This window comes from Pseudorasbora parva, chromosome 7 (genome assembly GCF_024679245.1).
Source record: "Pseudorasbora parva isolate DD20220531a chromosome 7, ASM2467924v1, whole genome shotgun sequence".
Lineage (NCBI taxonomy): Eukaryota > Metazoa > Chordata > Actinopteri > Cypriniformes > Gobionidae > Pseudorasbora > Pseudorasbora parva.
In genome coordinates, this window is record NC_090178.1 from 49,520,520 (window position 1) to 49,592,608 (window position 72,089).

The 72,089-nt window shown below is 41.7% G+C and overlaps 2 protein-coding genes across 4 annotated transcripts in view; one reads left to right on the plus strand and one right to left on the minus strand.

Annotated features, from left to right (window-relative positions):
- The window catches only part of LOC137083904 (uncharacterized), a 20,506-nt gene extending 7,501 nt beyond the window's left edge, over positions 1 to 13,005 (plus strand). The window contains exons 5-11 of the mRNA XM_067449846.1: positions 2,884 to 3,123; positions 3,457 to 3,852; positions 3,975 to 4,069; positions 4,163 to 4,213; positions 10,029 to 10,392; positions 11,381 to 11,512; positions 12,161 to 13,005. Coding sequence (XP_067305947.1) covers positions 2,884 to 3,123; positions 3,457 to 3,852; positions 3,975 to 4,069; positions 4,163 to 4,213; positions 10,029 to 10,392; positions 11,381 to 11,512; positions 12,161 to 12,258 — 1,376 coding nt within the window. The 3' untranslated portion in view covers positions 12,259 to 13,005. The remainder of the gene's footprint in view (positions 1 to 2,883; positions 3,124 to 3,456; positions 3,853 to 3,974; positions 4,070 to 4,162; positions 4,214 to 10,028; positions 10,393 to 11,380; positions 11,513 to 12,160) is intronic.
- Positions 13,006 to 24,557: 11,552 nt separating this feature from the next.
- Positions 24,558 to 54,888, minus strand: LOC137083441 (blood vessel epicardial substance). Of its 3 annotated transcripts, XM_067449387.1 has the most exons (10): positions 54,292 to 54,888; positions 52,532 to 52,640; positions 51,108 to 51,295; positions 48,893 to 49,101; positions 43,516 to 43,640; positions 41,448 to 41,635; positions 40,853 to 40,961; positions 39,638 to 39,805; positions 36,130 to 36,271; positions 24,558 to 24,909 (listed from the first exon to the last, which is right to left on the minus strand). In XM_067449387.1, the coding sequence occupies exons 1-10, from the start codon at positions 54,789 to 54,791 to the stop codon at positions 24,779 to 24,781; spliced, it is 1,869 nt and encodes a 622-aa protein (XP_067305488.1). In that variant the 5' UTR covers positions 54,792 to 54,888; the 3' UTR covers positions 24,558 to 24,778. The 3 variants fall into 3 exon arrangements, with proteins under 3 accessions (XP_067305488.1, XP_067305487.1, XP_067305486.1); XM_067449385.1 differs by lacking the exons at positions 51,108 to 51,295; positions 52,532 to 52,640; positions 54,292 to 54,888 and adding exons at positions 30,681 to 30,709; positions 49,954 to 50,082 and having other exon boundaries at positions 24,770 to 24,909; positions 48,893 to 49,112; XM_067449386.1 differs by lacking the exons at positions 51,108 to 51,295; positions 52,532 to 52,640; positions 54,292 to 54,888 and adding an exon at positions 49,954 to 50,081 and having other exon boundaries at positions 48,893 to 49,112.
- Positions 54,889 to 72,089: the final 17,201 nt, after the last annotated feature.

Consider the following 72,089-nt stretch of genomic DNA (forward strand, 5'->3'; position numbering starts at 1 on the left):
GTATGAAAATGTAAAGTTAAAAAGACATACATAAGAATGCATGTGTTTTACAACACCCACGGGCAGAAATTAAGAAAAAAAGTGCCTGTTCTAAGCTACGCTCCAAAAACCCGCCTTTTCCCAGAGAACGCGTCATATGACACAACGACAGGCGAAACACAGGCGCTGCAGCCCTGGCTCTCAGTGTGGTTTACGGAGTCTGAGAGGTGGAAACAGAAAATAGAGATTGTCGTTATCGTAATTAGGGATGCACCGATACCATTTTTCCAGAACCGATCCGATCCGATATTAAAAATGTTGAATATCGGTCGATAACGATACTAAACCGATCCGATACCAATGCAGTTTTGTCTATGTAGAATTTCTAAGCCTTAGTGTGTAGAATTGAATAAATGAGATTAGTGAATAATACAGCAGCAAAAGTTATAAAATCACGAGTGCACAATAGTTGTATAAAATCTAAACATTTAGTTGGGAAAAAATAAAGGAAACCACAAAAGTGAATAACTGTAGCTGTAAATCTGGTAAAATATGTTACACAAAATATATTCATGAAAAACAAGTAAATATATTTATAGAAATAGGGCCTATATACTAAGAAATTGCATTTATTTTAAATGTATAATGCATTTTTTTAATGAGGCAGCAACATATAGATAGAGCAGAACAAGAAAGGCTATTAATAAGGCTTTCATAGCGCAACAGTAGCATAATACAGAGCGGCACAAAGCGCTTATGCGCATCCCGTGTGCAGGATGATGCGCTTGAAGCAACACGGAGCGCGCCGCGCTCCGTCCGCATCGAGAAGTTTAAAACAAGATATAGACGCGTAGTATATCTATGCAGTATTCTTATAAGCCGTTTATTTTAACAGTTTAGCATTTCAGTTACTGTGTGTGAAAAACAATATAATAACTAGTCCAGTGTTGTGATCTAACTGACACCCGGTAGAAAGTAACACGGTTTACAGCAATAAACGCCAGCAGATAGCCATTTTTTTGAGAAACCATAACGTTAGAGCGTTATCTACAGATCAAGCATAATAACAGAAACAATAAATAATCTTGGAAAGTTTCATCGTGTTGAGTGTCGTAACCGAACGCGACAGTTTAAAGCTGAATGGAGAGTGACTGACAGCCGCAGTGGAGGGAAGCATTGACCTGAACTAATCTGTACTCGCATTAAACGATGGAAAGGCTTCAGAACACTTATAATATAGTGCATGAATCGTTGATGCTTTATAAGGTTTTTGTGCCTTTTGTGGGGCGCTGGGGCTTAACAATAACACAGAATATTATGCGCACAGTATCGAATTTGGATCGGTCCTGTCTGTCCGATACCCGATCCGGCAAATAATGGCAGATCAGAGCCGATACCGATCCCGAGTATCGGATCGGTGCATCCCTAATCGTAATTATAGTTATAGTAGGTTTGAGTTGTCACAGTGGTGAATTCTCTAGTCACATTGGTGAATCAATAAAATATCCTTGTTACAATGACTGTATTTACATGAACAGCATATCCCCGTCCTAGCCGAAAGACTAACTGCTTTCACACACGTACTCCACAGTACATGTGAGCTCATTTACATTACGTCCGTCAGAAATACTAAGAGGTGAGTAGTATAACAGCCGACTAAGCTCGGCATTCCAGCTGTCCGGTTATGTCGTTCAGATATACGGCCCAAACGCTTGACATCTGCAGAAGCAGAACATGCAGACACCGAGGTCTAAAAGCAGTTACTGATTAAACATCAGCTAGCAATTTCTACAAAATTTCACGATAAACTATGTTGTGTAGAAATGCACAGAATGTCTCCCCCTATCTGTCCGTCACAGATGTAAGCTATAGCCTACAACCTACAACATTCATTTAAAATCTGGGATCTAAATTAATTATTTTAAGACACATATTGCTGGCATAGATGGTGACAATCTACATGGATAGTTGAAAAACAGCAAAGTCGACAACAATATTGCTAATTATGATTTATTAAAGATACTGCAATGTGATAAACATGGAGACAACTTTAGCCACAATTAGCTATACCCTGTGGTCACTCACCAAAGCCCCTTTCACGCTGCACGTCGGACCCGCAATATTCCCGGAGCATTGCCGGGTCGCCTTCTGTGTGAAAGCAACCACGTCCCGGGATTGATTACCGAATTCGACCCGGGTCGGGGACCTAGTAACATTGCGGGGTCCGACCCGGGACGAGCGCTGTGTGAACAAAAGCCGAAACTAATGCCTCAACGTGTACGTGTACCGTTACGGGTTGTGTGTGAAATTGCTGATTTACCAATTATTAATTTAAATCAAATGTGTGTGCAGTAATGCTTCTCCTTAACCAACCTTTGTGAATGTTGAGATGTATTTTACCGTGTCTGAGTGATAACTTATACCAGATTTCCTCCTGGTGTCGATTCTAAATCTATTATTTTTTGTATGTTATATATGTCAAAATCTGTGTAAATAATAGAAAGGTCGCTGATTAACACTTTCAATTCAGTGTCGTGATGGTTTTAAAAAATATTCTGAAGGTAGTAAAAAAGGGATTAAAAAGTAGTCAATTTAACTGAAGGATTGCTGTATATACCATCGTTATTATATGTAGGACAAACGCCACAGCGGCTAAACAAATCTCCATAATAGTTGTTATGGTGAGGAATTGCAGTTCAAATAGGATTTGATGGTGAGTTTCCATCATATTTAATGTGCAATCGAATCCAAGGCACCATCTACTATCACAGACTAAATTTGCATGTGACAATCGCTTGGTTATGAACATAAAAAAAGACATGCCGCGCCGGCGATAATCGTGCACGAGGCTTAATTGTCCCACTTTACCAGTTGTCTCACCTTACAATTGTGTTCTTCCCTCAGTATTTGACTTATGGTTTGGTGAAAACCAAACAAAAAGATGGAGGAAGAAAACCATCCGTGCGTTCCTCTGCAGAAGATGGAGGGCTGTGAAGCGCTCCGTCCGCCGCTTTCAAGTGGGCAACAAAATGGCCCCCGAATCGTTTCCCGATGAGCCGGTGGCTCGCCAGGATACGGCCGATCCAGACCCGTCACCTGTCCCAGGTCCATCCACACTCGATTCTGGGATAACGCCAGCTGTTGGTAAGTCATTATTTTTGCTATAGCGGTATTTTTGCCCTAGTCTGCTGTTTGACAGTTCCGTCTAGTTATTAAATTCAACATTTAGCATGTATTTTACTATTCTTATTTTAGTTTTAAGAGACTATTGAAAAGGTATTTGTTCGTGTGGGTAGTGATGTTTATAAAGGGAACAGTGGCAAACAGGGACATGGTTGCATCAAAAATAAAAAGAGAAACAACCATTAATATGAAAATGATTTTGGGATTCTCTACTGTCACAATCACAAGCTATTACAAGTCCATCACATTTTGCCGTTACATGATTGTAATAACTTTTCTATTTCCATTTCACAGCTCTAGATCAATGCAGCATTCACCCAAGGGTTAACCTCTCTTGGCTGTCAGCTTATCCAGTTCCATATTATCACAAGAGGACATCTGAATCTTATCCAGACGATCCGGAGCCGACACCAGTCCCAGGTCCATCCGATCTGGTGCCAGTGGCTGAGCCGAATCCAAATGATTCCCAGTCAGGTTCAGTCAGCCTCGATTCACAGTTAACGCTTGATTCAGGATCATCCGAATCAGCTGTCCTGGGATCATCCAGTTGCGAGGAAACGTATGTTTCCAGTTTATCCAGTCTTGAACTGACACCTGACATGGGTCTGGCCAATCCTGAGCCAAAACCCGTCCCAGGTGCCATTGATGAAGAGCCTGTCCCCGGTCCATCTGGCTTTTGGCCAGCTACAGGTGAGTCTGCGGTCATTAATTCACATGTGTGCCTAGTTAGGAAATGTTTATGCTACTGGCATTAGTATAATTCTAATCGGCCATGTTATGTAGGAATCATAAGCTAATGTTGTTTTTTTCAGGATCAATTTCTTCCTTTTATGAAGTTAAAAAAGAACTTGGAAGGGGAGGCTTTGGCATTGTGTATGAAGGGACGCGTAGATTTGATGGCCAGAAGGTAAGCTACTCTTGCTTTAACCACAAAATGTTTGGAAATGTAACTAAGATCATTGCAGATTTTGATCAAAACTGTTTTAAAACCGTCTTGCAGGTTGCTATCAAGTTTCTACCTAAGAGCTCCTGGGACAAGTTTATTGAATTGGTAAGTTGGCAAGACTTGCATGCATCAATATGCAATTTGTTTAACATGCATTTTGGGTCCAACAGTCTGTGACCACATTAGAAAATCTAGAAATAAACCAATTTTGAAAAATGGCCACGCTGATAAATGGGCTTGCAAAATTTCCAAATCCCTAGTAGCCCTTTGGGCAGGCACTCGAGAAGAATTTAACTAGCCAGAATTAAATAAATGACGTTTTTTTTCACGTAGAAAATTTGACAATTGGAGTCAAATTATCAATCAAAAATCACAGTAGCAGAGCTTCCTTGCAATGTTCAAGAATGTTCAAGAAGTACGAGACGCACAGATGGAAATGTTCTTTACAAATGTTGTTTACTGTAACGCGTCTATACACAGGTTTTGTTACCGCCGATGCTCACTGGAAGACTACATTAGCCAGTATTGCTTGAGATCTACAGCAGACTACGGCAACTCAAATAGCTCAAAATACACAGCACTTTCCCACCCCTTGTGGTGGTTCTAAATTGTATAATTTTGTACAAGTTTGAAAGTAATGGTTTAAGTAGTATTTTGTGTGGTTTATTCAGGGTCCCTGCGGAGTCTTAAAAAGTCTTAAATTTCAAAATCAAAATATAAGGCCTTTAAAAGTCTTAAATTCGCAGAACATTGCGTTCTCTGTCTTAAATAATGTTAAACAGGTCTTAATTTTTCTACATCCATGTAACGCTACCTCATTGAAATGCCCTCGCCTCCCGCAGCACACGCGCACGTGTGTGTGTGTGTGTTTGTTCAGTGGTGTTTGTAATTGTAGTTCTTTCTTTCGCTAGACCAACTATTGTTCGCTCTATTACAACTACAAATTAGACAAGCATGCCACTTATATTGCAGCCAATCAGCTTTCGTGTTATTGGCACGAGCCTCTTTCTGATCGTACCCATAGACCGTAAAAAAATATGGACGACTCGACATCATCCGTTTCCGCTTGGCAGATTTGAAGCTTTCAGGGGCCCTTACACGGCGCGGACATCTTGGGACCGAGTCTGCGCAGTAGCGATTTCGGGACCGGAGTTGCGCAGTAGAGCGCAGGAAGTAGAGCAGGAAGTACAGTCGCGATATCAAAAGCCCGCCCACACTCTCGCAGATGCAGAACAATTAATTATGTTGGTGTGAAATAAACAGTTATGGAAATGTAGAAATTAAAGCTAAAGCTCTAATCTGCTCCCAAAAATTTCGAAAAAAGTCCGTTAGTGCCTCAGTGACAACTTCACTCAGAGAAGCCGTCAGTCTCAGCTGTCAATCATGACGTCCCACCCCCTGTTTTTATAGCATCAAATAACTAACTCAAAGTAAACTTATTTTTAAAACGAACACCTGAAATGAAATCATCGTGATTATAACTGCCTTCAGTGACATAAACTAACGTTGGGGAAACATTTTTGAAGTGTAATTTTATTATTTAGTTTGCCTCGCGTCCATTAGAAAACACAGAGGGGCGGCTATACTGGGACCGGCCACCGGGGGGCGATCGAGGCGCGAAAGCTTCAGTAAATGAGAGGGAGACTGCAGGCTTGATCGTACCCCACAGACAGACGCATCAAACGGATTTTATTCTTCAGCTGAGTGAGTGACAGTTCTTGCAGCAATCGTGAATGCGAAGGCGAATCTTTCTCACCATCTTGCATAATGACCAAATAAAAGTATAATATACCCGATTGCACTAAAAAGAGTTAATAACAGTGATGTAAACTCTGAACTCCGATGTCAGGCTGCGTGTTTGCTTCCTGTCAGCGCTCGCGCGAGTGTATTGAATGTGTTATTTCTATGCTCAATTAATGAGAGATTTTATGCTCATCTATGCTCAGAGATCATTAGCCTAACGTTACTCTTGAACGATCAAAAATACAGATTATGCATATGACTATATCCTGATTTGAGTTAAAAAGTTTAAAAAGGGACGTGTCAGTAAGCACTGGATCTGCGCATTAGTAAGTTCTCAAATTGAAAGCAAACTAATATCTTAAGAACAGCACAAACGGGGAAAACAGCACTTACACTTAAAGGGATCCCCTGGTGTTGAGACTTGTATGGCTTAATATAACATAAATGATGTCTCTTACTGAATTATGTAGTAGAAAACCCATGAAAGATCTACGTTATTTTAAAAATCGATTTTATATTTGGACCATGGGCGGCGCCATTTTGTTTGCGTTCTAGGTTGATGACGTAGAGTGGTTGAACTCCTCAATCAGCTGGCATTACCCGTAGCTATTTTTACCACAACGCAACTCGAAAATTGTTTCAGAGTTAAACAAAACCAATGAATTCCTTTGTAATTATACTTAAAACACACTCAAACATACATGTGCACACAAACTCACCTACACAAGTCACAAACAGATCGGCGGGCGCGCACACGACAGGCTCTGTCTCAATCGAGATGTTGGGCTGCTCAGTCTCCACGACAGGGGCTGAATCTGAAATCGACCCTATACCCTTAAATAGGGCATTATTTGAAGGGACGGACATTTGTAGTGTTGTCTGACATCATAGTGGACATGTTCGAGTGCAGTCATTCAGTCTCACGTTCACCGCAATAACGAGTAAAGCCGATTTACAAACAGCTGTCCGACTTCACGCACTCAAACATACATGTGCACACAAACTCTCTCTCTCACACAGACTCTCACACACACCCCAACAGATCGGCGCGAACACACACACACACACACACACCCCCCCCAACAGATCGGCGCGAACACACACACACAACAGATCGGCGCGAACACACACACACACGCACGCACTGCGCGCGCATACATAACCCTCAATCTATTCCCTGTGTTGATATCCTGTTCAACACATCCTGTTCCCTAGATAGACTGTTGATAGTAGATTAACTATAATGCCTAATGTGACCAGCAGAGGGAAATATCTAGGTAGGACGATGGGATAAAGTAACGTGAGGAAGAGAGGCAGGATGTTTTGGTGATGATGCATGCGATTGAGACAGAGCAGTCAGGTGTGTGTGTGCGCGCCCGCCGATCTGTTTGTGACTTGTGTAGGTGAGTTTGTGTGCACATGTATGTTTGAGTGTGTTTTAAGTACAATTACAAAGCAATTCATTTGTTTTGTTTAACTCTGAAACAATTTTCGAGTTGCGTTGTGGTAAAAATAGCAACGGGTAACGCCAGCTGATTGAGGAGTTCAACCATTCTACGTCATCAACCTAGACCGCAAACAAAATGGCGCCGCCCATGGTCCAAATATAAAATCGATTTTTTAAATAACGTAGATCTTTCATGGGTTTTCTACCACATAATTCAGTAAGAGACATCATTTATGTTATATTAAGCCATACAAGTCTCAACACCATGGGATCCCTTTAAAGGAACACTCTTTAGAGTTTTTTTTAGAAATAGGGCTTATTCAACGTTGCTACTTTGCTACATTTAGATATGTGGGGAAATGCATTTTAAGCTAAGCTAGCGGCGACCCTGCCAAACTAAGACAATGCATGCACTGAGACAAATGCATTTGCCCACACATCTAAATGTCTAAAGAAGTTGAATAAGCCCTATTTCTAAAAATGGTGAAGTGTTCCTCTTTGTAGATATGCATCTTTGTTGTATTTATTTGTCCTATTGTCATTTGTTTATAAGTATATATTTTATTACTGACCAATTTCTTGATTAAGTAATTACTTGAAAACTTTTTACTTATATTAAGCAATTGCTTATTGTGGTTTACTTTTAAGATGTTGGTCATATTTCCCACCCCAATAGCACACCACTGGACCAGCCTTTTTTGTTTTTGTAATAGGCCTACCTAAGAAGAGTCATGCATTTTGTTAGTTTTGTTGCCATGTGTGACTATTGTGCATCTAACATAATAATATGGTTAATGTTGCATCCTAATTATGAAAAAAATAAAAATGTTTGCAAATTTATGGAAGTGACCACAACAAAAAATAATAGCTTTGGTCAAAAAAAATAAAAATAAAAAAATAAAAAAAAATATATATATATATATTATGCTAATCCTGGTGGGATTGAGCTATGAACAATAAGTTTACTAATGCTTTGTTAAATTTAAATAAATTAAATAATATAAGTTTAAGTAATTGAGTGATTCTGCATTTCCTATGCATGTTTCTTTTATTGCGCAAAATAGGTCTTACATTTTATTCATAATGGTCTTAAAAAGGTCTTAAAAAGTCTTAAATTTGACTTGGTGAAACCTGCAGATACCCTGTTATTATGCCTCAAAGACTTGAGACTTGACTTGAACCTCAGAGATTTGAGACTTGACTTGGACCTCAAAGACTTGAGACTTGACTTGTACCTCAAAGACTTGAGACTTGACTTGTACCTCAAAGACTTGAGACTTGACTTGGACCTCAAAGACTTGAGACTTGACTTGGAGCTCAAAGACTTGAGACTTGACTTGAACCTCAGAGATTTGAGACTTGACTTGTACCTCAAAGACTTGAGACTTGACTTGGACCTCAAAGACTTGAGACTTGACTTGAACCTCAGAGATTTGAGACTTGACTTGGACCTCAGCCTTGAGACTTGACTTGTACCTCAAAGACTTGAGACTTGACTTGAACCTCAGAGATTTGAGACTTGACTTGTACCTCAAAGACTTGAGACTTGACTTGTACCTCAAAGACTTGAGACTTGACTTGGACCTCAGAGATTTGACTTGAACCTCAGAGATTTGAGACTTGACTTGGACCTCAAAGACTTGAGACTTGACTTGTACCTCAAAGACTTGAGACTTGACTTGTACCTCAAAGACTTGAGACTTGACTTGGACCTCAAAGACTTGAGACTTGACTTGAACCTCAGAGATTTGAGACTTGACTTGTACCTCAAAGACTTGAGACTTGACTTGTACCTCAAAGACTTGAGACTTGACTTGAACCTCAGAGATTTGAGACTTGACTTGTACCTCAAAGACTTGAGACTTGACTTGTACCTCAAAGACTTGAGACTTGACTTGTACCTCAAAGACTTGAGACTTGACTTGGACCTCAAAGACTTGAGACTTGACTTGAACCTCAGAGATTTGAGACTTGACTTGTACCTCAAAGACTTGAGACTTGACTTGGACCTCAAAGACTTGAGACTTGACTTGAACCTCAGAGATTTGAGACTTGACTTGGACCTCAAAGACTTGAGACTTGACTTGGACCTAAAGACTTGAGACTTGACTTGGACCTCAAAGACTTGAGACTTGACTTGTACCTCAAAGACTTGAGACTTGACTTGGACCTCAGAGATTTGACTTGGATCTAAAGACTTGAGACTTGACTTGGACCTCAGTGACTTTAGACTTGACTTGGACCTCAAAGAGTTGAGCCTTGACTTGGACCTCATAGACTTTGAGACTTGAGACTTGACTTGAACCTCAGAGACTAGATACTTGACTTGGACTTTGACCCTAAAGAATTGAAACTTGACTTAAACTTAGACCCTAAAGACTTGAGCCTTGACTTGGACTGGGACCTCAGAGATTTGAGACTTGACTTAGACCCTAAAGACTTGAGACTTGACTTGGACTTTGACCCTAAAGACTTGAAACTGGACTTGGACTTGGACCTCAAAGACTTGAAAGGAATGTTATTTCACTATTTAAGATATCCCGTCGGGCCGGTACGTTTTGGTAGCCTGACTGGAAAACACATTTGCCCCGGGACGACGGGCTAGCAACTTTGCGAGCCATGTAATAAGTTAATTTACCAAATAGAAGTGGTTTCAGACTTGTAGACTCTGCTGTTTCAATATAAAAGTGAACAGTTACAGCTAATATTTTGTCAAACATGTTTCTTTAGCCAGGGTCTACCAAACCTCTGCTTGCCGAAGTGGCTGTGAATCTGCTGATGCGCAAACCTCCAAAAAGCCCCCATGTCGTACAAATGTTGGATTGGTTTGATGAGCCGAGACATTACGTCCTTATAATGGAGTATCCACATCCGTGCGAGACCTTGCTCAGATTCGCCGTGCGCAAAGGAGGTTTCCTGGATGAAACTGTGGCACGTGGATTAATGCGCCAAGCAGTGCTTGCAGCCAAATTCTGCATTGACCGGGGCGTCTACCACAAAGACATCAAGACGGACAACATCCTGGTCAACACTGAGACACTGCAGCTCAAATTCATTGACTTTGGCTGCAGTGAATTTTTTAAGACCAGTAAAGGTGAGTTGACTTAGCCATAATATGTCATGTGTTGGATTAGATGCCATTTTAGTTTTATAGACTCTTAAATGTAATCTAAGGGTGCGTTCACACTTGTAGTTCAGTTAATTTGGTTAGTTTGGTCCCGACCAAAAAACAAAAACAAAACATATAGTCCTGGTCCGCTTGGTGTTCACACTGGCATTTTTAGCAGCGAACCTAAAGTTACCGAACCAAAGGCATAGGGTGACTTTTACAACCTGATTGGTCGGCTTATATGACGTAGGAGCTCGCTTACCGAACATTCAAAACAACGCTGTGTGCCGGATTAAACGCCATCATTTTATGCGTGTACATATGGCATTATTTACCCGCTGAGAACTCATGAAGAGCTCATAAAATGTTCAAAACATTCAAAGCAGCTCCAGGATTTCCTCCGTTGTGCAGAAAATAGACGGCTGTTCTGTCGTCTGTACCGACAAATGGGCAACACGGGTCCTTTAATGAGAAGAACCAGGTTTGGTTTTTTGTGTTTTTTCTAACATTTTTGAAACATGCTCCTCGGACCAAATATTGATGAGGCTCTTATCTCCTTGTTGCTCCACGTTTGCCCTCTAATGTTAACGTTATACTCATTTTGGATACACCGATCTTTCCGCGTCGTCAAATCAGCCGACTATGCGACGCATCTTGTGACATCACGTCCTGTTTTTGGTTCGTTTACAAGTCTTTGGTCCATTTTGCGTTCATATATCAATCGAACCGCACCAGAGTTCGTTTAGAAGTGGATCGAGACCCATCTTTTTAGCGGCCTCGGTCCGCTTGTTTGGTGAGCACCAGGGTTCGGATGGCGACGTTCACATATGTTCAAATGAACCGCACTAACCGAGCAATCGCACCAGGGTTCGTTTTAATCGAACCAAACATGACAAGTGTGAACGCTTCCTAAAAGTAGAGTAATGGCTCAGATGGCTTTAGCAAATGAAATGATCTCTTGCTTTAAACTCAGGTCATGAATGGGTGGTCGAATCGACAGTCTGGTCTCTGGGTAGAGTGCTTTTAGAGATAGTGAGCGGAGACCAGTCTTTAAGTGTTCTGCAGTCTGGTAAACTTGATCCACTGCGTCCAAGTTTATCCAAAGGTGAGACCACAGCACACAGCGACAATAACACTGTTAAACACACATAAGCCATGGTACAATTCCTGAGGCCTGTTGCATGAAGCTAGCCGAACAAACTGAATTTCAGAGTAGGTTTAGAGTTGACAAACCAGATAAATCCAACCTGGTTTAGATCAATTCAACCCTTTCTCAAAACTCAGTAAAAACTTTTCAGTATAAATAAGGGGTGTGGCTTTTTTGCATCTTTACTTGCAGCTGATTGGTCCAGTTTGGGCTTGCGATCTCTAACCCAGAATAAAACCAGCTCAGGTTAGCCGTGTAGTGTAAGTTACCAACACTGATAAAAACCAGTCCACCTTCTTGAGCCCGAAAAACCAGAGTTTGCTCAAACTAATCTCGAACTTACCTGGGTAGCAACTGAAACCAGCTTTGTGCAACAGGCCACTGGGAGTCAACTAATCATAAAGTATTTGTATAGATGGAACACCTAAAATGATCAATGCATATCTACTGTATTGACAAATTGGGTACTTATGACGATAATACTATGAATACTATACAGTACTAAATACCATGCATTTTAGAAGCTATTTTCATACAGGACAACATTCATGTTCATAAAGGGCATACATGACTAACCAGCTCTTTCCTCTTTGAAAACTCGCACAGAATGCCAAGATCTGATAAAGACGAGTCTGGACAAATATCAATGCAAGAATCTATCGTTAGAGCAGATGTTAGACCATGCATGGTTTAAGCAGGACTGAAGGAAGAGACTCAGGAGTCAGGTAGTGTAGCAGTTTGAGGGACGGCAATTACCATGACCTACAGCAAGGCCGGGGAAGCAGGCGTCCTCTTGAACCTCCGCACTGCACGGTTTCACATTCAATGCTGTTTTTTACTGGCCGAGAATTGAATAATGTTTGGGCAAAATGCAGTGCTCATCACTGTCACTCTCAAGCGTCCAGTCGCAGTGGAGGAGAGGCGGGACTAATACCACACACCGACCAACCTCCACATCCTGGCAACAGATGACAACAAGCGCATCTCTTAATGCTGAAAGAGCCACAGCCACCAGAATACCATTTCCATGAAAGGGCGTACATGGTCCTCAGCAATGCTTAGGTAGGTGGAGCGTGTCAAAGTGACATCCGTATGGATGGAGGACCTAAGGTTTCTCAGCAGAACATTGCTTAAAGCATCACACTGCCTCCACCGGCTCGCCTTCTTCCCATAGTGCATCCTGGGGCCATGTGTTCCTCAGGTAAGCCACACACACACACCCCGGCCATCCACGTGATGTAGAAGAACACGTGATTCCTCAGACCAGGCCACCTTCTTCCATTGCTCCGGGGTCCAGTTCTGCATCAGAACTGGATTCAGAAATTACCTCCGAAAGCACCAACAGTGGCACGTGAGCATCAGAACTTCTGATGCTCACGTGCCACTGTTGGTGCTTTCGGCGGGGTCAGGGGTCAGCATGGTCACCCTGACTGGTCAGCGGCTATGCCGCCCCATACGCAACTGAGCTGCTCTGTGTATTCTGACAGCTTTCTATCAGAACCAGCATTAACTTCTGGAGCAGTTTGAGCTCCAGTAGCTCGTCTGTTTGATCGGACCCCACGGGCCAGCCTTCGCTCCCCACGTGCATCAATGAGCCTTGGCCGCCCATGACCCTGTGGCCGGTTCTCCACTGTTCCTTCCTTGGAGCACTTTTGATAGATACTGACCACTGCAGACCAGGAACAGCCCACAAGAGCTGCAGTATTGGAGATGCTCTGACCCGTCTAGTCGTCTAGCCGTCACAATTTGGCGCTTGTCAAACTCGCTCCTGCCTCTACCACATCAACATTGAGGACAAAATGTTCACTTGCTGCCTAATTTATGGTGCCGTGATGAAGACATAATCAGTGTTATTCTCTTCACCAATGCTATGATCGGGATATATACACTTATTGGCTTCATCGTCTCCTCTCCACTGATAAGCTGGTGTGTTTTGGGCGTTCTGGTGCAATATGTCTGCCATTGCATCATCCACATGGTCCTGCACATTGGTGGTGGTTGAAGAGATTCCCCGCTTTCATATTTAGAGCTTTGATTTATTTGTGAATAAATTGCGCGTAGTTGCACGCTTGAACATCAATCCAATCAACTGAACTGACCACAGGTGGACTCCAGTGAAGATGTAGAAACATCTCAAGGATGATCAGAGGAAACAGGAGCACCGGAGCTCAATGTTGAGTGTCATGGCAAAGGCTGCGAATACTCATGGACATGTGATATATTTTTTTTTTAATAAATTTGCAAAAAATTCAAACAAACTTCTTTCACGTTGTCATTGTGGAGCATTGTTTGTAGAATTTTAAGGAAAATGATGAAAGTAATCCCCTTTGGATAAGGCTGTAACATAGGTAAATGTGGAAAAAGTGAAGTGCTGTGAATACTCCGGATGTACATTCATTCCAATACTAAACACTAACAGATGCAATTAACTATCAACACAGTCTGAGACATACTAACTGGGCTGTGTCACATTGAGAAACGTGACTAGTGATAATACACATAACATTATACTGAATATAACAGCTTAAAAGATATAATCCACAATATAGATAAATAATATCTGCACTAGATAAATATTGTAAATATAGCTTCAAGCATCAATTGTGGGGCCAAGCGCAAAGAAGAAAATAAGAAATGCCAACATGGCTGAGGGAAACCTAGCTTAAATACCTATTAACATAAGCTTAGACAAAATAAATATAGAATTATACATAAAGTAAAACACACACACACACACACATATATATATATATATATATACAGTCCCTGACAAAAGTCTTGTCGCTTGTGTACAAATTGACCTAAAGTGCCGCTGAAATATATTTCTAATCAAGATTTTTTTACAAGAAATGGCTCATTTTAATCCCACCAGCTTTTGTGATAATGTTTCAGTGAAAAACTAAACTTTCTAAAAGTATTCTAATATTCACAGCTTGGTAAAGCCCATTGAGTCAATTTTTGCAAAGACATAAGTGTTGTCACCTTGTCATATGAGCTTCACCTGTGACTAATAATGGATCAATTAGGTCTCAAGTGTGTATAAAAAGAACCCCAGTACACTAGACCTTCACATCAACTGCAACTAGACCTCTGCAAACATGCCTAAGATTCACCCAGAGACTAAAGTTTTGATTATCAAGAGGCTGAAGACCAGATCCACTGCTGATGTGGCAGACACCTTCAATGTGTCTCAGCGTCAAGTATAGAGGATTAAAAAAAGATTTGAAGAGACTGGAGACGTTTTTGACAAGCCCAGGTCAGGCAGACCCGCAAGACAACTGCTCGAGAGGACGGTTTGTTGGCTCGAAAATCCAAGGCCAGCCCATTTTCCACTGCAGCAGAGCTCCACGAGACCTGGTCACCTGAAGTCCCTGTGTCAACCAGAACAGTTTGTCGGATTCGGTCTCGAAATGGCCTCCATGGTCGAATCAGTGCCCAGAAGCCAGCACTAAACAAAAGACAATTGAAAAACCGTGTGGCATTTGCCAAGGCCCACAGCCTGCTAAAAGGATGGACGCAGGAAAAGTGGCAGAAGGTGGATTTTTCAGATGAATCTTCTGTTGAATTACACCACAGTCGCCGCAAATATTGCAGGAGACCTACTGGAGCCAGAATGGATCCGAGATTCACCCAGAAAACAGTGAAGTTTGGTGGCGGAAAAATCATGGTCTGGGGTTACATCCAGTATGGGGGTGTGCGAGAGATCTGCAGGGTGGAAGGCAACATCAATAGTCTAAAATACCAAGAAATCTTAGCTACCTCTTATATTCCCAACCATAAAAGAGGCCAAATTCTTCAGCAGGACGGTGCTCCATCGCATACTTCCATCTCCACATCAAAGTTCCTCAAGGCGAAGAAGATCAAGATGCTCCAGGATTGGCCAGCCCAGTCACCAGACATGAACATCATTGAGCATATGTGGCGTAGGATGAAAGAGGACGCATGGAAGACGAAACCAAAGAATATTGGTGAACTCTGGGAGGCATGCAAGACTGCTTTCTTAGCTATTCCTGATGACTTCATCAATAAATTGTATGAATCCTTGCCAAACCGCATGGATGCAGTCCTTCAAGCTCATGGAAGTCATACAAGAAATTACATTTGGATCTCACAGCACCACAACTTAATTTGCTGACATATTTTTGTACTTGCTGTAAATTTGTTCAATTTCTGTATAGGCGACAAAATTTTTGTCTTGCCAAAATTTGACCTTTCTGTCTTGATTAAATGATAAATATTTTTTCTGTGAAAATTATTTATTTCAGTGCATTAAACATCATTTGGGAGGGTTTTAGCTTTTCATATGAGCTATTTCTAACACCAATGAATTAATTAAAAGTCAGGTTAATATCAGGAATTTCTAGAAAATAGATAAGCGACAAGACTTTTGTCAGGGACTGTATTGTTATGCACAGCACACCATGATATAATTAACCAAGCAACCTTAAAACTTCCAATATACACAAATAGGCTGAATTAATATTACCTGTCGAGAAGAAAGCAGGCAACGTCTGCATTCTTTTTAAAGGGGGGGTGAAATGCTGTTTCATGCATACTGAGCTTTTTACTCTGTTAAAGACTTGGATTCCCATCCTAAACATAGACAAAGTTTCAAAAACTAATGTTGGACGTTTGATGGAGTATTTCTGTGTCAAAAATACTCCTTCCGGTTTCTCACAAGTTTCGGAGAGTTTTTTTCGAGTATGGGTCGGCTTGACGTTAATAGAGCGGAAGGTCCTTGTGTGGGCCGTACGGGCTCTTCTCCCGGTAGGGTGCGCGCGCGCGTAACTAGAGCGAGAGAGGAAATGCACGCCGTAAACACTCAGGTGCAGATCCAGTCGTCCGTGCAACACGTCTGTCGCGCCGCGCTCCACTTTATTCCTATGGGTGACGTCGAGCGACTTCAACGCTTCAGCACAGCATTCTGGGAAGGCAGCGCTGCATTTGACCCGATTTGAACGCAGAAATGACGGGAAGCTTCAAGGCATCGCTTCAGTCGCGTCGCAAAGTGGATCTCCACGGTCACTGCTGTCACAGGACTTCACCAAATCATACCAAAGAAGTGTGTTTTTGACAGAGCGGTCCCAGCGATAAAGTTCGGTCCTGCTTTGGAAGCAGCCGGTGAGTAAATCAACTTCAAATGTCTCTGCTATTGGCTACCGTCGCATGAGTAAACATCAGTAAACGATACGATCGCGTGCTTCGTCATTCAAATGCGCTAACGGTTACTCCATTGTTGTTCTGTATAACGTTACACTAGTCTGACTCTGACGTGCAAAACCGTTTTGCTTGCTACCTCTAAGGTCTAGTCACATACAATAGTCCATAAACCCAATCATGTCCTCATAAACTGCGCGTAAAGACACACAAAAGCCCCTAAATACAGTACATACCACAGAGACGGACATCCTGATGTTGCCGTTTCTCCTGTTCAATTTATTTCAGCCTCAGATTTGATTGTGGATCATTATCTGTTTTAGCTGAGATAGATGGGTTTCTCCACGCTTGAGGACGTCACCGCTTTGGGTGTGCTGGTCATTCTTTAGCTCCGCCCACACGATACGCCCTCCAGGCGCTCGTTTTTTTCCGGAAAGACTCGGTACAGCCCATATTTCTTTTATAAATATGATAAAACGAAAGACTTTTCGGAGATATGAAGGATGCAATACTACTCTACAGGTACTCAAGATTGACATGAGATTGACTGAAACTGAGTGTTTCACCCCCCCTTTAAAATCGTTGCTCCTCGTGAGCTCTTTTCATCTTGGAAAGGCCACTCCAATATTTACTTTTGTCTTGTTGATTTGCCTGTGGCGTTGCCGTCTTAATTCTCTTTTCCGCTTCCTTGGCGACTCTGGCAAATATCCTCGAGAATAAGAGGGATCCTCCATCATCATATAGCAGAGCTCAAGCAATCCCCCTCTTCACATTCGACACGGTGCCATCGAGTGTTAAAGCGCGAAAGGCGAAGCTTGAATTTACGGGTATGTCCCTCTTTGGCTACTGTACTTTCAAGATGGAGGAGCAACATGGCGACCGGCATTCGAACCCCTCACCCGTAAGTATTTTCAATGGCAAATTATAAACTTATGAGAATACTTTATTACTTGAAAGAAGTAAATATACATTAATAAGCACATACAGTCTTGTTCAAAATAATAGCAGTACAATGTGACTAACCAGAATAATCAAGGTGTTTAGTATATTTTTTATTGCTACGTGGCAAACAAGTTACCAGTAGGTTCAGTAGATTCTCAGAAAACAAACGAGACCCAGCATTCATGATATGCACGCTCTTAAGGCTGTGCAATTGGGCAATTAGTTGAAAGGGGTGTGTTCAAAAAAATAGCAGTGTCTACCTTTGACTGTACAAACTCAAAACTATTTTGTACAAAATTTTTTTTTTTCCTGGGATTTAGCAATCCTGTGAATCACTAAACTAATATTTAGTTGTATGACCACAGTTTTTTAAAACTGCTTGACATCTGTGTGGCATGGAGTCAACCAACTTGTGGCACCTCTCAGCTGTTATTCCACTCCATGATTCTTTAACAACATTCCACAATTCATTCACATTCCTTGGTTTTGCTTTAGAAACAGCATTTTTGATATCACCCCACAAGTTCTCAATTGGATTAAGGTCTGGAGATTGGGCTGGCCACTCCATAACATTAATTTTGTTGGTTTGGAACCAAGACTTTGCCCGTTTACTAGTGTGTTTTGGGTCATTGTCTTGTTGAAACAACCGTTTCAAGGGCATGTCCTCTTCAGCATAGGGCAACATGACCTCTTCAAGTATTTTAACATATGCAAACTGATCCATGATCCCTGGTATGCGATAAATAGGCCCAACACCATAGTAGGAGAAACATGCCCATATCATGATGCTTGCACCTCCATGCTTCACTGTCTTCACTGTGTACTGTGGCTTGAATTCAGAGTTTGGGGGTCGTCTCACAAACTGCCTGTGGCCCTTGGACCCAAAAAGAACAATTTTACTCTCATCAGTCCACAAAATGTTCCTCCATTTCTCTTTAGGCCAGTTGATGTGTTCTTTGGCAAATTGTAACCTCTTCTGCACATGCCTTTTTTTTAACAGAGGGACTTTGCGGGGGATTCTTGAAAATAGATTAGCTTCACACAGACGTCTTCTAACTGTCACAGTACTTACAGGTAACTCCAGACTGTCTTTGATCATCCTGGAGGTGATCATTGGCTGAGCCTTTGCCATTCTGGTTATTCTTCTATCCATTTTGATGGTTGTCTTCCGTTTTCTTCCACGTCTCTCTGGTTTTGCTCTCCATTTTAAGGCATTGGAGATCATTTTAGCTGAACAGCCTATCATTTTTTGCACCTCTTTATAGGTTTTCCCCTCTCTAATCAACTTTTTAATCAAAGTACGCTGTTCTTCTGAACAATGTCTTGAACGACCCATTTTCCTCAGCTTTCAAATGCATGTTCAACAAGTGTTGGCTTCATCCTTAAATAGGGGCCACCTGATTCACACCTGTTTCTTCACAAAATTGATGACCTCAGTGATTGAATGCCACACTGCTATTTTTTTTTAACACACTCCTTTCAACTAATTCAACTAATTGCCCAATTGCACAGCCTTAAGAGCGTGCATATCATGAATGCTGGGTCTTGTTTGTTTTCTGAGAATCTGCTGAACCTACTGGTAACTTGTTTGCCACGTAGCAATAAAAAAATATACTAAAAACCTTGATTATTCTGGTTAGTCACATTGTACTGCTATTATTTTGAACAAGACTGTATATTTTCGAAAGAACTAAGTGATTTTAGCTAAGAATAAACTAAAAAAGTTACACAGTGTAGCTTTAAAGGTCCCATGGCATGGATTTTTGTATTATTTTATAATGTTTCCTGAGGTGTACTTATATTGTTAGTATGGTTTTTACATCAAAAGATGTCATAATTTAGAAATAAAAGGCATTTTTTCTATACTGATATTAGCCCTCTGGCTGGAATGCTCTGTTTAAGGGGCGTGTCTGCTGTGAGTCTTCAGTGAAAAAACCCACTGCTGTGATTGGCTGATATCTTTGCATTCGAAATGAGATTACTTGCGGAGGGGGCGTGGCTTAGTCAGGCACAGCTGCACTGGCTGCCAGTCGAGAGAGAGAGATTGCTGAGGAAGTGTCATTGTACCGAGTTGTTGAGAGCGTGAGTTTATTTTGTTTGTATCTGAGAGCTCTGAATAAACACGAGTGAACTTTCCAAAGTTATTTCTCTCACAAAATGCTTTCACCACAGCTAACAACAAACACGCCATCGACATGTATACAGTAAGAGCTTCTGTTGAGCATAATGAGCAGCGTCATTCAAACGGGTGATTGACCAATCCGAACATTATAAAGTGCTCTTTAATTGCTCTCTGTAGTTTAATCATCTAAATATCAGATTTGTTTCATGCTGCTAACAGAAACGGTGTGAAGTTGATGGTTTTAGTCACTGGCTTGCTTCACTGATGCATCAAGATGGCCAGCGGCGGGACTGACAGTATTAAACGATTTAGAAAGAAAGTGTGTGTGAACTTGAATGATTAGCTACACATCAGAACTCACTGATCCCAGATCAGGCATTAATGAACTCTGTTACTCCCTGTTTGTGGTGGTGCTGTTGAATCCGTATGGTAAAGTCTGTGCTGATAAACTTAATCATTCTCTACTGATTCTCTGGGCGGGCGAAGCAGAGGATGGGGAGGAAACCTTTCCTGGTGACGTCATAACAGGAGAATTCAGGATCAGCTCGTCAGATCAAGCCAAGCCTGCAGTCTCCCCATAGACAGTAAAAGAAATGGACGGAGCGATCCCATTGCCTTCTACGGCGTTAAGTGATGTCAGTAAAGGAGCACTCACTTCCTGATGGCGGAGCGAACTGCGCCGGCTCAGACTGAGCTTGAGGACGTAGATGTGACGTGAGTCTCCTGTCGGACAGCTGTAGGTCTTCTAGTAGTTGTGGAAAGTGAAAGCTGAATCCCGTTGTTTAAATATTGTGTCCCCTAACCTACCCTAACCTACCCCAACGGCGAAATAATGAAGTCAACCTAGGAGCACTCACTTCCTGATGGCGGAGCGAACTGCGCCGGCTCAGACTGAGCTTGAGGACGTAGATGTGACGTGAGTCTCCTGTCGGACAGCTGTAGGTCTTCTAGTAGTTGTGGAAAGTGAAAGCTGAATCCCGTTGTTTAAATATTGTGTCCCCTAACCTACCCTAACCTACCCCAACGGCGAAATAATGAAGTCAACCTAGGGGCGCTCACTTCCTGATGGCGGAGCGAACTGCGCCGGCTCAGACTGAGCTTGAGGACGTAGATGTGACGTGAGTCTCCTGTCGGACAGCTGTAGGTCTTCTAGTAGTTGTGGAAAGTGAAAGCTGAATCCCGTTGTTTAAATATTTTCTCCCGTTGCTTTTGGCTCACTATGGGCTTCTCCCCATTCTTCCCCCTTGACTTTATCAGACTTTATGTCTCCACGTCCCCCCGACTGTCTCATAGACAGTAAAAGATTGCCTGCGAGCGCCTCCTCAGGTCTATTCGGTAATTTCTCAACTGTGCGACAGTCGCGTTGGTTATGACGCAATCGTTAGCCTATTTTTACAAAAACAGCTTCTGCGGGGCGATAGTGTAAGATACAAGGTAACGGAGCCTTTTATGCATTGTCGTGTTTCTTTAGAAATAAACAATGGACAAATGGAGTCTTTAAACGCCTCAGATGTAAAGTTATTCACTGTCAAAGTGACTCAAAAATGAATGGGAGTCAATGGGATGCTAACAGCAGGTGATGGCTTGGTTAGCAATGGCAGCCCCTAGGGGTGGAACGCTTTCCGAGCGCTAGATTACCCGCTTGAGTCTCCCTCTCATTTACTGAAGCTTTCGCACCTCGATCGCCCCCCGGTGACCGGTCCCAGTATAGCCGCCCCTCGGTGTTTTCTAATGGACGCGAGGCAAACTAAATAATAAAATTACACTTCAAATATTTTTTCCCCAAAATTAGTTTATGTCACTGAAGGCAGTTATCATCACGATGATTTCATTTCAAGAGTTCGTTTTTAAAATAAGTTTAGTTTGAGTTCGTTATTTGATGCTATAAAAACGGGGGGGGGTGACGTCATGATTGACAGCTGAGACTGACGGCTTCTCTGAGTGAAGTTGTCACTGAGCCACTAACGGACTTTTTTCTGGATTTTTGGGAGCAGATTAGAGCTTTAGCTTTAATTTCTACATTTCCATAACTGTTTATTTCACACCAACATAATTAATTGTTCTGCATCTGTTAGAGTGTGGGCAGGCTTTTGATATCGCAGCTGTACTTCCTGCTCGACTTCCTGCTCTCTACTGCACTCGGCCCCAAGATGTCAGTGCCGTGCGGGCGCCCGAAAGCGCCAAGCAGAAACGGATGAAGGCGCGGCGTTACGGCCTATGGTCTGAGCTCTCATTTTCTCAAAGGCAGAAAAAGACAGCCAGAACATGGTTTACACCGATCAACATTTCTAACCACTTGGGGACAACATTCAGGCTAGGGGAACTCATACTAATGTTGAAAAATAAAAATGTCATGGGACTTTTAAACGAAAATAACAAAATACTTGTGTAGTGAAGTATTTATTTGTACACAGTGCCGCGAACAATCAATCTTTCCTTTACGCATCACTGTCCTCCTCGCGGCTGCTTGCGCTCTCTTCATCAAGGCTTAAAACAAAAAGTGGACAAAAAGGTTGTATTGTCTTTTGGCATAGATTAATTACTGAACCTGTAGAGGCATTATTGCTCTTTAGCAGCGTGATGGGGTTCCGGTACACCAGCCATGCCAATGGAATGAATGAAAATTAGCTTATCAATGCATATCTGAATTCGCGCCTACAGTATTTTTTTAGAGCTTAGAAAAAAGATGCTGGAAGCGAGTTTGTCGCTTGGTGTCCACGCACATTATCATCAACAACATTTCTTTCTGCCATTTTTTTCCGAGATTAACCTCGTCGGAGATGAATAGTATTGCTGCTCTGTACCTATTAAACAGTTTTGGGGAATTGTTACTTTGAAAAGTAATGCATTACAATATTGTGTTACACCCTTAAAAAGTAACTAATTGAGTTACTTAGTTACTTTTTAAGAAAAGTAATGCATTACGTTACTTTTGCGTTACTTTTTCTAACCTTTGTTTTTTATAACAAAAAAGTTAAATTTTTGTGCAAATGTAAAGACCATTTCACACTAAAATGAAAATAATAAGCCTCAGGCCGAGGTAAAAATGCAAATTCACGCATACAGTAGAGGGCGCAGCTCAAACAAACCTTTCAGCTGTGTTTGCGTTCTGGATAATGGAAAAAGGACGCAGGAGAAAAACGTTTAACACTCTTAGTTCACCAATAAAAACAAAAAATCTAAAGTAATTTTTGCGTTTGGTTTAACTGAATCATTGAAAGTTAGCAGCAAGGTTTGCATATAAATCTGATTTTGCATTTGACTGATTTTATTAATTTTGAGGAGTACATAATCTTTATTGTTCAAGTGAGATGAACAAATGCTCATATTTAATCTAGAACTGCAATAACCTGTTCTCACACAACGCCTTTGCATTTACTCTCGATTTTTCTTAACATGGGGAGAAGAGTCAGTCAAATAAATGTGAAAAAGGAACTCAGATATTTTCTTGTAAATTGTAAAAGTAATATATTACTTTATAACTGTCTTAACTACTTTAAGTTTAAGACTGCTATAAGTCTGATTTTTAGGGAAGGAACCAACAACTTATTTTTTTATCAATGCAGTTTATACCAGGTATAAATCACTCAAAACAATTAGAATAAACATGTGCTCTTGACACTTTATCCAATTATCCATACAACCAAATAAGTAAACCACATAAATTACATTTACAATACACCCTCAACACCTACTGAATCAAAATACACATTGACCATACCAGCAAGAACAACTGTAAATCACGTAAATACCAGTCTTTGTTTTGGTTGAGAAACAAACCCGCCTAAGATGGGCTCAACATTGTTCAGGATGAACTTGACGTAAAAAGTCCACACGTCCAAAAAGATTGTCTCATAGATGATGGGAGATGTGCCGGAATCCCTTACCGACCTTTGTGCTTAAGATCGAAGAGATCGACAGAGCGGAGAACTTGTACAGATAATAACGGGTAATCCCAGCAATCTAGGAAAGTGGTAGGCATGACAGAAGCAACAAAGAGTCCTTTTTGACTGAGCATAAAACCTAAGTTTCCCAATCAGGACTCAAAGCAGTTTGTGGCAACACAGTAGGTGAGCCATGCTTCCTCTGTCCAACAAATCCTCCTAACGCTACTACCCACCTGGGTATATGCCACCTTCTAAAGCACCCTAGCGCCTCTAGTGGTGGGTAGTAGTAGTATTTAAGGTGGTGTGAACATAGTAACAGACCTGAGTCTGTTACAACTTTACTTGAAAAAGTAATCTGATTACGTAACTCAAGTTACCTAACACTGCCAATAAATATTCATGGCGTATCTATTTTGCTGTGATTTAATTCCAGTTAATGGATCAAAAGCATGCAGAAGCAAGTGAATTATGTTTGGCATCAAATTCTCTGCTCTTCATCAATAAGAATCAGAAACAATACCGTATATAAAAATAACGATATTATAATGATATAAAAAAACATCTTAAAATATCTAACAACAATAAGTCATCTTCTGAGCTCAAATATTAGATGTGTTTCTCTGAATTACTATTGTAATCTTTCCCCAGTGTTTTGTTTCTGTTAATTATGAATCACTTAATGTAAAGCACAGCCATTATTATGTTAGAAAGAAACGAAACGCATGTCCGTAGTGCCAAACTTTAATCTAAAAAAGTGATTTCAAGTATCTGTTCGACTTCAAACAGTCACATTATAATTATCACAGAAAACATTATGCAACATCATTGCTTAACCCTATATGATCAAATGTGCTAATATAAACTGGTGTGAGAAAAGATGTAATTTACTAGTGTCTTCATAAAATTCATTTTAACACAATATTGACTGTTAACACATCACAACAAAACATGACATGGTGTATATTATATTAAATGAGACAGTATCCAATGTTATTTCTGTAATACTAGAACAGCTCTCATTTGATCAGGCGTCTCTCAATGAAATCTAAATTCTGCATTTTACATTCGTTTCTCTAGAGCGTCCAGTAAAGCGCCAAAGAGGCGATGAAATACGCTTTACACGTCTTCTTTGGGGCTGCTGCCGACATCCTGGGATGTGGTGGCGGATTCGGACTCGAAAACATCATCTTCCATTGCTTCTTCTATTGGCTTCATAGTTGTGGAGGCTTTTGTCTGAGGATTTTTCTCTGGAGACGGAGAGAAACAACACTAATTGTCAATGTTCAAAGTTAAGGTTTCTTTTAGTATAATGTTTTATAAAGTCATATGAAGGCAAAACTAAAGGATATTAACTGTTTCCACAGCTCAATATCATCACAGTAATGTGAATAACATCACTCAAACACAGTAAAACTACAACTGTTAAATACACTCTGTGCATGTTATCACACTGCACTTTTTGTATTGACTTCCATTCATACGCTTGTGAACACGTGAGACCGGAAACTCAAGCTGCTGTGGATTTCGCTGAGTGGAATAGACTATACCCTCACCTAAAGGATTATTAGGAACACCTGTTCAATTTATCATTAATGCAATAATCTAATCAGCCAATCACATGGCAATTCTTCAGTGCATTTAGGGGTGTGGTCCTGGTCAAGACAATCTCCTGAACTCCAAACTGAATGTCAGAATGGGAAAGAAAGGTGATTTAAGCCGTTTTGAGTGTGGCATGGTTGTTGGTGCCAGACGGGCCGGTCTGAGTATTTCACAATCTGCTCAGTTACTGGGATTTTCACACACAACCATTTCTAGGGTTTACAGAGAATGGTGTTAAAAGGGAAGAGCATCCAGTCTGCAGCAGTCCTGTGGGAGAAAATGCCTTGTTGATGCTCGAGGTCAGAGGAGAATGGGCCGACTGATTCAAGCTGATAGAAGAGCAACTTTGACTGAAATAACCACTCGTTACAACCGAGGTATGCAGCAAAGCATTTGTGAAGCCACAACACACACAACCTTGAGGCGGATGGGCTACACCAGCAGAAGACCCCACCGGGGACCACTCATCTCCACTACAAATAGGAAAAAGAGGCGACAATTTGCACAAGCTCACCAAAATTGGACAGTTGAAGACTGGATAAATGTTGCCTGGTCTGATGAGTCTCGATTTCTGTTGAGACATTCAGATGGTAGAGTCAGAATTTGGCGTAAACAGAATGAGAACATGGATCCAGCATGCCTTGTTCCCACTGTGCAGGCTGGTGGTGGTGGTGTAATGGTGTGGGGGATGTTTTCTTGGCACACTTTAGGCCCCTTAGTGCCAATTGGGCATCGTTTAAATGCCACGGCCTACCTGAGCATTGTTTCTGACCATGTCCATCCCTTTATGACCACCATGTCCCCATCCTCTGATGGCTACTTCCAGCAGGATAATGCACCATGTCACAAAGCTCCAATCATTTCAAACTGGTTTCTTGAACATGACAATGAGTTGACTGAACTAAAATGGCCGCCACAGTCACCAGATCTCAACCCAATAGAGCATCTTTGGGATGTGGTGGAACGGGAGCTTCGTGCCCTGGATGTGCATCCCACAAATCTCCATCAACTGCAAGATGCTCTCCTATCAATATGGGCCGACATTTCTAAAGAATGCTTTCAGCAGCTTGATGATCAATGCCACGGAGAATTAAGGCAGTTCTGAAGGCGAAAGAGGGTCAAACACAGTATTAGTGTGTGCTCCTAATAATCCTTTAGGTGTGTATATATATATGAACTTTTTTCATTTAATTATTATTTGTTATAAAAAGATGCCACAGCAATTCATGACCAGTGTCCGAAGGAATTCTGTCAGGAATTCCCAAAGTCTAGCATGACCGTGGCATGAAAGAAGTTTTTTATTGTGAAATTAATGAATAATATCTGAAATGCATGCTTTTAGAGTCCCTCGGTTTGCATAGCCCTTTCATAATCTGCAAGAAACTGCTTCTACCGCAGCGTGAGAGCCATGGTTGTAGGTTTAGGGGGGGACGCTAGGTACTAGTCCCAATCAATATTTTAAGATGGCAAAATTGTCCCCACCAATATTTTAGCGAACTCCTTTGAGCTCCTATATGGATCAATGGCCAGGATGAAACAAATGAAACGGTTGCCACCCGTCCCTTGAAATACAGAATCATCCCGTTTACAAGCAAAATGACGGGTCCCGTATCAAGCCAATATGGGACGCGATGCACAAGATTGTGTTTTAGAGTCTCGAGAACATGCGCTGGAAACTTGCGCAGTTTTTTTAAAACATGTCGACCTCGCATGTTTCAAAAAACTGATTCAAAACTGATTTGGAGAAAGAAAAAAAGACATAAACACAAAATAACTGACCCCTTGAGGCATGGACTCCACTCGACCCCTAGTTTTTAAATAGGGTGTTGGTTCAATGGCAGAAATTAGGTCTGTGAGACACTCATGTTTTATTCTACAACATCAGCTCTACTTGCTACGGCTGCAGTTTGTGTTTGCGCTCTGAAGAGCATCTCATAGGGTTTCTAATTACACCGTGTTTTTAACAGACATGTCTGTCGAACACATGACTATAACATGACTGACATCTTGATACTATAACTGTGCACAATCCAGACCAGAAAAGCAAACAATGGGCATATAGTGTCCCCTTATGCAAAAACGAATTTTATGAAGAAAGCTGTCTTGTATAGAGATAGTGTCATCTGGAATAATAATCCCATTGTTCGTGATAGTTTGTCAGCTTTATAATAAGCTGTCATTTAAAAGTAGTATAAGGTGTTATGTGTTGATGAAGGTACTTAAATGTTTTAATTAATGCAATTATAAATCATATTGTATTGATGTCTCATCCTGTTATGGATCGAAACCAGATTTTATGTATGTACAGTCTTGTTCAAAATAATAGCAGTACAATGAGACTAACCAGAATAATCAAGGTGTTTAGTATATTTTTTATTGCTACGTGGCAAACAAGTTACCAGTAGGTTCAGTAGATTGTCAGAAAACAAACGAGACCCAGCATTCATGATATGCACGCTCTTAAGGCTGTGCAATTGGGCAATTAGTTGAATTAGTTGAAAGGGGTGTGTTCAAAAAAAATAGCAGTGTCTACCTTTGACTGTACAAACTCAAAACTATTTTGTACAAACATTTTTTTTCCCTGGGATTTAGCAATCCTGTGAATCACTAAACTAATATTTAGTTGTATGACCACAGTTTTTTAAAACTGCTTGACATCTGTGTGGCATGGAGTCAACCAACTTGTGGCACCTCTCAGCTGTTATTCCACTCCATGATTCTTTAACAACATTCCACAATTCATTCACATTTCTTGGTTTTGCTTCAGAAACAGCATTTTTGATATCACCCCACAAGTTCTCAATTGGATTAAGGTCTGGAGATTGGGCTGGCCACTCCATAACATTAATTTTGTTGGTTTGGAAACCAAGACTTTGCCCGTTTACTAGTGTGTTTTGGGTCATTGTCTTGTTGAAACAACCGTTTCAAGGGCATGTCCTCTTCAGCATAGGGCAACATGACCTCTTCAAGTATTTTAACATATGCAAACTGATCCATGATCCCTGGTATGCGATAAATAGGCCCAACACCATAGTAGGAGAAACATGCCCATATCATGATGCTTGCACCTCCATGCTTCACTGTCTTCACTGTGTACTGTGGCTTGAATTCAGAGTTTGGGGGTCGTCTCACAAACTGCCTGTGGCCCTTGGACCCAAAAAGAACAATTTTACTCTCATCAGTCCACAAAATGTTCCTCCATTTCTCTTGAGGCCAGTTGATGTGTTCTTTGGCAAATTGTAACCTCTTCTGCACATGCCTTTTTTTTAACAGAGGGACTTTGCGGGGGATTCTTGAAAATAGTGAAGGGGGGATTTTGAAATCCACTGCCGCTTCAATATACCTGTATATATTTATATCCTTATTAACTTCATAATCAAAACCTTAATTAATATTTATCTTCCTATATTACCTATATTATTATAATGATTCTATCCAGTTATGATTTTGCTTTGTTTCTTGTTTTCTAAAGTGTGTATTTGGTCTCTGAGGAGTGACTGAGGGTCTGGCCTAGAGATGTGTGATGTGTCACTAAACACTGGCAACAAGGTTATGTGTTTGGATTTGAGGTATCACACACCCCTAACATGTCAGGAGTGCAGGAACAGCGTTTGCTCACTTAGCCCGGCTTACAGATATGAAATATGGATTTGTCTTTCATTTAATTTATTATGTTTTATTCCTTTTATATTTCCTTTTACTGAAACACTAAAGACTCAAGATGAATATTGCCTGTACTATTGTGTGTCCCTCTCACTAAAGGAAAGCACATGTTATCAGTATGTTTTGGTAAGAACTGGTTAGAACTGGAGCTTAATCAGCTCCAACCTTGGAGAGACTGTGTATCTGTGTATGTGCGCAATATTCTATGCTCCAGATCAGAATGGTGTACAATGGGCACCCTAAGAGATGGGTGGACTTGTTGTTCTACAGGAAGGTCACTACAGGCCTAATTCTGGGTGAGAGCATCAACAAGTGACACGTCAGTGGAAACGTGCATCAGATTAACTGACTTGAGTGGAAATTTACCATGACTGTGCATTGTCTCTGAGCCAATCAGAACCATCCACATCGCAGTAATGACGTGGATAAGACCTTGAAAACGGTATAACTGTTGGGACAATTGTATGTACGATAGGGCGAGGCAACGAGACGGTGAGAGAGGGAGCGCGGCCTACGAACTCCTTGTGAGACTTGAAGCTGGCTTCTGCTTTTGATACTGCAAACTATTCTTAAGTAAATTTTTCTTTTATTTAATTGGAATCCTGACTCTGTCTTCATTTCTTCACTACTGGTCCTGGGTCATAAGCTGTTAACCCCTAACAATAGATTAGCTTCACACAGACGTCTTCTAACTGTCACAGTACTTACAGGTAACTCCAGACTGTCTTTGATCATCCTGGAGGTGATCATTGGCTGAGCCTTTGCCATTCTGGTTATTCTTCTATCCATTTTGATGGTTGTCTTCCGTTTTCTTCCACGTCTCTCTGGTTTTGCTCTCCATTTTAAGGCATTGGAGATCATTTTAGCTGAACAGCCTATCATTTTTTGCACCTCTTTATAGGTTTTCCCCTCTCTAATCAACTTTTTAATCAAAGTACGCTGTTCTTCTGAACAATGTCTTGAACGACCCATTTTCCTCAGCTTTCAAATGCATGTTCAACAAGTGTTGGCTTCATCCTTAAATAGGGGCCACCTGATTCACACCTGTTTCTTCACAAAATTGATGACCTCAGTGATTGAATGCCACACTGCTATTTTTTTGAACACACCCCTTTCAACTAATTCAACTAATTGCCCAATTGCACAGCCTTAAGAGCGTGCATATCATGAATGCTGGGTCTCATTTGTTTTCTGAGAATCTACTGAACCTACTGGTAACTTGTTTGCCACGTAGCAATAAAAAAATATACTAAAAACCTTGATTATTCTGGTTAGTCACATTGTACTGCTATTATTTTGAACAAGACTGTATATATATATATATATATATATATATATACATACACACATACATATATGTGTGTGTGTATTTATGTATATTTTATCTACCGGTATATTGATGATTGTAATGTAACATTTTAGAATGGACCCCAGGAAGACTAGCTGATTTCATAGACATAGACTTTCAGCTAATGGGATCCATATAAATAAACAATAAACAATCTCTTGACCACATGAATTTAAGTGAATATGGCAGCATGTTTTATGGCATGATGTTATGGGCAAACTCATCAAGTGCAGTTTCTCGTGTGTTAAAGGTTAAGTTCATAACAGGTCTGGTTATCAGAAGTCACTTGTTCTGAGCACTAGAAGTGAGTTAATTTACTTTCTGGTTATGTTCAAAATGACAATTGGGTCATTTGTGTTGGGGTTGAGGAAGAGGAAGACAGTGAGATAAAAAAAGAAGCCATCTTACACCTCATCAGGCCCGATCTGAGGTCACAGCTAGAGGAGGAACAGGAGGAGAAACATCAGCCCAGATTAATAGACTGAAAAAAAGAACTCAAAATTAAGAGAGTTTTTGCTTAAAATAAGCAAAATAATCTTAAAGGGTTAGTTCCAGAGGTGGGGGACTCGAGTCACATGACTTGACTCAAGTCAGACTTAAGTCACACATTTTAGGACTTGACTTTTTTATTTATTATTAAGTTTTTTATTATTAAGTTTATTAATTATAATATTAATCATCTGGTCACGCTGTACAGGACTCGGAGGAGGACTATCAAAAAATACAAAGAGAATGTATCTCACCCAATATATTGGCCTCATTTCAGTTACATTTCCATTTTCAAGACTCGACTTGACTTTGACTTGACATTCATGACTTGAGACTTGACTCGGTCTTGAGTTGATCGCAACCTAACCTCGTGACGCAGCAGGCAAGCAGAGCACTAGCGGAGACAGTCGTGAATTAACATGGAAGGCGCTACCTACGCAAAGTTTCCAAGGTAATCAGTTACTAACGGATCACACCGCACGCCCATGCTCGCGTCGTACTCGCGCTCACAGTGTTGCCAGATTGGGTGCGTTCCGGGGCGCGCTCCTAACCTTCCCAGAACGTTCTCAGAACATTCCAAGAGCGTTCCCCTAACCTTCCCAGAACGTTCCCCTAACCTTCCCAGAGCGTTCCCCTAACCTTCCCAGAACGTTCCCCTAACCTTCCCAGAGCGTTCCCCTAACCTTCCCAGAGCGTTCCCCTAACCTTCCCAGAGCGTTCCCCTAACCTTCCCAGAGCGTTCCCCTTACCTTCCCAGAGCGTTCCCCTTACCTTCCCAGAGCGTTCCCCTAACCTTCCCAGAGCGTTCCCCTAACCTTCCCAGAGCGTTCCCCTTACCTTCCCAGAGCGTTCCCCTTACCTTCTCAGAGCGTTCCCCTAACCTTCCCAGAGCGTTCCCCTAACCTTCCCAGAGCGTTCCCCTTACCTTCTCAGAGCGTTCCCCTAACCTTCCCAGAGCTTTCCCCTAACCTTCCCAGAGCGTTCCCCTTACCTTCCCAGAGCGTTCCCCTAACCTTCCCAGAGCGTTCCCCTAACCTTCCCAGAGCGTTCCCCTAACCTTCCCAGAGCGTTCCCCTAACCTTCCCAGAGCGTTCCCCTTACCTTCCCAGAGCGTTCCCCTAACCTTCCCAGAGCTTTCCCCTAACCTTCCCAGAGCGTTCCCCTTACCTTCCCAGAGCGTTCCCCTAACCTTCCCAGAGCGTTCCCCTAACCTTCCCAGAGCGTTCCCCTAACCTTCCCAGAGCTTTCCCCTTACCTTCCCAGAGCGTTCCCCTAACCTTCCCAGAACGTTCCCCTAACCTTCCCAGAGCGTTCCCCTAACCTTCCCAGAGCGTTCCCCTAACCTTCCCAGAGCGTTCCCCTAACCTTCCCAGAGCGTTCCCCTAACCTTCCCAGAGCGTTCCCCTTACCTTCCCAGAGCGTTCCCCTAACCTTCCCAGAGCGTTCCCCTAACCTTCCAAGAGCTTTCCCCTAACCTTCCCAGAGCGTTCCCCTTACCTTCCCAGAGCGTTCCCCTAACCTTCCCAGAGCATTCCCCTAACCTTCCCAGAGCGTTCCCCTAACCTTCCCAGAGCGTTCCCCTAACCTTCCCAGAGCGTTCCCCTAACCTTCCCAGAGCGTTCCCCTAACCTTCCCAGAGCTTTCCCCTTACCTTCCCAGAGCGTTCCCCTAACCTTCCCAGAGCGTTCCCCTTACCTTCCCAGAGCGTTCCCCTAACCTTCCCAGAGCGTTCCCCTAACCTTCCCAGAGCGTTCCCCTAACCTTCCCAGAGCGTTCCCCTAACCTTCCCAGAGCGTTCCCCTAACCTTCCCAGAGCGTTCCCCTAACCTTCCCAGAGCGTTCCCCTTACCTTCCCAGAGCGTTCCCCTAACCTTCCCACAGCGTTCCCCTAACCTTCCCAGAGCGTTCCCCTAACCTTCCCAGAGCGTTCCCCTAACCTTCCCAGAGCGTTCCCCTAACCTTCCCAGAGCGTTCCCCTAACCTTCCCAGAGCGTTCCCCTAACCTTCCCAGAGCGTTCCCCTTACCTTCCCAGAGCGTTCCCCTAACCTTCCCACAGCGTTCCCCTAACCTTCCCAGAGCGTTCCCCTAACCTTCCCAGAGCGTTCCCCTAACCTTCCCACAGCGTTCCCCTAACCTTCCCAGAGCGTTCCCCTAACCTTCCCAGAGCGTTCCCCTAACCTTCCCAGAGCGTTCCCCTAACCTTCCCAGAGCGTTCCCCTAACCTTCCCAGAGCTTTCCCCTTACCTTCCCAGAGCGTTCCCCTAACCTTCCCAGAGCGTTCCCCTTACCTTCCCAGAGCGTTCCCCTAACCTTCCCAGAGCGTTCCCCTAACCTTCCCAGAGCGTTCCCCTAACCTTCCCAGAGCGTTCCCCTAACCTTCCCAGAGCGTTCCCCTAACCTTCCCAGAGCGTTCCCCTAACCTTCCCAGAGCGTTCCCCTAACCTTCCCAGAGCGTTCCCCTTACCTTCCCAGAGCGTTCCCCTAACCTTCCCACAGCGTTCCCCTAACCTTCCCAGAGCGTTCCCCTAACCTTCCCAGAGCGTTCCCCTAACCTTCCCAGAGCGTTCCCCTAACCTTCCCAGAGCGTTCCCCTAACCTTCCCAGAGCGTTCCCCTAACCTTCCCAGAGCGTTCCCCTAACCTTCCCAGAGCGTTCCCCTAACCTTCCCAGAGCGTTCCCCTAACCTTCCCAGAGCGTTCCCCTTACCTTCCCAGAGCTTCCCAGAGCGTTCCCCTAACCTTCCCAGAGCGTTCCCCTAACCTTCCCACAGCGTTCCCCTAACCTTCCCAGAGCGTTCCCCTAACCTTCCCAGAGCGTTCCCCTAACCTTCCCAGAGCGTTCCCCTAACCTTCCCAGAGCGTTCCCCTAACCTCTTTACTCCATTAATTTACCCTGCTGTACGTCAGTAATCGGCCAGTATTCACGTCCCGTTAAGTGGCATTGAAGACGGATCAATGGACGTAATCAGCCTAGTTCTACAAACCATGTCTTGTTTTGAACTTGTTTAATCAGTATAAATATTTCAAGCACATAAACCTTCATTTGGAGGATTACATAAGATTGAATGTAATGCATTAATGTAAGTTCGTAACTTGTAGGCATGTCACTAACACTGCACAACCAGGTTAAGTGCCAAATAATGACTTCAACACAATAAAATATGGTTTTAAAATTTTATTCACAAACATAAAAAAATGAAAAAATATTACTTTAACTGAAAACATTTCATGATTTTTTTACTACTGAATAAACCGGACGTAGCCAACTTCACTCTTTTGGTCCGTAAACAAAAAATTCAGTCAACCGGTAAAAAACGAAATGACCGTTCATTTTTAAATTACGCGACTGCGCGTCTTTCTGTAGAAAACAGAAGAAAGTGTGTGCAGATCAGAGGCGCACAGCAACAAAATATATACAAATACCCCGCATATATATTATAAAAATAACATCTGAAAGATAACCTTTAGGGAACGTTCTGGGAATGTTCTCTTTAGGTTACAAAAACACAAAAATTGGTTCCCCACAAAAATAACCCAACGGGAACCATATGGGACCGTTAGGGGAACGTTCTGTGTTTACTGGGAAGTAACTGTGAGCATTTCGTCAGCGTAGAGTTGTGTGTGTGTGTGTGTGTGTGTGTGTGTGTGTGTGTGTGTGTGTGTGTGAGATAAAGGCATATCCGCGGAAGTGTTAGTATCTCGTTCACAGATTGTTTGTTTCTGTATCGTTTATAAAAATGTCCACACAATGTAAAGTATTTGCTCTGGCTATTATTTTCAGTAATTTTGCTCAGTTGCTCAACTGGTACAGGCCTAACACTTGACATTTTGTCCCCCTCACTTTTGAAATGATGGCTATGCCCCTGTCTGGACATGTTAGGAGTTGATAAAAAGAAATAATCTGAAGCACTCAAATATTATTGAAGAAATGTAAAAAGCCTTTATTTCAACATCGCTTTAATATTTTAAAAACAGGTGACAATACTGGACACCTATACGTGTTGTGGCTAATGAGCCTTCGTCAGGGTGTGAGCCACAAACACAATCGGAGTTCATTAAGTTTATTAATTATAATATTAATCATCTGGTCACGCTGTACAGGACTCGAAGGAGGACTATCAAAAAATACAAAGAGAATGTATCTCACCCAATATATTGGCCTCATTTCAGTTACATTTCCATTTTCCATTTCCAAGACCTCTGTTCATCTTCACACACAGTTTAAGATATTTTATATTTAGTCCGAGAGCGTATGCAAGTGTATGCACACTATACTGTCCATGTCCAGAAAGGGAATAAAAACATCATCACAGTAGTCCATATGAGACATCAGTGGGTTAATTAGAGTCTCTTGAAGCATCCAAAATACATTTGGGTCCAAAAATAACAAAAACTACGACTTTATTCAGCATTGGCTTCTCTTCCGCGTTTGTTTTCAACACGCGTTTGCGACTCTGCAGTGTTATCTGGTGCGCTCGAGCTGAGGGAGACGCACGCTGAGAACAAAACAACCTTCACAAACATTTCTAAGGATTTCGACACAGAGGATTTTTTGCTCAGCCATATTTATTTGAACCCGAATACACGAGCGCTCCAGATAACACGTCAGCAGCATCACTGCGATGACGCGATCGCGGATCGAAAACAAACCCGGAAGAGAAGCCAATGCTGAATAAAGTCGTAGTTTTTGTTATTTTTGGACCCAAATGTATTTCCGATGCTTCAAGAGACTCTAATTAACCCACTGATGTCTCATATGGACTACTGTGATGATGTTTTTATTCCCTTTCTGGACATGGACAGTATAGTGTGCATACACTTGCATACGCTCTCGGACTAAATATAAAATATCTTAAACTGTGTGTGAAGATGAACGGAGGTCTTACGGGTGTGGAGCGACATTAGGGAGAGGAGTTAAAGACAGACATTTCATTTTTGGCTGAACTAACCCTTCAAGACAAACAGAAAACAAGATTATTTTTCTCACCCCATTGGCAGATTATTTATCTTATTTTAAGCAAAAACTCTCTTCATTTGGAGTTATTCTTTCCCAAAACAAGACAATTACTTTTGCTTGTCTAGTAAATACTTCTAGTTTTAAGAATTTTTAGATGTTTGGACTAGAAACAAGACAAAAATACTAAGTAAGAAAAGCATTTTTTGCAGTGTGTATCGTGCAATTACACAGGTTTAGTATCCATGAGCTCGCACTGGAACAGATGGAGTTCAGAGATGAGATGAACGTTACAGAAGTTTAGGAGAGACAGACGTGTTCAGGTTTTATCAGCGTTTGTGGGATGAGGGTCAGGGCATATCGTGGTCAGTGTGTGAAACTAGCGGTTAGCGATGGAGACGGCTGTAGACTTACGCAGAGATGATCCAGTTGAGCCGCCTCTGAGGATCTGGTTGAGGACGTCGTCAGTATCGCTGGTGCTCGCCATGCTGTTCCTCATCTGCATCATGGACAGCTGAGAGCACAGGCTCGGCTGACGGTCCATCTTCTTCACAGCCTATACAGCACAATCATCGCTTCAATTAAACCCAGATAACCAAAACAAGTACGCTAAGGTTCTCTATTTAATGATTGCTTTTGAGGTCCGAAAGGGATAGAAGGACATAGGGCATTGAATCAACAGCAGGGTGAGTAAAAGATGGAGTTAATTTCATTTCTGAGTGAACTGTCCCTTTAAGAAAGAAAGAGACTCACCTTTGCAAACAGGCATGATGTTCAACTTTTGTTGGCAGTGCCAATTCACCAAGAACATAATGTGTCACGTTTGATGTATAATACAAGTAGTTGGGGCCGCCAATGGTATCAAGGTTATGTGACACCTTCACGTTAAAGGACAACTCCGGTGAGAAATGCCCCTCGGGGTAATGAACAGATGGTTAGCGAGTAGATCGTTCTCTGGGATGCGTTTTCATGAAATCTAATGTAAAGAGTTTTATCTCTAAACACAGATTAGCTTATAACGCTTGTCTATGGGGCTCAGGGTAAGTGAAATTAAACCGCTAGTTAATACCACTAACAAGACTCAAAATAGCCTCACACTAACACGGCAGCATAATGAGGGACCCTACATGCAAACCCAAGCACTGAGAACTTTGTAAGAGTACAAACAGTTTAATAAGAAGATACTTTATAAACACAGTGCATTACGCGTTTACAGACGGCAGCCATCTTGGAAAACGAACGCTGTGCTAAGAGATGAACTGTGACTGTGAGTCTCATATGGGACGCCTTCTTCCCTTGTAGTTAGTCAACCATATATTTTAATAAACGGATATGATTCATGCATTTCCCTGTAATTAGATTTTACAAACTTAATTCCAATCGACCAGCTCACTTAGCACAGCGTTCGTCACTCGACTCGTTGAGACTGTTTTCCAAGATGGCTGCCGTCTGTAAACGCGTAATGCACTGTCTTTATGAAGTATCTTCTTATTAAACTGTTTGTACTCTTACAAAGTTCTCAGTGCTGCGGTCTGAATGGAGAGACCCTCATTATGCTGCCGTGTTAGTGTGAGGCTATTTTGAGTCTTGTTAGTGGTATTAACTAGCGGTTTAATGTCACTTACCCTGAGCCCCTTAGACAAGCGTTATAAGCTAATCTGTGTTTAGAGATAAAACTCTTTACATTCAATTTTCATGAAAACGCATCCCAGAGAACGATCTACTCGCTAACCATCTGTTCATTACCCCGAGGGGCATTTCTCACCGCAGTTGTCCTTGGAAACATTAATGTGTATTATTCTTTTTTGTTGTTTTTCGTTTGAACTTTCTCAGAACATTCTGAAACAAGTCGTAACATTTTTTTTTAAAATGTGCGTCCGACTGAAATGTTTCAGGAAACAAAATCCATGAACACTTTACAGGTCCTTCTCAAAAAAATTAGCATATTGTGATAAAGTTCATTATTTTCCATGATGTAATGATAAAAATTAAACTTTCATATATTTTAGATTCATTGCACACCAACTGAAATATTTCAGGTCTTTTATTGTTTTAATGCTGATGATTTTGGCACACAGCTCATGAAAACCCGAAATTCCTGTCTCAAAGAATTAGCATATTTCATCCGACCAATAACAGAAAAGTGTTTTTAATACAAAAAAAAGTCAACCTTCAAATAATTATGTTCAGTTCTGCACTCAACACTTGGCCAGGAATCCTTTAGCAGAAATGACTGCTTCAGTGCGGCGTGGAGGCGATCAGCCTGTGGCACTGCTGAGGTGTTCTGGAGGCCCAGGATGCTTCGATAGCGGCCTTAAGCTCATCCAGAGTGTTGGGTCTCGCGTCTCTCAATTTTCCTTTCACAATATCCCACAGATTCTTTATGGGGTTCAGGTCAGGAGAGTTGGCAGGCCAATTGAGCACAGTAATACCATGGTCAGTAAACAATTTACCAGTGGTTTTGGCACTGTGAGCAGGTGCCAGGTCGTGCTGAAAAACCAAATCTTCATCTCCATAAAGTTTTTCAGCAGATGGAAGCATGAAGTGCTCCAAAATCTCCTGATAGCGAGCTGCATTGACCCTGCCCTTGATAAAACACAGCGGACCAACACCAGCAGCTGACATGGCACCCCAGACCATCACTGACTGTGGGGACTTGACACTGGACTTCAGGCATTTGGGCATTTCCTTCTCCCCAGTCTTCCTCCAGACTCTGGCACCTTGATTTCCCATTGACATGCAAAATTTGCTTTCATCTGAAAAAAGTACTTTGGACCACTGAGCAACAGTCCAGTGCTGCTTCTCTGTAGCCCAAAAGTGGCTTGACCTGGGGAATGCGGCACCTGTAGCCCATTTCCTGCTCACGCCTGTGCACGGCGGCTCTGGATGTTTCTACTCCAGACTCAGTCCACTGCTTCCGCAGGTCCCCCAAGGTCTGGAGTCGGTCCTTCGTTGTGCAGCGTTTTTTGCCACACTTTTTCCTTCCCACAGACTTCCCACTGAGGTGCCTTGATACAGCACTCTGGGAACAGCCTATTCGTTCAGAAATGTCTTTCTGTGTCTTACCCTCTCGCTTGAGGGTGTCAATGATGGCCTTCTGGACAGCAGTCAGGTCGGCAGTCTTACCCATGATTGCGGTTGTGAGTAATGAACCAGGCCGGGAGTTTTTAAAAGCCTCAGGAATCTTTTGCAGGTGTTTAGAGTTCATTAGTTGATTCAGATGATTAGGTTAATAGCTCGTTTAGAGAACCGCTTCATGATATGCTAAGTTTTTGACACAGGAATTTGGGGTTTTCATGAGCTGTGTGCCAAAATCATCAGTATTAAAACAATAAAAGACCTGAAATATTTCAGTTGGTGTGCAATGAATCTAAAATATATAAAAGTTTAATTTTTATCATTACATAAAAATAATTAACTTTATCACAATATGCACATTTTTTGAGAAGGACCAGTATAAATGTTTTGCCTCTATATTTACATAAAATGCAAATATCTGTAGATGAGATCATCATGTATATGATATTTACTAAGTGAAAATAGTGATATATTCTATTTCCACCATGTAAAAGTAGCAGTTCTTCACATGTGTAAATAGTAATAAGATGCTATTTATACTTTATTTTAGACCAATAGTTCTGTTACTTTTACTCAAGTAATGAAGTTGTGTACTTTGTCCACCTCTGCTGATAATAATCCTAAGTGTGTGTTGATGATCAGATCCTCATATGAGAGTGATTAGTGAAGGGTCATGTGACTCTGAAGACTGGAGGAATGATGATAAATTCAGCTTTGATCACAGGAATAAATCACACTTTACTGTATATTCACATAGACAACAGTTATTTTAAAAGTAATAATATATTTTAATTTTACTGTATTTTTGATCAAATAAATCAGCAGAAAAATGAATGTTCCTGACCTTGTCGCTCAGGGTTGGATCGTTGAGCGAGTAGAGCTTGTTGGTGATGTCTTTGCCAATCAGGTATCGGAAAACCTCATTCAGAAAAGACTCCGACTCCAGGAAGTACGTCAGGCGCTCTCTCGACCAGCACAGGAGCTTGCAGTTTTCCTCCGCAGTGATCGTCACCTGGATATTCATGCGACAGATCATTCTGAAGAGTTTACTCTTCCTCACAATGACTAAAAATGTGATATCATCCTTATTTAGCTAGATGTACACTATATTGCCAAAAGTGTTGTGACGCCTGCGGGGGCCGTCCACAAACTGATCCCACAAAGCTGAGAGCATGAAATTGTCCAAAATGTCTTGGTGAAGCATTAAGAGTTCCTTTCACTGGAACTAAGGGGCCAACCTCTGAAAAACAACCCCACCCACATAATCCCCCCACCCCCCACCAAACTTTACACTTGGCACAATGCATGTCCTGTTCTCCCGGCGACTGCCAAACCCAGACTCGTCCATGGGATTGTCAGCCTGAAGCGTGATTGGTCACTCAGAGAACACGTCTCACTGCTCTAGAGTCCAGTGGCGGCTGCTTTACTCCACTGCATCCCACGCCTTGCATTGCTCTTGGTGATGTAAGGCTTGGATGAGCTGCTCGGCCATGGAAACCCGTTCCATGAAGCTCTCTCCGCTGTTCTTGAGCTCATCTGAAGGCCACAGAAGTCTGGAGGTCTGGAGCTGTTGACTCTGCAGAAAGTTGGAGACTTCTGCACACTGTGACCCTCAGCATGCGCTGACCCCGCTCTGGGATTGAACACTTCATGGCTGAGTTGCTGTTGTCCCCAATGGCTTCCTCTTTGTTATAATCCCACTAAAAGTTGAGCGTGGAATATTTAGTAGTGAGGAAATGTCAGGAATGGCCTTATTGCACAGGTGTCAGCCTATCACGGCCCCACGCTTGAGTTCACTGAGCTCCTGAGAGCGACCCGTTCTCTCACTAATGTGTGTAGAAGCGTCTGCAGGCCGAGAGCTGGAGTTATACACCTGTGGCCATGAAGAGATTGAACACCTGAACTCAGGGATCTGGAGGAGCGGCACAATACTAACGGCAATATAGTGTATTATATAATATTAACTGGGTGCAAAAATGACAGAAAAGTTGATGTTAAATAATGTGGTAATTATGTTTAAATATACAGCAAGTATTTTTTTTAAATACTAACACATTACCTGAAACCTCTCACCCCTGTTCATCTGAGTCGACCTGAACTCTGGAGAGTCGATGAAGGCATTGGTGTAAATGTTATGCAAGAAATGCCCGCGGTACGAAACCTTCATCCTGTGTCAAATGCACAAACTTGGTCAAGTCTTCCGACACATTACAGGAGCGCTACACTGCAAAAATGCTCTTCTCAATCAGTATTTTTGTCTTGTTTGTAGTCTAAATATCTAAAAATTCTTAAAACAAGAAACATTTACTAGACAAGCAAAGTTTATTGTCTTGTTTTGGGGAAAATAACTCAAAATGAAGAGAGTTTTTGCTTAAAATAAGATAAATAATCTGCCAATGGGGTGAGAAAAATAATCTTAATTCAAACAGAAAACAAGATTATTTTTCTCACCCCAATGGCAGATTATTTATCTTATTTTAAGCAAAAACTCTCTTCATTTTGAGTTATTTTCCCCAAAACAAGACAATTACTTTTTTACTTGTCTAGTAAATGTTTCTTAATGTAAGACTTTGTTGAGGTTTGGACTAGAAACAAGACACAAACACTGAGTGAGAGCGTGTTTTGCAGTGACCCTGGTGAGGTGGAGCACCTACTTTCCTTTGAGGAGGATGCTGAGGCGCTCGTCCACAGACGTCTTGTCCTCCGCCGCGTAAACCTGGCCCTTCTTCAGGGTCTGGATGGTACAGAACTGGCCGGTGAGCTTCTGGAACAGAGCCTCGCGCACATGCAGCGGCTCGAACAGCCGCTTGTACACAGACTTCAGCTCCCGGTCGATCTTGATCTGGAGTTAAAGGAAGTGTGTGTAAGGTTGTGGCCGAAACTGGTACTGCAATCCCTTTTAGATGACTGTAGAGCGGTGTCTCCCCCTCCCCCTGTCTCGAGGTTGCCAGATTGGCTGCAGGATCAGCAGGAATGTTTGTAGATCTGCAGCTGTGTGTGTGTGTGTGTGTGTGTGTGTGCTTCGCCTGACGCTCTCTGTGTGTGTGTGTGTTTCGCCTGACGCTCTGAGTGTGTGTGTGCTTTGCCTGATTCTCTGTGTGTGTGCGCGTGCGTGCGTGCGTGTGTGTGTGTGTGTATTTTAACTGATGCTCTGAGTGTGTTTGTGTGTTTTGTCTGACGCTTTGAGTGTGTGTTTCACCTCACGCTCTGTGTGTGTGTGTGTGTGTGTGTGTTTCGCCTGACGCTCTGTGTGTGTTTCGCCTGACGCTCTGTGTGTGTGTGTGTGTTTCGCCTGACGCTCTGTGTGTGTGTTCCACCTGATGCTCTGAGTGTGTGTGTGCTTTGCCTGATTCTCTGTGTGTGTGCTTGCGTGTGTGTGTGTGTGTGTGTGTTTCGCCTGACGCTCTGTGTGTGTGTTTCGCCTGACGCTCTGTGTGTGTGTGTGTTTCGCCTGACGCTCTGTGTGTGTTCCACCTGATGCTCTGAGTGTGTGTGTGTGTGTGTTTTGTCTGACGCTCTGTGTGTGTGTGTTTCACCTGACGCTCTGTGTGTGTGTGTGTGTTTCGCCTGACGCTCTGTGTGTGTGTGTGTGTGTGTGCTTCGCCTGACGCTCTGTGTGTGTGTGTGTGTGTGTTTCGCCTGACGCTCTGTGTGTGTGTTCCACCTGATGCTCTGAGTGTGTGTGTGCTTTGCCTGATTCTCTGTGTGTGTGCTTGCGTGTGTTTGTGTGTGTGTGTTTCGCCTGACGCTCTGTGTGTGTGTTTCGCCTGACGCTCTGTGTGTGTGTGTGTGTTTCGCCTGACGCTCTGTGTGTGTGTGTGTGTGTTCCACCTGATGCTCTGAGTGTGTGCGTGCTTTGCCTGATTCTCTGTGTGTGTGCTGGCATGTGTGTGTGTGTGTGTGTGTGTGTGTGTGTGTGTGTGTTTTGCCTGACGCTCTGTGTGTGTGTGTGTGTTTCGCCTGACGCTCTCTGTGTGTGTGTGTGTGTGTGTGTTACGCCTGACGCTCTGAGTGTGTGTGTGCGTTTTGCCTGACACTCTTTGTGTGTGTGTGTGTGTGTCTGTGTGTGTGTGTGTTTCGCCTGACACTGTGTGTGTGTGTGTGTGTGTGTGAGCCTGTTTATGTGGTTTATGAGGACATATCAAATGTCCTCATAATTCAAACGGCCTTAAAAACATACTAAATGATGTTTTTTTGAGAAAGTAAAAATGCAGAATGTTTCCTGTGATGGGTAGGTTTAGGGGCTGTGTGTGTGTGTGTGTGTGTGTGTGTGTGTGATGGGTAGGTTTAGGGGCAGTGTAAGGGGATAGAAAATACGGTTTGTACAGTATAAAAACCATTACGCCTATGGAGAGTCCCTGTAAACCACATAGACCAACATGTGTGTGTGTGTGTGTGTGTGTGTGTGTGTGTGTGTGTGTGTGTGTGTGTGTGTGTGTGTGTGTGTGTGTGTGTGTGTGTGTGTGTGTGTGTGTGTGTGTGTGTGTGTGTGTGTGTGTGTGTGTGTGTGTTTGTGTGTGTGTTTCGCCTGACGTAATATATAATATTTTCAAAAATAGTGAAAAACCTTTGAAGAATAGAGTCTCTTTATAAACAAGACCCTCAGATTACTCACAGTCAGATTACTGTGTGTATGATTATAGCATGTAAAAGTGTCTCACATGATTTATTATTTACTAAACATTTATGTGACTGTGTGAGTAATACAGAGGCTGTACTCACCGGTCTGCGTTTATAAAGCAGGAAGAAGAAGTGCATGAAGTTCACCAGCAGGAAAACCACGTTCCACACCATCACATCCAGCCCACATCGGTATAAGGCGGCCCAGGCGATGAACAGAGAGCAGCCTGACGAACACAACACACAGGTCAGACACAGGCACACACTCCTCTTTAATACACACACACAGTACAGGCCAGACGTTTGGACTCATTACTATCTTTAATGTTTTTAAAAGAAGTTTCTTCTGCTCATCAAGCCTGCATTTATTTGATCAAAAATACAGTTGTTTATTTTAAAATAAATCATTTGTTTTCAGTGTATTCTCCTTTAAATGCTGATTTATTTCTGTGATCAGAGCTGAATGTTCAGGACGGTTCCTCCAGTCTTCAGTGATCATGATCCTTCAGAAATCATTCTCAGATGAGGATTCATTAGGAGTGTTGGACACAGTTCTGATCACTAATATATCTGAGGAATAAAAGGATCAGAAGAACGGCATTTATTCAAAATAAAAATGACTGACCCCAAATGACTGACCAGTAGAGTATATTGCTGTTATATTTATATTTTAAACTTTTTATTCATCAAAGTATTATAAAAAAGTATCTCAGGTTATGAGCATATATTAGTGATGAGAACTGTGTCCAACACTCGTAATGAATCCTCATCTGAGAATGATTTCTGAAGGATCATGATCACTGAAGACTGGAGGAACCATCCTGAACATTCAGCTCTGATCACACAAATAAATCAGCATTTAAAGGAGAATACACTGAAAACAAATTATTTTAAATTGTAATAATATATCACAATATTACTTTTTTTCAGTATTTTTGATCAAATAAATGCAGGCTTGATGAGCAGAAGAAACTTCTTTCAGAAACATTACAGATAGTAACGAGTCCTAATGTCTGGCCTGTACTGTATATAGATATATCTATGCAGGTTAAACCACTCATGTCACTCCTATCGTTCTGGACACTGGATGTGTGAGTTACCCAATAAAGGGGTCAGAAAGCGCTCAGATTTCATCAGAAATATCTTCATCTGTGTCTGAAGAAGGTCTGACGGGTTTTAATTAACATGAGAGAGAGGAATTAATGACTGAATTTACATTTTTATGTGAACTAACCCTTTAAATGCTTTGTTGAACTCTGCTGTTTGTTCTTAAATGTGCAAAGGAATTACACATTTGTTTTAAAAATAAAAGGGATTTGTAATAAGTTTACTTTACTTAGAAAAAGTGAGGAAACCGATTGCTTTAAAATTTTCAAGTAGCGTATTATTTTTTTGTGTGCAAAACTTAACAAATTTGTACAGAAAACTTGCTAATGAAGTAAACTTAACTCAAAATAATTAGTTGTGTTAACTTGTTATTAGTGCTCACATTACTAGGAAAATATTAGGAAACCGATTGCCTTAAAATTCTCATGTAAGCTGAACTTAAAAAAAATAAGTGAAGACAAAAAGCAACAACTGAACTCCATTCAACACTTATTTATTACTTAATCGGTTTCCACGTTTTCTTCAAGTAAAGTGAATGTATTTTCACCTTAATTGCATCAAGTTGTTCTTACTTAAACCATTCAAGTTGTGTCGACATAATTCTATCTGTGAGCTGAGGAAGTGTACTCCCAGAATGCATTGCAGCACGAATAAATTAATCACAGGGCAACCGTAACTCTGTTTTATTATTTTTGCCTTTATTGTACCATTTTATTTGCTGTCTTTTGTCAGTATAACCCCAATGATGACCAAACAAATGAACTTGTAATGGTCTTATTAAGTGTAAACGTTTTTTTTTACCATTGTTGTGTTTTGATGCTGAATGTTGAAGTCTGTGTTACTCAAGCACGGTCAATTGTTGGATATTGTCACACATATAGAGGCATTATATCAACACAATTAAAAGTTTGTCATAAGTGTTAGCACTAAAATGTTAAAAGATCATTAAATGGCATTACATTTTTTTATATACGTATATAACTGACAACTGTGATTTCGTGCTGCATTGCTGCATCAGTAGGAAGAGATTTACCGTGATATAAATGAAGTGCCCAACCAAAGGGAACACTGATCACCATAATGGTGAGAAATTTTAGGAAATCAACATAAATTTATGAAGTCAGCTAATGTGACGCTCTCCCAAAGTATTTAGTTGTATTTTCAATAACATTCAAGATGACTGGAAAATGAGTGAATGCAACTAAGAAGAACGATGACTGCAGAAGTGGAGGAAATTAGAGAAAAGTCTATTAAGGGAACACGCCACTTTTTTTGGAAATAGGCTTATTTTCCAAGTCTCTTAGAGTTAAAAAGTTGACTTTTACTGTTTTCGAATCCAATTAGCTGATCTCTGTATCTGGCGGTAGCACTTTTAGCATAGCTTAGCATACATCATTGAATCAGATTAGACCATTAGCATCGCGCTCCAAAATGACCAAAGACTTTCACTATGTTTTCCTATTTAAAACTTGAGTCTTCTGTAGTTACATCGTGTACTAAGACCAACGCAAAATAAAAAGTTGCGATTTCTTTTTTGTTTTGTTTTGATATAGCTAGGAACTATTTTCTGCATAATATCACTGCAAAATTCCCTCATTATTACGCAGGAATGAGATAATAGTTCCTATCAATAATTGGTCGCTGTAACTACAGAATTGTAAAGTTTTAAATTGGAAAAATATTATCTTTTGAAAAAATAAAGTCTTTGGTTATTTTTGAACGCGATGCTAATGGTCTAATCCGATTCAATGATGTATGCTAAGCTATGCTAAAAGTGCTGCCGCCAGATACAGAGATCGGATGAATGGATTCAAAAACGGTAAAACTGTATAACTCTAACGCCGGCTTCACACTGCACGCGTAAGCAGGGCGTAGGCAGCGCCGAAGCAGCGCGTGTGTAAAGCAGTAGCAGCGCGCGCACTTTTTGCTTTCACACAGGCAGCGTTTGTGGCGCGCAGTTGTCACGCGCAGTTGTGTCCAGAGTACTCTATAATGGATACGTTTGCATTTCTCTTTAATGTATTTGAAATGGAAATAAAGCAAAGATTTATCATGAAGCTAATTTTATTTTAAAAAATTGTTTCACTTGTTTCTGATGTTTTTTATTTCGTTTAGTGCGAGTTTTTGATAGAAGAAAGGCCATCGCACTATATGTTCATGAAAAGCACACTGCTAAAAAGAGAAACTTCAGGAAATTGTCTTGAAATATTGGATAGGCATCAAATTTACATGCATTACCCATCATAAACCTCTTAAAGATCATTCATAAATGACTGTAATATGAGGAAACTTCTTAATGATATATTGTAGGCTAAATGAGCAAATTATCTAAAAATGTTTTTTTTAAATGACAAAATAACGCACATCATAGTCTATCTACATGTCTATACTGTATGTGTGCTATATTCATGTGTGTATATTCTATTCACCTATCCATATTTAGTTGTTCGTTCGTGAGACAACGAAAGATTGTCAAAAACACTTTAAAATGACATTACCATCAGCACCAAGAGCCGCTCACCAACTTCCTCCCATGCTTTTTCATTCACTTGCAAGCAAATTGTGTGGATCATAGAGAACTGTGTGCTTCTCAACCTCCACGAGGAGACGAGTGTCGTCCACTGCTGTCTTTAGGTGCACTAGTCTGAAGAACACTGCCTGTGACACCACGTGCTTTTGTTTATCGTTTCTGTTTTTATGCCAGAATATAATTATAATATATACATAATTTAAATCATATTTAATTTAAGCTAAACTGGCATACACTATTTAAAATTAGTTTTTGTAGTTCAGGCAAACACTTATGGCAGTGACTTCGGTTTTTGTGTAGAACTTTTTTTCCCCGCAGCGCCGGGTGTCATACGGTGACTGAGAAACACACGCAACACTTCACTAAATTATTTAATGGTTTAATGTGTTATTTTTCATGTTAACCAGGTTAATTTTGATCAGAAAATTGTGGCTTTAATTCATCGTGAGCAGCGAGTCAAAAATAGAGCCGGCGCCGAAACGATGGCGGCACTGACGCTTCTGCTCTGCTCCTGCTCTGCGCCGCCGCGCTGCCTCTGCTGCCGGTGTGAACGCACTCATCTGTTAACATGAGCGCCGAAAAAAATATGTGCTGCTTACGCGTGCAGTGTGAAGCCGGCATAAGGGACATGGAAAATAAGCTTATTTTCAAGAAAAGTGGCGTGCTCCTTTAGGAATTGCCCCGCCTCAACCTTTTTTTCCTTTTGCCAAATTTTACTCAAACCAGTCAAGTAATGTTTACTTGGGTTTTCTGAGTAACACATGCATTAGCATGCAAATAGTTCAGATTACTTTTTTTTTTTTTTAAGTAAGTTCAACAAATTATTGGACATTAAGTGAAGTTAATTAAAATATCAAAGTAAGAACAACTATTGGATTAGACAACATGCCAAAACTTTTATTATTGTTTTCATGACTAAAACAATAATATCACTTTAAGATGATTTTTCAGACATTCAAAGATTTCAGTGGTTTTGATCATTTTTGGTAGTTGAGCTTGCAAAATATAATGAAATGTCAAAATCCTTTCAAAATCATATAGATTTATTAATATTATTTAAATAGTTTAGCATTTTAATTATATTTTCAGTTTTAATAATTGTCTGCTTTAGTCATTTATATTAGTTTTATTAGTTTTTATTCAAAGCATTTTTTTTTATTCAAAGCTTTATTCAAATGTAGTTTTTCTAAATTGTAGTACTTTAACTTTTTTATATTTCTAATACTGATTATTTTTAGTGCTGGGCAATCGATTAATCACATGCAAAATAAAAGCTTGTGTTTACATAATATACTGTATGTGTGTGATTAATATGCACACTCCTTCATGTAGCCTATATATTTAAAGGGATAGTTCACCCATAAATGAGCCTGTGATGTTTATCTGCTGACCCCCAGGGCATCAACATGTCGGTGTGTGTGTTTCTTCAGGAGAACACAAATGAAGATTTTTAACTCAACCGTTGATGTGTGCCGGTCATAATGATGTGAATGGGTAACAAGTCTATGAACACTGATGTGTTAAGACACGAACCGATCCCTTTCTGTGAGAAACACAACAGTATTTATGTTATTTTTTTTACCTCATATTCAGACGAATCTCATCTAGTGTTCCCATCCGCTATTATGCGTTATATGAGCAACGGTTGAGTTAAAAATCTTCATTTGTGTTCTCCTGAAGAAACACACACACCGACATCTCGGACGCCCTGGGGGTCAGCAGATAAACATCAGGCTCAGTTTTTGGGTGAACTATCCGTTTAAGGAATATTTGCATTTATCTTATATATAAATATTTTATATATGAATGTAACATATGTCAGTGAAATAAATGCGTGTGTACCCGTGATGAGCAGCAGTCTGAGCAGCACCATGTGCAGGCTGAGTGAGCTGGGCAGCAGCAGGCCCAGGCCCACGCTCAGGTTGGCCAGGTGGAACAGCAGGTGATGGGACTGCTCCCAATCCTGGCATGAGGTGGCGTTAGGAGGACCAGAGGCTGACGGGACACTGGAGGGCAGTGGAGAGTGTGTGTAGAGCACGGACACGGACATCCTGAGGCGCAGCTGGAGGGACAGGCATGATGGACAAAAGCTGACACACATGAGTAAAGCACAACACACACCGAAAGGACTGCCTGATGTCCTGCTGCTTTAATGACGAGAGTAGCAAATTATTACTGTGGCGTTATCTGAATTGACTTCACACATTTAACCACACACACACACAGCCCCTAAACCTACCCATCACAGGAAACATTCTGCATTTTTACTTTCTCAAAAAAACATCATTTAGTATGTTTTTAAGGCCGTTTGAATTATGAGGACATTTGATATGTCCTCATAAACCACATTTATAGTGTAATACCAGTGTAATACCCATGTAGTTATACAAATTTGTGTCCTCATAAACCACATAAACAGGCTCACACACACACACACACGCTGCCCCTCAACCTACCCATCACACACACACACACACACACACTGCCCCTAAACCTACCCATCACACACACACACACACACACACACACACAGTATGTTTATGAATCTATTTACATTGTGGGGACCGCTGGCTAGTGATCTCAGATTTATATTAGGATTGTGGACATTTGTCCCCACAATGTAATATAAACAAATATACGTACACATTGATTTTAAGTCAATGCATGTCATTGCGCTATTCACATACACACACACACACACACACACACACACTACAGTAAATGCACAGCTCTCCGAGCAATGCGGTCACTGACTGACCTCCAGTAAACTTTCTACACACACACACGTGCGCGGTTCATCTGCTGCCCTCCGTGCGGATCTCGCATAGCTTTCGTTAAAAGAAGATTACAAGGTATTTAAAAAAAATGACATTAGCCTATTATTTACAATAGTGTCTACTCACCGGAGTTGTGGATTCTGGCTGTAGGCTAGTGTGCGCGGTCTGGAGGAATGTACAGGCAGAAGATAACAGACTGTTTTGCGTGTCTCTGTGTGTGTGTGTGTGTGTGTGTGAGGAGCGCAATGACAGGCATTGACTTAAAATGGGCACAAACCAGGCGGTCACTTCTCTGCGCGCGCACGCGACTTCACCGCTAGAGGGCGACGTTCATGAGATAGAGATGGACCCCCCCCCCCCCCCCACACACACACACACACATACACATACACACACATAGTATGATTTTTCTGATATTTTCTTCATTGGGACCAAAAAATGTCCCGACAAGGACTTCAGATATTGCCATCTTTGTTGGGGAAATTTTTTGGCTTGATAATTCAATTAAATAAAACAAGGACAACATTTGTTGGAGAAAACATCTCAAGTGCATATTCAAAATAAAAAACAAAACAATGCATGGCCGAAAACAGAAATAACCATTGAATAAGACGACAGGTGTGTGTGTGTGTGTGTGTGTGTGTGTGAGAGCCTGTTTATGTGGTTTATGAGGACACAAATTTGTATAACTACATGGGTATTACACTGGTATTACACTATAAATGTGGTTTATGAGGACATATCAAATGTCCTCATAATTCAAATGGCCTTAAAAACATACTAAATGATGATTTTTTGAGAAAGTAAAAATGCAGAATGTTTCCTGTGATGGGTAGGTTTAGGGGCAGTGTGTGTGTGTGTGTGTGTGTGATGGGTAGGTTTAGGGGCAGTGTGTATGTGTGTGTGATGGGTAGGTTTAGGGGCTGTGTGTGTGTGTGTGTGTGTGTGTGTGTGTGATGGGTAGGTTTAGGGGCAGGGGCAGTGTAAGGGGATAGAAAATACGGTTTGTACGGTATAAAATAAATTGCGCCTATGGAGAGTCCCTGTAAACCACATAGACCAACATGTGTGTGTGTGTGTGTGTGTGTGTGTGTGTGTGTGTGTGTGTGTGTGTGTGTGTGTGTGTGTGTGTGTGTGTGTGTGTGTGAGAGAGAGAGTGTGTGGGGCGCGCGCGTCACGAGTCTTTCTGCGCCGGGTCGGGTTCACTCTCCTCCAGCTGGGTCCGGGGCTCGTTCGCGTGCTCTATTCCCGGCTCCGGCCCGTGACAGAAGCTCGGTAACCGGAGATCGTAGCGGAACCCGCGGGCGTCGAACGCTCTGTCGTTCAGAGAGAAGAGCTTCTCCGCGATGTCGTTGCGCACGAGCAGCGCGAAGATCTTGGCGATGTAGCGGTGATGCGCGAACAGTAGGTACAGCCGCTTCCGCCGCCACGACACGAGCCGACAGCGGGAGTCCGCGCGCAGCGTCACCTGGACACACACACACACACACCTTCTGTTACAACACAACACAGTGTGAGTGCTGCTCAGTGATGCCAGTAGCGTTACTCTAATCTGACTACTTTTTTTCCAGTAACATAACGAGTAATCCAACGTGTTACTATTTCCAAAACAGTAATCAAATTAAAGCAATTTATCCAAGTCACTGAGAGTTACTATTTTAGTCATTTTCCTTAGTAAAAGAAATTATTTCGTCTCGCGTCTCTGGGAGAATATTTTTTCAGGAATTCAACTTGAAATTTCAGGAGATACTTTGTTGACGTTACTTTTAAAAATGCACTTTCATTTCTGTGTTGAGGCGGCAGGGGTGTTGTCGGAAACTGCTGAATATAACTAATAAAGTAACTTATAATCTTACTTAGTAACTTTTAAAATCAAGTAATCAAGTTACTTTTTAGAGGAGTAATCAGTAATCAGATTACTTTTTCAAAGTAACTGTGGCAACACTGTTTATCCCAAGAGGAACGATGCCAAATCACACACTGCAAAGTTTTGGAAGCGACGTCTACATATAAATGTGTGTTTCACTCCCGAAATTACAACTGGCAGTGATAACTAGCACGGGACAAAAATATGGCATGTCAAAACAGATAGCCTACGCCAGGGGTTTTCAAACTTTATGATGCCAAGGACCCCCAAATAAAATGAACTTTTATGAGGGACCCCCTAAAATCCATCTATGTATTATTATGTATGAAAAAACATTCAAACGGTTAGATAAATATTAACTGTGACATTTTAAATACAACATTGTTTCCACGTTTAAATTGGCTATCCTTAATGTTGGACGTATAAACCTGGGGAAGAACATTTTAAATGAAGAATGACTTGTATAAGCAACTTTACATTAAATGTAGTAAGCAGCTTATTAAGAACACTGCTCTACAAAACCAGTGAGCGAGATAAAGATGACTATAGTGAGAAAAACTCACTAGCAAGATACAAAGCAAACATATACAATTCTGAAAAGTATGTATACGGCAAACAAGGAGAGACATGTTTAGATATTAAACAGTTAGATTGTTCGGTAGACTTGATCCATTTTTGCTTTGTCTTTTAATTATCTGAAATTTTCTGGGGACCCCTTAGAGAACCTTCTGGAGGACCCCAGTTTGAAAACCCCTGGCCTACGCGATGTGAATACAGAATCATATATTTAAAGGTGTCGTGTCATGAACTGGCTTTTTTTATTCTTAAAGCATTCACCTGGAAAAAGCCTTCCTCTGCAGGTCTGAGCGAATCCCACTCTGGAGAGTCCAGGAACTGAAACGGGTGGATGTAGTGCAAAAACTCACCATTCACCGTCACGCGTATCCTGCATCAGAGAGGTGTGAGCACGCACACACACACACACACACATACACGCACGCACACACACACACACAGTTAGGGGTGTCTGTGTGATATCTGTGACCCCGGACCACAAAACAGTCATAAGGGTCAATTAAAAAATACATATAATAACATTTTTATTGATGTTTGGTTTGATATGATGGGGCAATATTTGAAAATCTGGAATGTTAGGGTGCAAAAAAAAAAAAATCTAAATATTGAGAAAATCTCCTTTAAAGTTGTCCAAATGGAGTCCTTAGCAATATATATTACTAATAATACATATATTTACTGTAGGAAATGTACTAAATATCTTCATGGAACATAATCTTAACATCCTAATGCTTTTTGGCATAAAAGAAAAATGGATATTTTTGACCCTTATTGTTGACTATTGCCACAGATAAACCCGTGAGACGCTGGACTGGTGAAGAGCTCCAGGGTCACAAATATAATCTACAATAATATTGGGATTATTATTATTGTTTTAATGCAATCTGACATCTCTCCCTTTACAGAGTGCACACACACACACACACACACACACACACACACACACACACACCGGCCGGGTCCTGGATGAAATTGATGATTTCTCTGGATTTAAACATTCTTGGAAACATTTGGAATAATGTAAGTACACAAGTCAACAAAATATATAACACTGTCCCAGTGGATATTTTAATCCAGAAGTCTTACATATTGTGCCTTTATATGTAAAAAAAAAAAAAAATGATGCAAAAGATGCACATATTTAAAAAGGTTTAATTTTTTTTTTTATAAAAGGTATAAATGCCCATAAAAGTTAAAAAAATCTATAGGTAAAGATGATTTCTGTCACTGCTGTGAAAACTTTGAGTCAGCCAACTTACCAACATGATAAACAACGCAAAATATCAGCTAATTATCGATAAAAACAATAATAATATGTAGATATGATTTTGTGTGTGTGTGTGTGTGTGTGTGTGTGTGTGTGTGTGTGTGTGTGTGTGTGTGTGTGTGTGTGTGTGTGTCAATATCGCAGGCATACGGAGCCTCGCACATGACATGCAAGAAAAAAAAGTAAATAGTGCGCACGATTTAGCCTAGGCTACTAGTTTTTTACTGCATGTCATGTGCGGGGCTATACACACACACACATGTACACACACACACACACACATGTACACACACACACACACACACACACACACACACACACACACACACACACACACACACACACACTGCCCCTAAACCTACCCATCACACACACATTCTGCATTTTTACTTTCTCATAAAAACTCCTCCTGTGTGATTTATAAGCCTTTTGTAAAGTGGGGCCATGGGTAATGTCCTCATATTTCACCCTCTCCTGTAATACCTGTGTCATACCCATGGCATTATACACATTTGAGTCCTCACGTCACAAAAACATGCCCACACACACACACACACACACACACACACACACACACACACACACACACACACACACACACACACACACACACACACAATCTTTTCTACATATTATTATTGCTTTTATCGAAGCGGATATTTTGCGGAGTTTGTTTGTGTTGGTGAGTTGTAGTTGGTAATTGGCAGACTCCTAAAGTTGTTCAGACTGAATAGAGGACCTGAGCTGCCCTCACCTGCCCGAGAGCAGAACCGAGAGCTTGTCGATCGGGGTCTTGCCCTCCATGGCGAAGCAATGCTCTTTGTCTATAGTGTGAATATCGCCATCGCAGCACTCCACGATCATCTTAAAGTGCGTTAAGGAGACTCCCAGCCTTTTGAACAGGTGATCGTAGAGCTCCTGGAGCTCCTTGTCGAAGGTGACGCTCCGCAGCCGGTAGGACGCGTGCACGAGCTGCGCCAGAGACGCGGCGAACAGCGCGAAGCTCCAGGAGAACGCGTCGGTGCTGCAGCGCTCGGACCACGAGCTGACGGAGCGGCAGAAGAAGCCCAGCGTCAGGAAGCTGAACATGTAGAGCAGCCCGTAGAAGCCGCTGCCGCCCATGAAGCCCAGAACCAGCAGGAGCTGCCCGAGCTGGAACGCGGACCCCTCGGGCTGCTGCCGCCACTCCGAGCACACCGGGTACTCCGCAGCCCCGGTCGCGTTATTCTCCGGTAAATCAGCCAGAGGATCCATGACGGGATATATTAACACACGCGCTGCGTGTCCCTCTGCGGAGATCGGATCTGATCCACTGAACACACAAACACACACACACACACACACACACACACACACACACACACACACACTCTCTCTCTCTCTCTCTCTCACTCACTCACTCACACACACACAAACACACACACACACACATAGAAACCTGAGCCTTCTTAGGAAAGTTTCTGCTCAGAGGTTTGGCGCTCTGCTTTGGAGACGGAATGGACTCAGTCTGGGATATGCTTCTCCTGAATTCACTGCTCAGTCCTCTACTTTGATAACATTAGATCTAACTTTAATATGAAGGCATGAATTAAAGAAGCTGAAATACACAACCAGTCTGATTTCATGAGTATATGACATTGTTCAGTTACTATTAGGCTACTATTATTATGTAGCAGGTAACATGCTCAAACCGCTGAAATCACGTGACATTGGCGATCCAAATCATGAATCAATTCACTGATTCATAACCGTTTGAATCTTTATTTGAGGATTGAACACAAACCCGGAAGAGAAGCCAATGCTGAATAAAGTCGTAGTTTTTGTTATTTTTGGACCCAAATGTATTTTGGATGCTTCAAGAGACTCTAATTAACCCACTGATGTCTCATATGGACTACTGTGATGATGTTTTTATTCCCTTTCTGGACATGGACAGTATAGTGTGCATACACTTGCATACGCTCTCGGACTAAATATAAAATATCTTAAACTGTGTGTGAAGATGAACGGAGGTCTTACGGGTGTGGAGCGACATTAGGGAGACGAGTTAATGACAGAAGTTTCATTTTTGGCTGAACTAACCCTTTAATAATCACATCCATCAACGTGAGTTCTGTCAGAGTCCTATCCCGATTCTTTCCCACCGGCTGTGAGGTGAAGAACACATGTCCCGAGATTCTGAGCTCATCATCAAACTACGCCTTTATTTTGAGGATTGCGATCAATTAAAAGAAAAATTTACTTTTTCATACTGAGCTTTTTACACTGTTAAAGACTTGGATTCCCATCCTAAACATAGACAAAGTTTCAAAAACTATTAATATATAATATAATCATAATTATTAACTTATTAAGCTTATTAACGAGCATCCCGTCAGCGTTTAAACGGACCTGTCAATCACCATCAGTTCAAATCCTCCACATTCAGTTTAATCTCCTGCCGTAAATATATTTTAGTCAGGTTAAATACTGAATATTATTCACTCAAACCCCTTTATCTAAACCTCATAACCGGCGGATTCGCACTTTGATTTGGGACATACTAATTCAATTTTCGAATACTATGTGCGGAAATATTGCACATCAATCTGATGCAGCGCTGAGTTCCCATCATGCCATGCTTAAAGGTATAGTTCACCCAAAAAATGAATTATTCATCATTAATTTCTCTCCCTCCTGCTGTCTCAAACCCGTCAGACCTTTGTTCATTTTCCAACACAAGTGAAGATATTTCTGATGAAACCTGAGAGCTTCAGGAAGTCCATACGGATGGAGCGGATTATTTCAGATGTTCTGAAGAGACTCCATGGCTTTATATGAGGAAGGAAAGTCTGACGGGTTTGGCCGACATTAGAGCGAGGAAATGATCGCAGGATTCTCATTAATGGGTGAACTGGCCCTTTAAGAGTCTGACCGACTGTTGATTCATTCATCCAGGACATTTATACAGTAAATTACAGTTTTATGAATGGATCCGTCCACATTTTCTGCATCACAGAAATCGCAGGGCGCTAATTTAATGCCATGATATTGAATTTAGTCTGGCTCTGCCCTAATACGTAATTCCGCTCAATTAACATTTTCCTTCAGTACTCCGTCTGGGACTGCTGTGTAGTCTTAGGTTTTCCCCGAACAAATTTTTACCGGTCCAATCAGCGAACAGAGGGAGTGTCTGAGAACGATGACGTTGATGTCGAGCGCTAGTTTGAGTTGTAGTTCAGTAATGGCGGCGGAGAAAGATGCGAATTAAACCATTCATTCCGTTGAGGCACCCGCTGCCGAATATCCAGAAGTTAAAGCCGGAGCAAGAGCAGTCTTTGCTGGGGTTTGTTGGTGGCCATGATGTTGTGGCCCTCCTCAACAGGGGGAATTTGGGAAGAGTTTGATTTTCCAGCTCGCTCCGTTAGTGGTGAAGGAATTGCTGTATTCGGACGGTAAAGTCCCTTGTGGGGTCGGAAGGTATTGCCATCATACTGGGACTGGTCAGTGATTTTATTGCCGTCCGTCTCTCACCACCCGCGTAAAAATCCCCGGCCGAGTTAACGAGTTGAGGTGAAGCATTGATTGACTGATAGACAACTACTCTGTAAGTGTTTGTAACTTTTCTCATTTGATTGTTTGTTCATTTGTTGTTGGATAAGTGTGTCTGTGTAGGGCAGTGGTGTGTGTATTATTAGTTTTGGTGTATTCTCACGGTGTGTGTGGGGGAGTTAGCATTTGTTTGGTCATTGTCACGTTTGTGAGTGAGCGTTTGTTGGGGGGCGTTCCCAACTGCTTTCAATAACGATACTCAGGTGAGTATAAATAGCGTGATAGTCCGCGGCAGTGGAAGCGGCAGCCCTCGTGTGAAGACCGACGAGTATAAAGACTTCAACTCTTCCCTGTGCAACTCCTCCCGAGCAAGGACCCCGACAAGGCACTTGAGTATCATTTTCCTTTTCATTATTTGTTTCCGTTTCATTATTTCTGTTTCCTTTTCCGTTCAGTTTTCTAATTCCGATCTGGCCTTTTCTCTGATCTGTATTCACCATGTGCTTTCAAATCTCAACTAATACTACTAGCACTCGTAAATCACGCTCTGTACGCACGAGACGCCGTAATCCTAATAATTTGCGCTATATCCTAACATCCTCTGCTACTTTACTCTCTATTCCAATTGGTCTCTGGAATTGCCAGTCGGCTGTAAACAAAGCAGACTTTATTTCATCTATTGGGACTCATTCTCAGCTCAGCCTCATGGCCCTAACTGAGACCTGGATCAAACCAGAGGACACTGCCACTCCTGCAGCCCTCTCAACCAATTTAACTTTTTCACACACTCCTCGGCCTATTGGGAGGGCTGGGGGTACTGGTTTGCTTATCTCAAATGATTGGAAATTTGATCCCTTACCATCTCTATCGGCCAGTTCATTTGAATCGCACTCAATCACTATTACTCACCCTGTTAAAATCCATGTGGTAGTGGTCTATCGTCCTCCAGGTCACCTCGGTAACTTTGTGGAGGAGTTGGATGTGTTACTTTCTAGCTTCCCTGAGGATGGCACTCCACTGATTCTGCTTGGTGACTTCAACATCCATCTTGATAAACACCTAGCTGCAGACTTCAGCACTCTACTGACTTCATTTGACCTTAAGTTAGTATCTACTACGGCTACTCACAGATCGGGTAACCAATTAGACCTGGTCTACACACGCAACTTCTCCACGGACAACACTTTAGTTACTCCATTACACACCTCAGACCACTTTCTCATCACTCTTAACCTCATACTGACTCCTGATACAACACATACTCCTACACAGATTAGCTTTCGGTGTAATCATTCTCTCCCTCTCGCCTATTCACTATGGTTTCATCTTCACTCCCTCCACCTGCTCAGTTCTCAGCACTGGACACTAACAGTGCTACTGACACTCTTTGCTCCACTCTAACATCCTCCTTAGACAGTTTTTGCCCCCTTTCATCCAGACCAGCTCGCCCCCGCCTTCACTTAAGAGGACGGGGATCTCAGGATCTGCTCTCCAGTGGTTCAGGTCTTACCTCTCTGGTAGGTCCTACAGGGTGTCATGGAGAGGTGACGTGTCTAAGTCACATGTCATCATTAGGTTCTGTCATTCAAAAACACAGCTTCTCCTATCACTGCTATGCTGATGACTCTCAACTCTACTTCTCATTTCAACCAGATGATCCTACAGTCAGTGTTCGTATCGCTGCCTGTCTGACAGACATTTCTGACTGGATGAAGGAGCATCACCTTCAACTCAATCTTGCAAAGACAGAATTACTTGTTTTCTCAACCAACCCAGCACTTCATCAAAATTTCTCCATTCAGCTTGGTTCATCGACCATAACTCCATCAAGGACAGCCAGGAACCTTGGAGTTGTGATTGATGACCAGTTAAACTTCACTGACCACATTACTGCAACAGCCCGGTCCTGCAGATTTGCTTTATACAACATTAGAAAGATTAGACCCTTCCTATCAGAACAGGCTGCACAACTCCTGGTTCAAGCTCTTGTTCTCTCCAGACTGGACTATTGTAATGCTCTTCTGGCTGGGCTTCCAGCATGCACTATCAAACCCTTGCAGCTGATCCAGAATGCAGCGGCGAGAGTGGTCTTTAATGAGCCGAAGAGAGCGCATGTTACGCCTCTCTTCATCAAACTGCACTGGTTGCCAATGGCTGCTCGCATCAAATTCAAGGCACTAGTTATCGCCTACAAAACAACCACTGGCTCTGCACCAATATACCTAAACTCACTTGTTCAGACTTACACGCCCTCCAGAAGCTTGCGTTCTGCGAGTGAGTGGCGCCTCGTGGTTCCATCCCAAAGAGGCATGAAATCGCTCTCACGGACATTTTCCTGGACCGTTCCCACCTGGTGGAATGACCTGCCGATCTCAATTCGTGCTGCCGAGTCTGCAGCCATTTTTAAAAACATCTTAAGACACATCTTTCCCAATTGTACCTGACCAATAAAGAATAGCACTTAACTATCCATTAATTTTTGATTGTCAAAAAAAAACAATTTTGTGTACTGTGCTTAATTAACTGAGATTTCTTACAGCTCTTACAGGTTGTTGGCCTTGTTTGTTTCGTTGCTTCTATTGCTCTCCCCTTTTTTGTAAGTCGCTTTGGATAAAAGCGTCTGCTAAATGATTAAATGTTAACTATTGCTTTTGACAAACGCAAGGTCGTGTGGTGATGGCTGTCTGAATCCACATCTCTGAGTTTTCAAGAATATATCACTTCAAAATTCACTGTTTATAATCCTTTTTGGCCACTGCAGACCACCATACGGTTGAGCTTTGCTATTATTTGGATGCATTCTAGACTTGTATTTCTTTAAAATGCTGGCAAGTATTTACAAGAGCAGTATATTTCTTCACCGCTCAAACAAAGTAAAATAAAAGCACTTAAACATTTGAATTGGTCTGTTATTTATAGCAGCATTTATTATCATACCAAGCATATGACATTTTATTTACAGCATACAATCATGTTACGGCCCACGTGAGCGGCGCGTTCCTGATCACAAAACCCTCAGTCTTCACTGTGAATAAATCACAATCCGAGTGGACGAGTTTTAGGTTTTATCCTATGGTTTTATCACTGCACATTTATTTTGTCGGATTTGTGTGAAACAGGCAGTGTTGCCAACTATTTTCCAAGGAAAGTAGCTAAAGCCTGCCCAAAAAGTCGCTAAATGTCGCTAGATGACGTCATGCGTCAATTAGCACGTCCGTGACGCCATCACGCCGTCCTTGCATTCAGCCTGTCTAACGGGTTTTCTCGTTTTTTCTCCTAATCCGTGCTCATTTACTGTATTTTAAAATAATATAATACAGCTGACTGTCCAATAAATGTTTTAATTTCCTATACCTTTTTGTCATACAATAGGAGAATAATGTAGTGAATTACAACATTTTTATGTGTAAAATCTGAATTGAGTAACTGGATGAACTAAAGCTCTGTGATATTAGTGAGATATACACAGGTCCTTCTCAAAAAATTAGCATATTGTGATAAAGTTCATTATTTTCCATAATGTAATGATAAAAATTTAACTTTCATATATTTTAGATTCATTGCACACCAGCTGAAATATTTCAGGTCTTGTATTGTTTTAATACTGATGATTTTGGCATACAGCTCATGAAAACCCCAAAATTCCTATCTTGACAGAAAATGTATTTTTGTCAGATGGGGATGAAAGACTACAATTCCCAGAATGCTTCGCTGCCACCGCTACTGGATTACTGAATCACTGATCACTTTCCCTCCGCGACTGCGATCATCTTCATAAAATCAGTTCAGTTAGAGAACAGACACTAAACTGAACGTGTGTTCAATATGTGATTTAGCCGCTGAGGGAGTCTCAGTCACAGCCCAAACGCTGCAGGAGTCAGATATATCATGGATGAACTCGTGATGAGAGCTGAGGTAAACGCGTCAGCGGCATAGATTCACAGCGCATGTTCAGTCTGGCACGTTTTCAGTTCATGCCTTTGAAAGCTTAACTTTCATAGGAATTAGTTTGAGAAGTTGAAAGACTTACTTTGCTCTGCTGGCCACACCGTTTAAACATGAATCCCTGAGGCTGAGCTGTGAGTGTGAGCTCCGTCTCTCATGCGCGAGTGGAAAACATGCGGAAATGGCTCCCTCTGCTGGCTGTAGTCTGGCCAAACATTCCTCCAATGGCACAAATTGATGATATTTGCGTCATGGGAGGAATTTTTTCAGAAATAAAATGCATAAATCTCTCGTCTCAGGGGCATATGAGGGGGGAAAGCACAATCATTTGAATATACTCCAGGGTTTCTACTGATACAAAGCCATATGCTAATCGCTGAAGTAACCCTTCAAATCAAGACTTTTTTGTTAGACCCGTGGAAACCCTGTAAATGTCAGCAACTTTCGGTGAGAAAAAATATGTGAAAATTGAAACATCCTGAAGTTATTAATGCCTCAGTTACACTGAGTACAACATTCTGTGTGACGTTATTATCGCGAGACTACCTGATAAAATCTCAGGTGTGCAAAAGAGGTCGGAGTAAACAATGACCGAAGTTACACCAGTCTCTTCTCTTTATTATATATAAGGGTTAATATCTTGCAAAGGGCGACCATAACTAACACAACTTATTTTAGTTTCAGGAACATTATCTTAATGTTATTAATAACCAACCACTGTTGAACTCATTTGGGTTTTTACGTTTCTTTTGGTGTCTATAGAAGAATCTACACAAAAGATCCACGAGATTACAACAAAAACAGTCTCATGTTTGAAACTCTTCAAATATTATATTATAAACATGTTCACCTGACTGACAAGATTCATTTTATTCAGTATGCAACAATTCAAAATAGTCCCATTTGGCCAAATAGGCTTCTTGAGAAAAGAAATTCCTTGAGTGCTTTATACCCCTAAAATTACATACAAAACATATTTGTTATGTTGGGAAAGGCTGCTGTACAAAGCAATATTTTTCAAAGACTTCATATGAAGGAGAATGTAAGGGTGAAGGCATCGCAGTATAATGAGGCGCGAGACTCTGGGTCTCCATGGACACAAATCAGGGTGTTCAGGTTTGTTCTGGTTGGAAATAACTCATGATTTCCCCCCCACCCCCACAGACAGACACACACACACACACACACACACACACACACACACACACACACACACACACACACACACACACACACACACACACACACACACACACCATCCGCCAGCTGAAGGTGCCTTTCATACACATACTTCACCTGAGGAGGAAATTGAGGACAGACTCATGTATCTGTGTGTGTGTGTATCTCTGTGTGTGTGTGTGTGTGTGTGTGTGTGTGTGTGTGTGTGTGTGTGTGTGTGTGTGTGTGTGTGTGTGTGTGTGTGTGTGTGTGTGTGTGTGTGTGTGTGTGTGTGTAAACATGGAGAACTCAGGGTGTGTTGTAAAGAGAGCTGACATGTGTTGGAGGGTCAGTCATGAGCAGCTATCAGACACCCAGCACATCTATATATAGAGCCAACCCCCTTTCACTGGCTGTGTGTGTGTGTGTGTGTGTGTGTGTGTGTGTGTGTGTGTGTGTCCTTGTTTATATTACATTGTGGAGACCAAATGTCCCCATAAGGATAGTAAAACCTGAGATCACCAGCCAGCGGTCCCCACTTTTCAAAAGGCTTATAAATCATACAGGAGGAGTTTTTTTGAGAAAGTAAAAAATGTTTCCTGTGATGGGTAGGTTTAGGGGCAGTGTGTGTGTGTGTGTGTGTGTGTGTGTGTGTGTGTGTGTGTGTGTGTGTGTGTGTGTGTGTGTGTGTGTAGGTTTAGGGGCAGGCCAGTGTAGTGGGATAGAATGTACAGTTTAAAATCCATTACGTCTATGGAGAGTCAACAAAGATAGTGAACTAGATGTGTGTGTGTGTGTGTGTATGTGTGTGAGAGATTAGTAGGTTTATGGGCAGTGTGTGTGTGAGTGTATGTGTGTGTGATGGGTAGGTTTAGGGGCAGTGTGTGTGTGTGTATATAACAGAACTAGAGCATGGCGTTTGAGGTGTGTAATGTATGCAGGACTTCCATGATAATGAAGAACTACAGCAGCATGATTGACTTAGATTGTGTGTGTGTGTGTGTGATGGGTAGGTTTAGGGGCAGTGTGTGTGTGTGTGTGTGTGTGTGTTTCACTAACAGATGGAGCTCCCACTCGCTCATTAATCTCCAGAACAGCGCTGAGGTTTGGGACTCAGGACACCTTCACGGAGAGTAAAATGCTGTAAAATAGAGCAGCGGTGTAAAGGTGTGCGGTCCTCACCGTCAGACGGGTTCTTTAAATATCTCTGACAGTGCCGGCGGGAGTCTTAGACAAATACTTTAACTAATACACACGCCTGGGTTTGGCAAAATCAAACATTCGTACTGTGTGTGTGTGTGTGTGTGTGTGTGTGTGTGTATAAAACAGTACTTCAGCTTCATTGAGACACTATTATAGCTTTTATTCATATTTTTTATTTTAGTTTTAGTAGAAGGTCGAAAAATGTTTTGTAAAATCGATTCGCTGATTCATAACCGTTTGAATCTTTATCTGAGGATTGAACACAAACCCGGAAGAGAAGCCAATGCTGAATAAAGTCGTAGTTTTTGTTATTTTTGGACCCAAATGTATTTTGGATGCTTCAAGAGACTCTAATTAACCCACTGATGTCTCATATGGACTACTGTGATGATGTTTTTATTCCCTTTCTGGACATGGACAGTATAGTGTGCATACACTTGCATACGCTCTCAGACTAAATATAAAATATCTTAAACTGTGTGTGAAGATGAACGGAGGTCTTACGGGTGTGGAGCGACATTAGGGAGAGGAGTTAATGACAGAAGATTCAGTTTTGGCTGAACTAACCCTTTAGTGCTGACTTTAAACTCCAAACTAAATTTGAGTCACTAATGCAAACCAGTGGGATTAAATGGACTTTTAGAAAAACCTGACTAAATGAAAAGCTCACACAGTATCGCGTCTTTAATTGTATGGAGGTCATGCTATTTGTCTTTGTAGGCATGTTTTGTGTGTAGTGATTTATAGACCCTAGACCCGCATTTTGGCAACGGAAGTGGTGTTGTTCCCTAGTTGTTCTAACCAAGCGGGTAATCTAGCGCTCAAAAGCGTTCCACCCCTAGGGGCGGCCATTGCTAACCAAGCCATCACCTGCTGTTAGCATCCCATTGACTCCCATTCATTTTTGAGTCACTTTGACAGTGAATAACTTTACATCTGAGACGTTTAAATACTCCATTTGTCCAGTGTTTATTTCTAAAGAAACACGACAATGCATAAAAGGCTCCTTTACCTTGTATCTTACACTATCGCCCCGCAGAAGCTGTTTTTGTAAAAATAGGCTAACTATTGCGTCATAACCAACGCGACTGTCGCACAGTTGAGAAATTACCGTATAGACCTGAGGAGACGCTCACAGACAATCTTTTACTGTCTATGAGGCCGTCGGGGGGACGTGGAGACATAAAGTCTGATAAAGTCAAGGGGGAAGAATGGGGAGAAGCCCATAGTGAGCCAAAAGCAACGGGAGAAAATATTTAAACAACGTGATTCAGCTTTCACTTTCCACATCTACTAGAAGACCTACAGCTGTCCGACAGGAGGCTCACGTCACATCTACGTCCTCAAGCTCAGTCTGAGCCGGCGCAGTTCGCTCCGCCATCAGGAAGTGAGCGCCCCTAGGTTGACTTCATTATTTCGCCGTTGACGTCAATGGGAACGCTCGGTCCATTTCTTTTACTGTCTATGATTCTAACGTGTGAGCAACTCCGAAAGTTTATCAAAACGGTTTCCCAGCATCAAAATGTCTGGCTGTTGTGTTTTCGGTTGCACTAATCGCTATTCCACCAATGGGCTTCAGATTTATAGGATCCCGACAGGATCACGGCCGTTTCAGAAGAACCGGCGGTACCGGTGGCTGCAGGCGATTAAACGCATTGATTGGAACGAGGACATAAAAATGCTCGCATAAAAAAATTACATTTGTAAAACATTTACTGCACTTGAAACTTAATTATTTATAATAAACCTCCCAACATTGGCTGCCACTGGTGTTCATAATGTACCCCCCACCCCCAGATTATCATATCAATAATCACACTACTTATCCATTTCATTTGTAATGATTTTATTAATATTTTAATTGCAAAATAACCATCTGAGAAATGTATGCAAGCAACATAGTTGCTATTAAAGTACTTTAGCATTACAAAATTAAACTTTAAACAGAAGTGTGTCGACACATACGATCAATAACAACATAAAATGTAAGGAAAAGGATAAATGTATGTCTGTGTGAAGAATAAATGTAGAAAATTGTATTGGACATTCTGTACATGCCCACAGACAACGTATTCATAAGCATCCAGTGATTTATATGCTTGTCTCGGGTGAACACGCTCGGTTTCTCGACTAAATACGTATATATCCGACCACTAAGTTATATCTGGCCATCTGCGAACGTCTTCTCTCCACTCCACTATAGTACACGGATCTGGGAGCCGAATACCATTTGATAAAGTTAACTTTTTTAAATAACTCTCGGTTTGTGTTGCTTAATCCGCTCGCGTAGCTTGACATGCTGCTGATTCTCGCCAGTTTGTTGCCAAAATGCGCGCGCATACGTTGCTACGTCATCATTGTATACAAACAGTAAAAGGGTCTATAGAATTAAGAATATTTTGATATGACCAACAGTTTGTCATCAGTGTCTTGACCACACCACCTGGATTTGCAAAATAAGAGAATCCACACACACACACACACACACACACACACACACACACACACACACACACACACACACACACACACATTACAGGACTACCAACTCCCATTTCCTTTGTTCTCATGTTTCTACAAATAATACGCTCTGGAGCAGGAAATGAAAAAGACTGAAGGGAGAAGATATTCTCAGATGAAAAGGAATATGACAAAAGCAACAGCAGTCGAGAGGTCAAAAGGTGACCTTTTTCTGTTCAAAGCATCACACTGCCTCCGCCGACTCGCCTTCTTCCCATAGTGCATCCTGGGGCTATGTGTTCCCCAGGTAAGCTACACACACACACACACACACACACACACACACCCGGCCATCCACGTGATGTAGAAGAACACGCGATTCCTCAGACCAGGCCACCTTCTTCCATTGCTCCGGGGTCCAGTTCTGATGCTCACGTGCCACTGTTGGTGCTTTCGGCGGGGTCAGGGGTCAGAGGTCACCCTGACTGGTCCATACGCCTCAAACTGAGCTGCTCTGTGTATTCTGACAGCTTTCTATCAGAACCAGCATTAACTTCTGGAGCAGATTGAGCTCCAGTAGCTCGTCTGTTTGATCGGACCCCACGGGCCAGCCTTCGCTCCCCACGGTCATCAATGAGCCTTGGCCGCCCATGACCCTGTGGCCGGTTCTCCACTGGTCCTTCCTTGGAGCACTTTTGATAGATACTGACCACTGCAGACCGGGAACAGCCCACAAGAGCTGCAGTTTTGGAGATGCTCTGACCCAGTCGTCTAGCCGTCACAATCTGGCCAAACTCGCTCAAATCCTTACGCTTGCCCATTTCTCCTGCTTCACACACATCAACTCTGAGGACAAAATGTTCACTTGCTGCCTAATATATCCCACCCACTAACAGGAGCCGTGATGAAGAGATCATCAGTGTTATTCACTTCACCGGTCATAATGTTATGCCTGATCTGTGTTACATTCAAGATTAATATTTAGGGGCATGTTCAAATTTAATGTATTAACATTATCCAACAATGTTATTTAATCTCTCAGACTCTGGCCGAAGCCAAACCCTTCTCCTGAAATCCGATGACTCAGATAATGTTTCTCCAGTGCCAAAAAAAACGCAAGACAACGGTCAAATTAACATAATTTTACATTATTTGAAGGAACTTATCTCCACAATAAGAAACAACGGCAGGTCTCTGACTCCTACACACACTCATCGGCTGCAATCATCCTCAAGGCGTTCAGCATGCGGAGTGAGATGTTGGGAAGGTCGGCCTGTTGATCAGTGGAGGACGGTGGGGGTGTTCGGCCGAGAACAGGCACTCTTAAACACCACTCAACAGACACTTTACCTCGCCATTCAGTTAGGATTATAATTAGCGATGCAGAGACAGAGTCCGTCCTGAGACACAGCAGAGAACATGAGGTCATCAATGACCTTTGAGCACCACCTTGTGGCTGAACAGTGATATGGCACTTTATTTACTTTATTTATATATATATATATAAATATATATACTGTATACATTGTTTGACTGTTACAATACTGTATATATATTTATATATATACAGTTTTATGCAAAGGTTTGGGCACCCCTGATAATTATCCTAATTTCAGTTTATAATCTGCCGCACTGTAAAAAAATGTTGTTGGTTTAACTTAAAAAAGTGAGTAATCTGGTTGCCTTTAAAGTTTGAGTTTATTGAAATTAAAAATGTGAGTTGATACAATGAAGGAAATTTGTTTAATAAATAGAAACTCACAATATTATTGTATCTGAACCACATTAAAAATGTGATAAATCATGAAAATAGCACTATTTGGCTGCGTCATCACAGATAAAACACACAATTACCCAATATGCTTACACAATCTTATTATACTATTTTAATAAAAGTTGTCGAATCTCAAAAAATGTTCATTGTATTAAATCAAAAATTTTATTTCATTTGAAGTCAAAATTTTAAGGCAACCAGATGACTTTTTTTCTAAATAATGTTTTACAGTGTGGGCTTTCGAAGCCACAGCTTCATTTGGATATCATTTATACCTATTTATTGAATCAACAGAAACAATACAATTTTAATCATAACAAAAACAGACAGGTGCAAAAATATGGGCACCGAATGGAATGATCACATTAAAGGTCCCGTTCTTCGCGTGTTTTCGAAGCTTTGATTATGTTTACAGTGTGCAATATAACATGAGTTCATGTTTCACACAATTGCCTTATCTGTACAGCGCTGTTTCCTCTGTCCTATAAACGGCCTGATGATTTCCTTGTTCTATGAAGTCCCTCCTTCAGAAACACGTAACGAGTTCTGATTGGGCCAGCGCTTCCCGCGCTCTGATTGGACAGCATCTTAGCACGTTGCCCGGAAAGGTCCCACCTCTTATCATAACGTGTAGATACCATAACGCGCTCAGTGTTATTGCAAAAATGTCTATATTGCCTCATCAATTTGAGCCGGAATCAGACCCGGAGATTATCGAAGAGGATCGATTACAACCTGCTCAGGAAAGACTTTTGCTGGATGTTTCAGAACGGTCAGCTGTCTATTCAGGAGTTTAAACTGATCATTACAAACACCAACAATCGATGGTGTCTGAATGAATTACTACACTTTTATATGCAAAGTTTTTCGGATTAGTTTCAATTACCATCTAACGTTAGTTAACAAAGCTAAACAGCGTTGCACTTTGTGTCATGAGTTACATAAACTGTTAAACGGACCGACTTAAATAATAAAATACACTTACCGGTTGTGGTCCATAAACAACAAAGAGGGAACTGCGTCATCTTTTAAGAATAATCTTTCTGCGAATCCGGCATTAAACTGATTGAGATTGAGGAAGCAGTCCTCAGCTAAATGTGCTGCACATAGTTTTAAATTGTGATTATAATTTTCCGGAACCGAGTTAATCATAAACTGTAGCCATTGATCTCTACGTACAGCGTCCGTGGGAAGGCCAGACAAAGGTGATCTGACTCCGGGATGAAAATAACAGCGTTTCAATGGCATGGCGACAAACACACTCTACAAAAACAAGCTTCCTATTCTCGACCTGCGAGAGGAAAAGGACAACGCCCCCAAATGTGCGGAGGGTTCGCCAACAAACGGTTTTAGTGACGTCATCACAGCAGGAAGTGCAGCGCTGTAGTCCAAACCGGCCGTTCGCTGTCGGCTTTGAAAGGGAACTTCTGTTAAATAAAATATCTCGCTTGGCATTGAACTTTGAGCTTTATAATTTTACAGGTATTATTTATGCTCTAACAGCAACATTACACACTAACTAAAGTTTGAAAGATGAAATCACAAAGAATGGGACCTTTAATATTTGGTAGAGCCCCTTTTGCTGAAATAACAGCCTGTATTATAGCCACTGATAAGTCCCTGGATTCTGGTTGCAGGTATGTTGGACCATTTTTCCTTGCAAAATGTCTCCAGTTTAGTCAGGTTTGAGGTTTGATGGTTTCCAAATGTGGACAGCCGGCTTCAAATCACTCCATAGATGTTCTGGGGACTGGGATGGCCATTCTGGATCATTGTCCTGCTGGAACAACCAACCCCGGCGTAACTTCAACCTCTTGACTGATTCTTGAACATTGTTCTTAACCTCTTAAACTCCAAGACCATTTTTTGGGATTTCCGCCTGGATTTGGCCGACCCAAATTGAAAAGCCTCCCATACACACACACAGTGGTCTAGGTTCAAAATGTTGGTGTCATTTTACAGGAAACCCTTTGAAGTTACATAAAACACTGCTAAAAGTCATGAACATGTAAGTATATGTTGTCTAAGCTGTAATAACCCCCCCAAAAAGTAGGCGCTTTTAAATGCAATATCCCAGTGTCATTAAATTAATTATACCCAAAGTGTCTGCAGGGTCCTAGAGCACACAGGGCCTGAGTTACACACTTTCAAAAAGGAATTTATATAAAAAAATCAAAAAGCGCCTACTTTTTTTTTTTGGGGGGGGGGGGGGGGTTATTACAGCTTAGACAACATATACTTACATGTTCATGACTTTTAGCAGTGTTTTATGTAACTTTAAAGGGTTTCCTGTAAAATGACACCAACATTTTGAACCTAGACCACTGTATGTGTGTATGGGAGGCTTTTCAATTTGGGTCGGCCAAATCCAGGCGGAAATGGCACCAGAGTAATTCAGTGTAAATACATAACTGTGTGTAAAACAAATGCCAAAGTGAAGCATATCTCCAGAAAGTAGAGACTCTAAGCTTTTAAATGGTGCCACATATGAGGTCAGAGCTCCTCTACAGACATTTAACATGGAAAGAATATACATGAGGATGCCATTCCCGTCTGTACAGGGACCCTCAACTTTGACAAGGTTTCCAGTACCTGTGCTTGCCACAGCCCATAGCATGATGGACCCACCACCTGCAGGGTTGCCAACTCTCACGCATTTGGCGTGACACACACGCTTTCACGCTCTCACGCTGCCCAACTTAATCTCACGCCAAATTGCCAAACCTGCTTTTTATATTAAACAAAGCTAGGCCTAAAGGTTTTTTGTTTTGTTATTATAATTACGTTTTAATGCGAAATTCAAACAATAAATAGCGTTTTGGCGCTAATGTTAAAGCCAGAGGCGTTGAAAAACGGAGTGGCAACATGCTCTCATCTCCCGGTAGCGCACGCAGTCACCTGGCGCATGAGCGCTCAATACTTCTAGCGCGGTGTCAATGCATTTGAATGGCTTCAGCGGATACACAACAGTTTCACTATACAGGTGTTTGCTGCAAGTTTTGGTAAACAGTACAGCTTGTGCATTGATTATTAAGTCAGCCATATTCACTGGATCGTTTTATTATGGAGAGTGATAGAGATGCAACATTGTTAACATTAATGTTATTCTTGTATTTAGCCCTCAGGTATTCTTCACTAAAAGTCACAGTCACTTTCATTGATGATCAAATGTGATCATACACCGTAACTATTTTTCAATTAAATAAGTGTTCTATATTTTAGTTCAATAATGTTTATTGAAAATTTTGAAGATATCTTTTGGTTGGCTACTAAAATACTATTTGGACAATAATTATTGCCAATTAATGACCACTTAAAATATATTTCTTCTAATATGTTTTATTATTTATTTAAACATATTAGACATATTGTTTACACAAAACATATTATTTATTTATTTCAATTTGTGTAGTAATTAAGGTTAAAATAGAGAATTCCAATTCAAATAGGTAAATTAGTCATTTTGTTGCTTATAAAATAATGATGTTAATTTGTAATGCCATTACCCAGTAGGTGCCTTAAATATACATGTCAGGGTACACTGAAAGAGGACTCAAATGCAGGAATGAGTGATCAGGAGGTTTATTAAATAAAATAAAACAAGACAAACAAAACAACCCCGAGGGGGGAAAACAAGACTAGACTTCTCTTGGCTTGACTTGACTTCAGGAGCAGGATAACAGGAGGAATGTTTGACGACGATCCAGCACAAGACTGCAAACACAAGGAGATTAAATGGGGAGCAAACTACCGAGGGTAATGAGAGAAGACAGGTGGGGCAAATGAACCAATAATCAGGAAACAAGGTGGGTGGGGTTAGACAATCGACATGAGAGCACATGGGACAAAGAAACACATGAACATGTGCTCACACCAAAGGTGACATGAACATGCAGCAAATGAAAACTCATAAACTGCATGTTCACACGAAACATGACAACATGAAAGCATGCAGCAAGTAAAACACCAGCTGCATGCACACAGACAGGACAGCGCACACACACATGACAACACAGTGCACAAGAACAAGCGAATGCTCATTCTGTGCGCTCACAACAGAAGACAAAACACAAGGAGCATGAATGTCCGAATCCCAACACAAAACCGAAACCCAACTAGACAGAAGTGCTGGGACCCGAACGCCGCGCCCCACACAGAAAACTACAAGGACAGAAGAGCATGCAGCTCGAGGATGCTCAAAGCTGCGTGCTCACACAAGACAAAATACAGGAGTGTCAGGACACAAAACCAAGAGAAAGCTAGACCGAAGTGACAGAACCCTGAAACTACCCCCCATCTAAATGGACGCCACCTGGCGTCCCCAAAGAGGGACACCAAAACAAGACAGGAACATAACAAGACCGACACAGACAACACAAGACAGGAAAATCAAAACACAGAGACAAAGAGAGGAGGTAGGGAGGGAGGGAGGGAGGGGAGCCAAGTCAGAGCCAGCAGGACAGCCGAGAACATCTCAAGAA

What these genes read in the sequence shown, in the direction of transcription:
- LOC137083441 (XM_067449387.1), bottom strand. Translation starts at nt 54,791, where the DNA reads ATGGATCCTCTGGCTGATTTACCGGAGAATAACGCGACCGGGGCTGCG. An exon ending in CAGAGGAAGGCTTTTTCCAG is followed by an intron (nt 51,296 to 52,531) that starts GTGAATGCTTTA and finishes GTGTGTGTCCAG; the next exon opens with GTGACGCTGCGCGCGGACTC. An exon ending in ACAGGGGTGAGAGGTTTCAG is followed by an intron (nt 39,806 to 40,852) that starts GTAATGTGTTAG and finishes ATGAATATCCAG; the next exon opens with GTGACGATCACTGCGGAGGA.